Below are 72,089 nucleotides of genomic sequence, written 5' to 3' on the forward strand. Positions count from 1 at the left end.
ACTTGATGAAACATCGATTCTCCTGCTCTTCGGATGCTGCCTGACCTGCTGTGCTTTTCCAGCACCATACTCTTGACTCTGATGTTTAGCATCTGCAGTCCTCACTTTCTCCTGCTCCTAACTTGTAATCTAGTACAATTTTAAATTTGTATTAGTTAAGGGACAGGGAGCCAACATCAGACAACAAGCCCAGCAGCGAAGGATATGTGAAATTTGATGCAGTTTACAATGGGGGCAAAAGTGTTTTGAAGGCTAAGGTGAGGTGGAGGGCAGAGTATGGGCAGACAAAATGTTGGATTAATCAAGTTGGAGGTGACAGAAGAAAAGAAACAGAAATTTGCCAGGAGTTGGATTGATACGGAGGTGGAGAACTGAAGAGGCCTTGTGATGTTGAATGTCAAGCTCCAGGGCCAAATGTCGTTAGGAAATCTCAATGAGTGGACAAATGACATTTGGGATTTTATGCAGCAACTCTCAGCCTAAATAGCTGAACAGGAAGCAATAAAAACAGCCTTTTCCTTCATTAAAATCTGAATCAACATGGCACACAGCAAACAGATTTTCACTTCAGAAATTCTGTGGTAATAACTGACAATCAACATGAATTTATTAAAGAGAAGTCTGACGGGAAAACTTTGTTTGTGTTCATCAGTGCAAATCCGAAAGGTTGAGGTGTTGCCATTAATATTGTGGTTCTGGACTTTCAAAACGAGTTTGACAAGTTGACATATGTGGAAGTAAAAGGGAATTAGTACCATGGTAATATTGATTGCCCAAGATACTGATAGCAGAGGGTAATGAAGAAATGCAACAGAAATGAGGTGGAAAATGCTGATGAAATAAAAGTTTCTCCACAAGCTCCAGATGAATTTACTGGATGAGGCCTGAACTGGAAAGCCTAATGTGAAGAATTGAGTTAGGCTAATCAGAAGTAACATTAGGTCAAATTTCTAAATGTAGAAATCTGGATCGTTTCTGACAAGCAATTGTCAATGCTGGGGATTGGTTGAAAACTTCAAAATTAAGATTGCACGATTTTTGTTAGGCAAGGCTTAAGTGAGTCGGATGGAGTTCGGACACCAACCAGCTTTGATGTGAATACATGATATAACTTTGCTAGGAGGCACGGTGGCACAGTGGTTAGCACTGCTGCCTCCCAGAGCAACTGTCTGTGTGGAGTTTGCACAATCTTCCCATGTCTGTGTGGGTTTCCTCCGGATGCTCCGGTTTCTTCCCAGAGTCCAAAAAATGTGCAGGTTAGGTGAATTGGCCATGCTAAATTGCCCGTGGTGTTAGGTGAAGGAGTAAATGTAGGGAATGGGTCTGGGTGGGTTGCTGTTCGGAGGGTCGGAGTGGACTTGTTGGGCCAAAGGGCCTGTTTCCACACTGTAAATAAGTAATCTAATAACAGATTCATCTGACTGAATATCTTACTCCTGTTCTAATGACAACTAATAATCAGTCCTTTCTCTACATTTGATCCAGTTGAAAATTATTTATGTTGATCCTTAATAACTGACATGGTTGTGGGAGCAGTGTTTCATTCTTGGGATGATCAAAAACTGGCAAATGTTCCACAAATGGCAGTGGATGCAGGAGCAGCTGTTACTTTTAACTTTGAGATAAATTTTTGATATGCAGAACTTTTAAGGGATGTGGGCCAAAGGCTGGTAAAGGGAGTTAGGCCACATATCAGCCATGATTTCATTGAATGGTGGAACAGGCACAAAGGGGTTGAACAAAAGAAACAGGATCTGTTCTTATGTTCCTATCATTCAAACGAGAAAAGCACAGAAACTTAAAATTGAATGTGTGAGTCTTTTAGTGAAAATTGGTGAATCACAGAATTATTACAGCATGGAAGAAGCCCATAATAGCAGCAAATGTGGGAGTGAAAGAGTCGGTGCTGGGAGGAGAAGTGCAATATGACACGTCACTCATGATGGTGAGTCTCTGGGATGGGGACATTGATACTATCCTGGGGGAAGAATCAACCATCAGGCCATCGGAGACTGGGGAAGGAGGGAGATCTTATGGTGTTGAGACCTTAGGGACAAATGGGAGGAAGTGATATATGATAAATGGGCCTATGTCAGAGATTGGGATTGATGGGGTTGGTAAAGGTGAGTGACTGAGTGATTGAGGGATATGAGTGTGTGGAACTGAGCTATACAGACCACCAACACATACTTCTCTTCCCTGTCATCTTCCCCCACTGGGAAAATCTAACCACCAGACAGGCTGAAAGAGAAAAAGCCAAGCTGAAAGGCAACTACTTTTATATAACTTTCTTACAGGCCAGCTCAGATTGATCCTTTCCAGAGGTCAACCAAGGTCAGTTCTAGTTAAATCCAATTCCTTAGCTTCAACTTAAACAAGGAGAAAGTGAGAAATGCTGGAGATCAGAGTCAAAAAAGTGTGGCACTGGAAAAGCACAGCAGGGCTTATGCCCAAAACGTCAATTTTCCTGTTCCTTGGATGCTGCCTGGTCAGCTGAGCTTTTCAGTGTCACACTTTTTGACTTCAGTCTAATCCACACTATCTGCTTTGATCAGGACATGGGGCCTCATCTGTCTCTCTGTTCAGCTTTGCTTCTGAACTGAAAAGGAGCAAAGAAAGTTTTATTAGTTGGCTCTGCTGTTCTTGGCTCTTTGCAATAGTCATTTTTATCAGTTACTTATTTAAATGGTCTCTTTATTGCTTTGGATGTTTTTCTAGAATTCACACTTTGTCTTGTGGCAAACCTTAAGTTTCTGAAATTTACTCCTCCCCCTCAGAGAATGAGAGAAAACTGGAATTTGGCCTCTGCCATGTGAAAACGTTGAGCTAAGATGTTGCAGGAGTGAAAGGGGAAAAGTCGCTTTATTTTGCCTATAGATGATGAGCATGTGAAGAAGGGAGGTGTCACAATAACATCAAACCACATGGAACTTGTGGTCACACCTAGATACATTAATTTGTCAAGTTATTCGAAATACATCCAGAACAGGAGGAGCAGAAATTTCCTCCCACTCAATATTGCAAATTGATTTTACTCTCTGTGATAAGCCCATCCCATTCTGTAGTCATTGATCAAGGCTGAACTAGTGGGTGTTCCATTAGGGTCAGTGCTGGGGCCACAACATTTCACTTTATACATTAATGATCTGGATGCAGATAGATGGAGGGGTAAGTAGTATTGAGGCAGCAGGGAGGCTGCAGAAAGATTTAGACAGGTTAGAAGAATGGGCAAAAAAGTGGCAGATAAAAAACAACGTGGAAAAGTGTGAGGTCATGCACATTGGTAGGAAGAATAGAGGCATGGAATATTTTCTAAATGGGGAGCAAATTCAGAAATTAGAAATACAAAGGTGCATGGGTTTCCTAGTCCAGGTTTCTCTTAAGGTAATCTTATAGGTTGAGTCAAAGTTAGGAAGGCAAATGCAATGTTGTCATTCATCTCGAGAGGACTTGAATATAAAAGCTGGGATGTACTTTTGAGGCTTTATAAGGCTCTGGTCACAGTACATCTAGAGTATTGTAAGCAATTTTGGCCCCATACCTCAGTATGAATGTACTGACCCTGGAGTGGGTCCAGAGGAGATTCACAAGAATGATCCCAGAATTAAAGTCTTAACATATGAGGAACGCTTGAGAACTCTGGGACTGTGCTTGATGGAATTGAGAAGGACGAGGGGCGATCTAATTGAAACTTACAGAATACTGAACGGCCTGGACAGAGTGAACATTGGGAAGGTGTTTCCATTGGCAGGAGAGATGAGGACATGAGGGCACAACCTTAGACTAAAGATCACAACTTTTTGAACAGAGGTAAGGATAAACTTCTTCAGCCAGAGAGTGGTGAATCTGTGGAATTCATTGCCACAGGAGGCTATGGAGGCCAGGTCATTGCGTATGTTTAAAACAGAGCTAGATTGTTAAGGGGATCAAAGGTTACAGAGAGAAATCGGGAAGATGAAAACCTATCAGCCATAATTGAATGGTGGAGCATACTCGATGGGCTGAATGGCCTAATTTCTGCTCCTATTCCTTCTGGTCTTGGTCAATTGCTATGTTGATGTCCAGCTTGATTTAGGAGGAAGTGAGGACTGTAGATGCTGGAGATCAGAGCTGAAAAATATGTTGCTGGAAAAGCGCAACAGGTCAGGCAGCATCAAAGGAGCAGGAGAATCGATGTTTCGGACATAAGCCCTTCTTCAGGAAGGGCTTATGCCCGAAATGTTGATTCTCCTGCTCCTTTGATGCTGCCTGACCTGCTGCGCTTTTTCAGCAACACATTTTTCAGTCTTGCTTGATTTGCTGAGCTTCTGACCTGAGATCTGCTCCATTTTCATGACTGTCTGTTTTGACCTTTAAAACATAATTTGTCTTAGCACATACCGCAGCTCATTTGTTGCTGCAAGTATCATCCATGCTGCCATTAGCTCCAGGCTTGAGTATTCCAAATTCCTCCCAGTTAGCCTCCTCGAACCCAACCTCATCCAAACCTCTGCTGCCCATATCCTTGTTCAAACATCCATCTGACACTGCCTCAAATGTAAACTTTTCTGTTTGATGTCCAAGTTTCTCCATGGGTCCATCCTTCCCTGTCCCTATAACACTTTCCAACTCTACATTCCTTTGAAAGTTCTGTGGTCTTAGAATAATGGCTTGTTGCTCACCTTGATTTTCATCACTTGACCATTGGCAGATAGATCTTCAGTAGCCAGTTCCTAAGCTTTGAAAAGCCCTCCCTAAACCTCTCTGACTCTTTTAGGACATTTCCTAAAACCTGTCATTTTGACTAAGCTTGTAGTCAATTCTTCAAACCACACCTTTAGCACCTTGTCATCAGATTTTGTTTGATGCCATTGCTGTGAAGTATCTTGGCATGTCTCAGGATGTTAAAGATGCATAAATACAAGCTGCTACTTATTAGTCATCCCCTATTAAAAATATGCACTCAGTCAAATTTTGATTACAAGTTGAGGAGAGATTTGATGGAAATGGAAAAACTGAGACAATGGAACTGGACCTTTACAGGAAAGAGGAGGTGTACTCAAGATAACTATGAGAGTCAGTGAGCCTGTGGGCATATAGATGATTAGCCTATACCCAAAAATGGAAATAGTGCAGTCAAGGAAGGGATGAGTCAGATATCGATCAGGTGAAGATGAGAGAAGGATGGAAATTGACAGCAAAACTAATGAATTTTTCCAATTCCTGATGAGAGCAGGGAGAAGCATTGATGATGTTATTGATGTACTGAGAAAGAGCAGTGGGCGGGAACCTGGGTAGGACTGGAAGAAGGAATATTCCACAAAACCCACAAAGGGACAGACCGAACTGGGATCTATGGGAGTACACATAACTTCATCTTTGAATTGGAGATAATAGAGTTAGTTCCAGGAGGAATGATTTTGAGTGAGAACTAGCTCAGCCAAGTGAAGGACAATCATCATGGATGGGCACCCCTGAGAGGAACACTCAAAGTCTTCAGACCATCCTGATGAGGGATGGGTATGTAATGAGATTGGATGGCCATGATTAAAAAATTGGGCCTGGATACTGGAAATTGTGAATCACCATAAAGCATCAGAAGGACATACGTGAGAAGAGTTTGGGTGAGGGGAGAGAATATAGAGTCAAGACAAGAAAGAGAAAGTTCAGTAGGGTAAAAATATGCTGAAATAACGTGCCTGTAAGAGCAGTCCAGTTTGTGAATTTTAGGGAGTAGGTAGAAGTGGACTGTGTAGTTTGGAGAACTGTGCTGTGGGAAGCTGTAGAGGTGAGATGTCCAGAGGACGTTAAGTCATTGATTGTCCAGTAAATAGCAGCAAATGGTGACACATGGTACTGATCATGGACATTTCTACAAATATTTCTTTATCAAACATTCAAATAATTCTCTTCTGAAAATTGTTATTGAATCTGTTTCTACAATCTTACAGGAAGTGAATTCCAAACTAAATCAAACTGGCTGCATGATATTTTGAACACTCTCTTTCTCCTTCTCTCCAGAGAGAAAAGTCTGAGCTTATTCAACCTTTCTTCATAAGGCAAGCCCTCCTGTCCAGGTAGAATCCTGGTAAACCTTCTTTGCACCCTCTCCAAAGCTCTGTATCTTTCCTATAGTAGGGCGACCAGAACTGGACACAATATTCCAAGTCTCACCAGAGACTTGTAGAGCAAAACCTCATGGCTGTTAAACTTGATCCCCTGTTAATGAAAGCCAAAACACCATATGCTTTCTTAACAACCCTATCCACTTGGGTGGCAACTTTGAGGGATCTATGTACTTGCATCCCCAGATCCCTCTGTTCCTCCACACTGCCAAGAATCCTATCTTTAATCCTATATTCAGCATTCGAGTTTGACCTTCCAAAATGCATCACTTTGCATTTATCCAGGTTGAACTCCATCTGCCATTTCTGAGCCCAGCTTTGCATCCTGTCGATGTCGCGCTGCAGCCTGCAGGAGCCCTCTATACTATCGACGACACCTCCAACCTTTGTGTCAACTATAATTTACTAACCCGCCACTCAACCTCCTCATCCGAATCATTTATAAAAACTACAAAGAGCAGAGGCCCAAGAACACTGGTACAAGGAGTCATAGTTTGAAGATATTAGGAGGAAGGTATAAAGGAGACGTCAGAGGTAGGTTCTTTACGCAGAGAGTTGTGAATGCATGGAATGTGTTGCCAGTTATGGTGGTGGAAGCAGAGTCATTGGGAACATTTAAGTGACTGCTTGACATACACATGGATAGCACTGAGTTGAGGGGTGCATAGGTAAAGTTACTATATTTTACATTAGGATTAAACCTCGGCATAACATGATGGGCCAAAGGGCCTGTTCTGTGCTGTACTTTTCTATGAATTTATGAATCTATGATATCACATATGTTTATCACTCAATAACTTTGAATCTGTATCCTCTCATTACTAGTCCTTCTGTCTATTTAATCTACCAGAATCAGAATCATTGAATTCTTAAAGTGCAGGAGACATTCAGTCCATCTTGTTTGCACCAACTCTCTAAGTATTTTGACTTAGAGTCAACCTGTTGTCTTTTCCCTGTAACCCTACACATTATTTCTACTTAAATAAAACCTGAATATCTTCTTGAAAGCTTCCACTGAACTTACCTCTATCACACTTCCAGGTGGCGAAGTACAGACCCTAACTTTCAAGGGTTTATTGATTTATTTAGTGAATACAAAAACCCAAAGCCAAGTCATAACTTCCTCATTTCTTAGTTTAAGGTATGATTAGTCCACCACTTACTCTGTAGAAGATATGTTCCTCTGGAATATGCAGTGCTGTTTCAGTTCCTCCGCAAGTGTGTAAGGGAAATGTATTGAGGCCCAGTAATGCAGATTGGCTGCACAGGGCCATGGCCTGTCCTGAATCAGTTTAACATGGCAAATCACTGGCAAAGGTAGATCATTTGACAGATGGGCTGAAAATGTGTTGCTGGAAAAGCGCAGCTCCTCCCATTTGACAGATGGGGTCTGTCACAAGGAGCTTGATATTGTTTCCAATCCCCAAACTAAAGCATGTCTGCTGATAGATTTTGCAGGTGATCCTTGCTCCATATGGAGCACCAGAATGGAAGGTAAGCTGATCAGGTTATTATGGAGTGGGAAAGTGAAGTGAAGCATGAATGGATTCCAACAGCTTGTAGGTTTTAATCTCTTGGCAAATGATATTTTTAACAGCAGAAAATGTGGAGAGCAGCTAGTCAGAGGGTTCCTATTATGGTCGACACTGTTGTATTCAATTGGGGCAGCACGGTGGCTCAGTGGTTAGCACTGCTGCCTCATAGCACCAGCGACCCAGGTTTGATTCCAGCCTCAGGTGACTGTCTGTATGGAGTTAGCACATTCTCCCTGTGTCTGTGTGGGTTTCTTCCCACAGGCCAAAGATGTACAGGTTAGGTGAATTGGTCATGTTAAATTGCCCATTGTGTTAGGTGCATTAGTCAGAGGGAAATGGGTCTGGATGGGTTACTCTTCAGAGGGTCAGTGTGGACTTGTTGGGCCAAAGGGCCTGTTTCCACGCTTTAGGGAATCTAATCTAATCTGAATGTCCATCAAATGTGTCTGCGATAATCTTTGCCAGATTGCTGCAGAGTATGATTATACAGAGACTTGGACTATTGTACAGTAAATCTAGCAAATTTAGTTGATAGGTTTTTTCTATGTTTTACCTCTCCCCTGCTGTTTTCTTCAGACATTCCTGAAAGGACAGGTCTTATCAAGAGTCATTGTTTTTACCTTATCAAGAGTCAGTCTTAAGCAAGTTGTGTTGAAAGAAAAATGCAAAAAACCTGTTGTACCATAGAGATCTTTACTGTGTAACATGATATTATATCAGCTCAAACAATGTGACAAATACTTAGTTGAAAATGACAACATTGCTGGACCTTTCATACAGATGTCTTTTTTTACTGTCACTCTGAAATCAAAAGATAATATCCAAACAGATATTACTTGTGTGATAATCAGCCACATTTTGACAAAAAAAGTCTCTTCCATTTTGTCTTCTTTCAATATCCACATGTGAATTCGCATGTCCTATGCAACAATGGTACTATAGATTATGGATGACTCATTTCCATCTGAAGTTCCTGGAATCTAAGGAAATATGGTAAGCAGATATTACACTACTGCAACTTCACACTTTCAGTTTATTGTGCTAAAAATATTCTAAGGCTTTAGCTGAATGATTATAATAAGTTTAACATGTGCACTTATCCACTTACCTCTTCTGAAGGCTGGTCATCAGATTGTTCATTGAGGGTATGACCTTTGGTACAAGGACAATTAAATAGTGAAGTCAGGTATGGAAGAAAATTACAAAATGTCAAAATATATCTTCTTATTTACCTGGACGCATCTTTTGAAAAATTACAGAAGCATAATGAATTTCTTCTGCAATTGGCTCAGAGTTTGAAATTTCATGACCAAAGTCGGGTTCGCTTTGACATTCATTAGCTGTGAAGGAGAGGTGAAACAATTCGAGAGTTGTGAAATGTTGGAAAAATATCATTAAAGTTTTCTATCGCTGTCAGCTTTTGGTTCAAGGTTTGAAGACTTGTGAACAACATGATTTTTAGATTATTGTACCCATCTGCCTTTTTCCTGTTACCCAACTGGGAACAAGAGTCAATTTACTCTGTCACTCATCTGTTCTAACTTAGACAGAAGAGTCATGGAAACTCCAGGAAGACAAAATAAATAGGGGCACTATTCCTCATATGCTTGGCTTTTAACAGATTCAACAGAATCTGATGGTCAACTAAAGAATCTGGAGCCTTAACGGAACAAACACTTGAAATCTTCATATAGGGATTGGGATTTCAGGACACCATAACTCAGGTATTGTGGGTTTTAATTCCAGCAGGGTAGCCTATCTGATGTGGCAATTCTTATGTTATCCTTCATAATACAATAAACTTGGATGTTAAGGTGTTACTAAAAGATCCAACAGATGTTTATTATAGGTCACTGAATTATATAAACACGACTTTCACAGGAACCTTTCAGGCTAATACTAAGCTTTTTAATTACAAAGAATAGCACACTTCCATTATTCATGGTTCAGATGTCCCAAGTTAAAATGACATCTGAGACCCTTATATACTCAGATCACATGATATAATCACAGTGATGATAATATATCTGTAAGTACACTGATATACTGATGTGAGACATAAAATAAGATTAAGAAGAGTGTTCTATAGTCTTTTTGATTTGCTCAGTGCTGCATGGATCTGCATGATAATGTACTGGAATAACCCAGCTATTCAGAAAAATGAAGGAGAGATTTTTTGAAGTGATTTTGAATGTCAAGAAAGTGATAGCAGTCAAAGAATGTGATGCTGGAAAAGCACAGCAGGTCAGGCAGCATCCGAGGAGCAGGAGAATTGATGTTTCGAGCATAAGCTCTTCATCAGGAATGAGGTTTGTTGGCCAAGGGGCATGAGAGACAAATGGGAGTGGGGTGGGGCTGGGGGGAAGGAAGCTGAGAATGCAATAGATAGATGAAGGGGGGGTAAAGGTGATAGGTTGGAGAGGAGGGTGGAGCAGATAGGTGGGGAAGGAAGATGGACAAGTAAGAAAAGTGAAGAGGGCAGTGCTGAATTGGAAAGTTGGATCTTGGATTAGGTGGGGGGAGAGAAAATGAGGAAACTGGTGAAATCCATATTGATCCCGTGTGGTTGCAGGGTCCCAAGGTGGAAGATGAGGCATTCTTCCTCTAGGTGGTGGGTGGTAAGGGTGAGGTGGTGGATGAGGCCCAGGACCTGCATGTCCTATGGGGAGTGATAATGGGGAGTTAAAGTGTTCGCCCACAGGGCAGTGGGGTTTTTTCATGCATGTGTCCCATCACTTTCTTCAAGAAAGTGATAGGAGTCCAACAGTTTCTGGTAGCCTTTTTATTTACCAGTGAACCTTCGAGAGACAATCTGCGGTTTTCTGGGTTAAACATGCCCAATGTATGTCCCAGTCTTTCTATCCAATTATTATCTCCCACAGAAATGACATTAATATTAACTATTTTGCTAGTTCAACAGCAAGTGCAGGAAACACATTCTTTGGATTTAGTGGCTTAAAGAGAGACGTATTTCTCACTCTATGATCTGAATCGCTACAAAGACCAATTAAAATGCTGCTTCACCTATTTTAATTCTACACCCCGCCCTCCTGCCTTTAGTGGCTGCAATACTGGGGAAGAGCTAATTGGTTCATAGAAGATTTATAGTCAGGGACTCTCAGGTGTGGAATGTCACAACTTTGTCTTTGCCAGAACAGTTTGCTGTTCAGATGACCATGCAAGTACAGATACGTTACCCTGAAAGAAGGCATTAAGTTCTGTTCTCAAAGTATAACTGTCTGTGCTCCAAGAAATCAATCATCCAAATAAAACAATGAAACCATATCTATTTTCTCTTTCTTTTCTTCTTTTCTGACATTCCGGTTTTATTTTCTTCTTTTTATTCACACTATCGCCTAACTGCAGTAGTGCTTATTTTTTTCCCCAGCACCCATATTGTGTGTGTGTAGGTGTGGGACACAGTGAAAGACACAAGGTACACAAATCTTCTATTTTCTCTCTATCCTGTGGAAGTCAGGGGAACTGGTTAAATCAAAATCTGTGAGTTCACAGCTTGCATTGACCATTGCATTCAATTATTCTGGAGACAGGGTGAGATTTGAGCTTCTAAGTTTATTGAAGTAATCAAGCTGATCAAATGGAGATAGCTGACTGGAGACTTTCAAGTCACATACAATGGCAATAGAATCATAGAATCTCTACAGTGTGGAAGCATGTCATTTAGCCAATTGAGTCCACACCGACTTTTCAAAGAGCATCTCAGCCTAACCCACACTCCTACCCTATCCCTGTAACCCTGCATTTCCCACAGCTACTCCACCTAGCCTGCATATCCCTGGACATCATGGGCAATTTAGCATGGCCAATCCATCCAACCTGCAATGGATTGCAGAAGGAAACCAGAGCACCCAGAGGAAACCCACGCAGACACAGAACATATAAACTGCACACAGACAATCACCCAAGAACAGGATTGAACCAGAGTACATAGTACTGTGAGGCAACAGTGCTAACCACTGAGCCACCATGCCACCCATAAACCTAAGCAGGTTTGGGAATCTGTCTGGTAGTCCAACACATGCATCAATTGCTAGTACATCAAAATCACCTTTTTCTTAAATTCTGAGTGCCCTAAGTCTGCATCTCTCTTCTCTTCAGCAAAATTGGATCTGACTTGATTCTAAGGTTAACTATTTCCTTAGCATTGTGTGGCATCTTCACCTGCTCATTTCTGCATGGCATATGCTTCATTGCAGTCACTTAAAAATATCTGAATCATGTAAGCTCTTCAATGAAATGGTAAGTAATGATCCCTTGTTCTTAATGTGTTCATCATGTTTCTGTTTAGTATTCAATGCTTGATTCATCTACAGACACCCATTTCTCTTACCTGGCCCATTGATCATCCTGAAGTACCGCATTATAGCAGCAATGAAACATGGAAGTAGCACAAGGGTGGCAAAAATGATAATATAATTCAAATACGCAAATTGATTCTTTTCTGAAAATAAAGCAAATAATTACTATTTAGTTAAAAGAGTATCAATGAAATAGATATTAAGACTTGTACAATTAATCCAAACTGTAGTTTAAGGGGTTAGTTCTAATGATGTAATATGCTAGTCAGATACAACATACATTATAGAGTCGTACAGCGCAGAAACAGGCCCTTTGGCCCATCTTGTCCATGTCGACCAGGTTTTCTAAACTGAACTAGCAACATATTTGTGAACATGTCCAAATGTCTTTTAAATGTCGTAACTGTACTCAGCTCCATCACTTCCACTGCCACCTCACCCCATACATGCCCCCAGCTTCTGTGTGAAAAAGCTGTTCCTCGCATCCCTTTTCCCCTCTCACCTGCAACCTATGCCCTCTAGTTTTAGACTCCCTTACTCTTGGGAAAAGACCTTGGCTATTCACTGTATCTCCATCCCTCAGTTTATAAACCTCAATAAGGTCAGCTTCTTACATTTCAGGAAAAAAAGTCCCAGCCTACCCAGCCTGTCCATATAACTCAAACCTTCCAGTCCTTTTAAATCTTTTGGCATCCTTTCCAGTTTAATAACATCCTTCCTATGCAAATGTGATGCCACTGTTTTTAAAAAAGGAGGTGGACAAAATATATGGAATTACAGACTGGTTAGCTTAATTTCTGTAGCGGGGAAAATAATTGAGTCTATTATCAAGGAAGAAATAGCAAGATTCCTCGACAGAAATTGTCCCATTGGGCAGATGTAGCATGGGTTCATGAAGGGCAGGTTATGCTTAACTAAGCTATTCAAATTCTATGAAGACATTATGAGCACAATAGACAATGGAGACGCAGTAGATGTAGTACATCTAGATTTCCAAGAGATATTTGACAAGGTGATGCACAAAAGGCTGCTGCATAAGATAAAGATGCAATGGGCAATGTATTAGCATGGATAGTGGTTTGGTTAACTAACAGGAAGCAAAGCATGGAGGTAAATGAGTGCTTTTCTGGCTGGCAATCAGTGACTAATGATGTGCCTCAGGGACAGCAATTATTCACAAGTTACATAGACGATTTGAAGTTAGGGACCACATGTAGTATGTCAACATTTGCAGATAACACTAAGATGATGGTAGAACAAAGTGTGCAAAACTCTGTGAAATGTTATAAAGGGACATAGATATTTTAAGTGAGTGGGTAAAGGCCTGGCAGATGGAGTACAATGTTATTGAATGTGAAGTTATCCATTTTTGGAGGAATAACAGTAAAAAGGACTATTAGTTGAATGGTAAAAAGTTGTAGCATGCTGCTGTGCAGAGGGACTTGGGTGTCCTTGTGCATGAATTACAGAAGGTTGGTGTGCAGGCTCAATAGGTACTTAAGAAGAGAATGGAGTTTTGTCCTTCACTGTGAGTTTAAAAGTTGCTCCTGTATAGGGTACTGGTGAGGCCACACCGAGAGTACTGTTTACAGTTTTGGTCTCCTTATTTGAGAAAGGATGTAATGGCACTAGAGGAGCTGGAGAGGAAGTTCACCAGGTTGATTCCAGAGTTGAGTAGATTGACATATGAGGAGAGACTGAATAGACTGAGATTATATTCACTGGAATGTAGAAGAATGAGGGGAACCTTAGAGAAACATATACAATTATGAAGGGAATAGAAAAGATAGAAGTAGAGATGTTTCCATTGGCGGGTGAAACTAGGACAAGAGGACTTAACTTCAAAATTAGGGCAAGCAGATTTAGGACTGAATTGAGAAGGAACTTCTTCACCCAGAAGGTTGTCAATCTATGGAATTCCCTGTCCAGTGAAATAGTTGAGGCTTCCTCAGTAAATGGTTTTAAAGCTAAGACAGATAATATTTTGAACGGTAAAGGAATTAAGGGTTTTGATGGGTAAGTGGAGCTGAGGTCACAAAGTGATCAGCCATGATCTTATTGAATGGTGGAGCAGGCTCAAGCCAGATGGCCTACTCCTGCTCCTAGTCCTTATGTTCTTATGTACACCAGGGTGACCAGAATTGTAAGCAGTACTCCAAAAGTGGCCTCCAAAATGTCTTGTACAGCTTTAACATCCCAACTGAAGGACCAGATATATATATTTCCAAGTCAGGATGGTGAGTGGCTCGGTTGGGAACTTGAAGATGGTGGTGCTCCCATCTGCTGCCCTTGCCCTTCTAGATGGAAATGGTCATGAGTTTGGAAGGTGTTGTCTAAGGATCTTTAGTGAATTGCTGCAGTGCATCTTGTAGATTGTGCACACTGCTGCCACTGAGTGTCAGTGGTGGAGGGAGTGGACAAGTGTGCCATCAAGCAGGCTTATGAATATTGTTGGAGCTAAACCCATCCAAGGCATACTGGATACTTGTCTTTATTAGTCAAGACATTAAATGCAAAATCAGGAAGGTTATGATGGAACTATAAAAAAAATGTTAGTCAGACCATAGCTACAGTTCTGATCGCCACACTACAGGAAAGATGGGATTGCTCTGGAGGGGCTGCAAAGGTGATTCACCAGAATGTTTCCTGGGCAGAAGTGGTTGAACAATGAAGGGAGGCCAGATAGGCTGAGGTTATTTTCCTCAGAGAAAGTTGAGGATCTAGCTTAGGTGTACAAAATTATGAGGGGGATAGATAGGATAGATAGGTAGATGTTTTCTCTGAAGTAGAAGAATCAGTAACCAGGGGGCTCGATTTATAGTAAGATGCAGGAGGTTTAGAATGGATTTAAAGAATATTTTCTTCTCACTCAGAGGGTGATAAGTATATGGATCTCACTGCCCAAAAGAATGGTAAAGACGGGGACCATCGCAACATTGAAGAAGCAAATCTTCACTCGGAGAGCCGTAGTGTACAAGGCTAAGGGACAATCTCTGGAAAATCAGTCTAGAGTAGATAGGTGCTTGATGATTGGCACAGACATAATGAGCTGTCAGGTCTCTTTCTGCACTGTTAAAACCAAAAAGATGTGTTTCCTTATCACCAAAATATCCAAGGAACCAGGAGAATCGACGTTTCAGGCATCAGCCCTTCTTCCTGAAGAAGGGCTTATGCCTGAAACGTCGATTCTCCTGTTCCTTGGATGCTGCCTGACCTGCTGCGCTTTTCCAGCAACACATTTTCAGCTCTGATCTCCAGCATCTGCAGTCCTCACTTTCTCCTCGAACACATAATATCTAGCCCATTGTGTGCAACCTAGAATCAGTGTCGCTCAGTCTGGAGCAGGAAGGTGGCCTTTCAGTGGAGGAAATGAAATTCTAAGATAATCAGCCTGGAAACCGCAGAGCTGATATCCCACAGTTGAACACAGGTCTAGCAAAGCTAAGCACAGTATATCATGTAATACAGCTTCTAGAGTCATAGAGATGTGCACATGGAAACAGACCCTTCGGTCCAACTTGTCTATGCTGAAATAAAGCCATTGTGGCTGATTCCACCCAAAAAGTCCAAGCTCACCAAAGGAAGGAAATCGACTCAATGTTGTAATAAAGAAGGAAATTGACTCTGTTCAAGTAAGAGATTATTTCACTTTGACAGAGTGAACAGGTGATGTTCGGAATGGCATGGTGCCAAAACCCAACAGATCAATCAGAATTTAGTGGGTTCTTACACAGTTTAATGAAGCAGCCAAATGATCAGTTTACCGACTTTAACAATTTATACAGAAAGCATTACCTAACTTCTAGCCAACTCCTTTCTGCTGAATGTTAGCATTCCATTGGCATGAGCTACCTGACCCAACCGCACCAAATGCATTAGCCCAGAGGATAGATTTTAACAGCATTTCACCTGTAGAAAGCCGCTGCCTTTGTTGTACCTCACCTGACACCCACAACATGCAGATCTATAACAGATGATTAGCAATTGGTATCACATGCTCTAATTTGTGGTCCCTTCTTCAATTCATTCAGTTGTGCCTAAATCCAGCAATCTCATGTTTACTCCTTCAGATTAGATTAGATTACTTACAGTGTGGAAACAGGCCCTTCAACCCAACAAATCCACACCGATCCTCCGAAGAGCAACCATAAGACCATAAGACCATAAGACATAGGAGTGGAAGTAAGGCCATTCGGCCCATCGAGTCCACTCCGCCATTCAATCATGGCTGATGCGCATTTCAGCTCCACTTGCCAGCGTTCTCCCCGTAGCCCTTAATTCCTCTAGACAACAAGAACCTATCAATCTCGGCCTTGAAGACATTTAGCGTCCGGCTTCCACTGCACTCCGTGGCAATGAATTCCACAGGCCCACCACTCTCTGGCTGAAGAAATGTCTCCGCATTTCCGTTCTGAAATGACCCCCTCTAATTCTAAGGCTGTGTCCACGGGTCCTAGTCTCCTCGCCTAACAGAAACAATTTTCTAGCATCCACCTTTTCAAAGCCATGTATTATTTTGTACGTCTCTATTAGATCTCCCCTTAATCTTCTAAACTCCAACGAATACAATCCCAGTATCCTCAGCCGTTCCTCATATGCTAGACCTGTCATTCCAGGGATCATCCGTGTGAATCTCCGCTGGACACGTTCCAGTGCCAGTATGTCCTTCCTGAGGTGTGGGGACCAAAACTGGACACAGTACTCCAAATGGGGCCTAACCAGAGCTTTATAAAGTCTTAGTAGTACATCTCTGCTTTTATATTCCAACCCTCTTGAGATAAGAGACAACATTGCATTCGCTTTCTTAATCACAGACTCAACCTGCATGTTTACCTTTAGAGAATCCTTGACTAGCACTCCCAGATCCCTTTGTGCTTTGGCTTTATTAAGTTTCTCACCATTTAGAAAGTAGTCCATTCCTATATTCTTTTTGCCAAAGTGCAAGACCTCGCACTTGCTCACGTTAAATTCCATCAGCCATTTCCTGGACCACTCTCCCAACCTGTCTAGATCCTTCTGTAGCCTCCCCACTTCCTCAGTACTACCTGCCTGTCTACCTAACTTTGTATCATCGGCAAACTTCGCTAGAATGCCCCCGGTTCCCTCATCCAAATCATTAATATATAATGCGAACAGCTGTGGCCCCAGCACCGAACCCTGCGGGACACCGCTCGTCACCGGCTGCCATTCTGAAAAAGAACCTTTTATCCCAACTCTCTGCCTTCTGTTAGATAGCCAATCCTCAATCCATCCCAGCAGCTCACCTCGAACACCATGGGCCCTCACCTTGCTCAGCAGTCTCCCGTGTGGCACCTTATCAAAGGCCTTTTGAAAGTCCAGATAGACCACATCCACTGGGTTCCCCTGGTCTAACCTACTTGTTACCTCTTCAAAAAATTCCAACAGGTTTGTCAGGCATGACCTCCCTTTACTAAATCCATGTTGACTTGTTCTAATCAGACTCTGCTCTTCCAAGAATTTAGAAACCTCATCCTTAATGATGGATTCTAGAATTTTACCAACAACCGAGGTTAAGCTGATTGGCCTATAATTTTCCATCTTTTGCCTTGATCCTTTCTTGAACAAGGGGGTTACTACAGCCATCTTCCAATCATCCGGGACCTTTCCTGACTCCAGTGACTCTTGAAAGATCTCAACCAATGCCTCTGCTATTTCCTCAGCAACCTCTCTCAGAACTCTAGGGTGTATCCCATCGGGGCCAGGAGATTTATCAATTTTAAGACTTTTTAACTTTTCTAGCACTATCTCTTTTGTAATGGCAACCATACTCAACTCAGCCCCGTGACACCCTTTAATTTTTGGGATATTACTCATGTCTTCCACTGTGAAAACTGACGCAAAGTACTTGTTAAGTTCTCCTGCTATTTCCTTATCTCCCATCACTAGGCTCCCTGCATCAGTTTGAAGTGGTCCAATGTCTACTTTTGCCTGTCGTTTGTTTCTTATGTACTGAAAGAAACTTTTACTATTATTTCTAATATTACTGGCTAGCCTACCTTCATATTTGATCCTCTCATTTCTTATTACACTCTTTGTTATCCTCTGTTGGCTTTTGTATCCTTCCCAATCTTCTGATTTCCCACTGTTCTTAGCCACTTTATAGGATCTCTCTTTTTCTTTAATACATTTCCTGACTTCCTTTGTCAGCCAAGGTTGTCTAATCCCTCCCCGGTTAATCTTTCTTTTCTTGGGAATGAACCTCTGTACAGTGTCCTCAATTATACCTACAAACTCCTGCCATTTTTGCTCTAGTGTCTTCCCAGTTAGCCTCTGCTTCCAGTCTATTTTAGTCAGTTCCTCTCTCATGCCCTCATAATTACCTTTATTCAACTGTAACACCATTACATCAGATTTCGCCTTCTCCCTTTCAAACTCCAGACTGAACTCTACCATATTATGGTCGCTACTTCCTAAGGGTTCCCTTACTTTAAGATCTTTTATAGAGTCTGGTTCATTGCAAAGCACTAGGTCCAGAATAGCCTGCTCTCTTGTGGGCTCCATGACAAGCTGTTCCAAAAAGCCATCCTGTAAGCATTCCATGAATTCCCTTTCTTTAGATCCACTAGCAACATTATTTACCCAGTCCACCTGCATATTGAAGTCACCCATGATCAATGTAACCTTGCCTTTCTGACATGCCTTCTCTATTTCCCGGTACATGTTGCGTCCCTGGTCCTGACCACTGTTAGGAGGTCTGTACACAACTCCAATTATGGTTTTTTTGCCTTTGTGGTTCCTCAATTCCACCCACACAGACTCCACATCATCCGACGCTATGTCATTCAATACCATAGATTTAATTTTGTTCTTAACTAACAAGGCAACCCCACCCCCTCTGCCCACCTCTCTGTCTTTTCGATAAGTCGAAAAACCATGGAGGTTTAACTGCCAGTCCTGACCCCCCTGTAACCAAGTCTCTGTGATGCCTACTACATCATAATCATTCACTATTATCTGTGCCATTAATTCATCGGCTTTGTTATGAATGCTACGAGCATTCAGGTAAAGTGCCTTAATGCTAACTTCCTTATTAGAGATGTTGTAAGTCATATGTCCTAAGTCATCCTTGCTTTTTTCTGCATTCTCAGTCTGCCTCAATTTTAAATCCGCCTGGAAACATGCTATCCTGCTGCTTATCTTTCCATTTACCTCCATACTCCCTGTCGCTTTCACTTTCCCTTCCCCCCAACTCAGAAGTTTAAAGTCCTACTGACCACCCTATTTATCCTCTTCGCCAGAACATTGGTACCTGATCGGTTCAGGTGGAGACCGTCCCAACGGTACAGATCCCCCCTGTTCCAAAACTGATGCCAGTGCCCCATGAAGTGGAATCCCTCTTTCCCACACCAATCCCTTAGCCACGTGTTTACTTGCCTAATTTTCTTGTCCCTATGCCAATTGGCACGTGGCTCGGGCAGTAATCCGGAGATTATGACCCTTGAGGACCTGTGCTTCAATTTCCTGCCTAGTGCTTCGTAATGCCCAAACAGGTCCTCCACCCTAGTCTTGCCTATGTTGTTGGTACCAACGTGGACCACAACAACTGGATCCTCCCCCTCCCGCTCCAATATCCTTTCAAGCCGGTCAGAGATGTCTCGCACCCTGGCACCGGGCAGGCAACACACCATGCGAGACTCCTGATCCGGCTTGCAAAGGATACTATCTGTCCCCCTAATTATAGAATCCCCTATAACCACTACCTGTCTATTAGCTCCCCCCTCTTGAATGGCCTTCTGCACCATGGTGCCTTGGTCAGTTGGCTCATCCTGTCCAGAGCCCTTTTCCTCATCCGAACAGGGAGCAAGAATCTCGTACCTGTTGGACAAGGTCAAGGGCTGAGGCTCCTCCACTCCTGAACTCTGGGTCCCCCTACCTGCCTCACTTACAGTCACACTCTTTTGTGCCTGATCACTAGCTGAGTGGAAATTAATTAATCTCCCAGGTGCGACTGCCTCCTGAAACAAAGCGTCCAGGTAACTCTCCCCCTCCCGGATATGCCGCAGTGTTTGAAGCTCAGATTCCAGATCATCAACTCTGATCCGGAGTTCTTCCAGCAACCAACACTTGCTGCAGATGTGGTCACTGCCGTTCACAATGGGATCAGCCAGCTCCCACATCATACAGCAACAGCACATCACCTGCCCAGCCATCTCTGCTTAGTTAGTTAATTACTTACTTAGTACAAGTATGAGTTAGAATACCTTCTGATACCTCTCTGCTATAGTTTTTTTTACCCTAAGTAAGGACTTGATGTATACACACAAAAAAAATCACGAAGTAAATTTTTTAACTAGTCCCCAGTAAAGAAATAAAAATTCTTACCTTAAAAGAAAAAAGCAGTCGTTAAGAAGGTTAGAGGAGGAGGGCGGGTGGGAGATACTACCCATTCCCCTACATTTCCCCCTTCACCTAACACTACCAGCAATTTAGCATGGCCAATTCACCTAACCTGAACATTCTTTGACTGTGGGAGGAAACCGGAGCACCCGAAGGAAACTCACACAGACATGGGGAGAATGTGCAAACTCCACACAGACAGTTGCCCGAGCCAGGAATTGTACCCTGGGTCCCTGGTGCTGTGAGGTAGCAGTGCTAACCACTGGGCCACTGTGCCGCCCTGAGATGAGCAAATTAGCTTTGGGATCCAAAAGCCAAACCTAGTGCCTTCCTTGTCTACACTTTGGATAAACTCACTGAGATATCACTTGGCTAACAGCTATAACCCTCCAATAATGAATGATTGATGGCTTGACATGATTAAAACCCTCGGTTGGCACCGTTCTCTTGAACTGTGCTACCTATCCATCTTCCTTCCCGCCTTCTGCACCACACTCCACTCCCCACCGTCATCTACCTATCGCATTCCTAGCTACCTTCCCCCTGCCCCAGCCCCAGCCCCCTCCCATTTATCTCTCAGTCCCCTTGCCCACTCTCCCACATTCCTGATGAAAAGTTTATGCTCGAATCATCGACTCTTCTGCTCCTCGGATGCTGCCTGAATGGCTGTGCCTTTCCAACGCCACACTGATCTCCAGTTTCTGCAGTCCTCACTTTCTCCTAGTTGATTAGGACCGTCCCCAACCACCATTTTATGTGAATATTGAATGTCACCAATAAAAGGTAGAATTATACTTGAGCATACTTATACTGTCTGTCAAAAGGAATCATTTGAACAAGTGTCAGTGATGAGACAAATCACCAAACAAGCAATATTAAATTCTGCTCCGCATGTTCAAAAGTTAACAGAGTCCTGAAATGGAAATAAAAAATGCTGGATCAGAAACTGTCAGAAATACACATTATCAGGCTCAGTAATATTAATTCCACATTGTCTTGCTCTATACCATTATCTCAGCTGCCTCTGAATGCCAGTATCTATCATGTTTACAGTTCCCTCTCACACTCAGACTCAGTACTGTCAGCATTTCTGAATTAGAGTGGTGCTGGAAAAGCACAGAAGGTCAGGCAGCATCCAAGGAGCAGAAAAGTCGATGTTTCGGTCAAAAGCCCTTCATCAGGAATTGAGGCAGGAAGCCTGCAGGGTGGAGAGGTAAATGAGAGGAGTGGTGGGGGGTGGGGGGGTGGGGGGGGGGGGGGGTGGAGAAAGTAGCATAGAGTACAATAGGTGAATGGGGGTGGGGATGGAGGTAATAGGTCAGAGAGGAGGGTGGGGGAAGGTAGCAAAGAGTACAATGGGTGAATGGGGGTGGGGATGAAGGTGATAAGTCAGAGAGGAGGGTGGAATAGATAGGTGAAAAGGAAGATAGGCAGGTAGGACAGGTCATGGGGACGGTGCTAGCTGGAAGGTTGGAACTGAGGTAAGGTGAGGGGAGGGGAAATGAGGAAACTGGTGAAGTCCACATTGATGCCCTGGGGTTGAAGTGATCCGAGGCGGAAGATGAGGCATTTTTCCTCCAGGCTTCGGGTGGTGAGGGAGCGGCGGTGGAGGAGGCCCAGGACCTACATGTCCTCGGCAGAGTGGGAGGGGGATTTGAAATGTTGGGCCACAGGGCGATGGGGTTGATTGGTGCGGGTATCCCGGAGATGTTCCCTGAAGCGCTCTGCGAGGAGGCGTCCAGTCTCCCCAATGTAGAGGAGACTGCATTGGGAGCAAAGGATACAATGTCAGCATTTCGTATCACTCTCAAACACAGTGTGGTTAACAGCTCTCTCTCACTCTCAGACTCAGCACTGTTAGCTTGTTCTTAATCTCAGACTCAGCATTAACAGCAGCTCCTTATTAGGCAAATGTTGTTAGCTCAGCTTCCTCTGAACAAGAGGCCAAGGAATTATTTTTCCCCATTGCTGCTAAGAGTGGAATTCCACGATTTTGATTCAGTAGCAATGCCCAAAATACTCTAAAATGGGATGGTGTGTGGTTTGGAGGGAAACTTGAAGGAGGTGACCTTGCTGTATAACTGCTGTCCTTGTCTTTTTATTGTTATTAGTGATATTAACTGGGAAACCAATACAGAGCTTAAACATTGTTGACCGAGACAAATATTAAAGCATAGAAAGTAATTTCCTTCCTTATTGGTATGTTAACCAGCCATAATTTTCAATGGAAATAGTGAGAAGATTAAATAAGGATATCAATTAGGCGAATTGCTGAACAACTGACACCCTGTGACCACCATATAGTGACTCTTCCCATGCCCCTCAGAAGGTTGCCAACCACCTTGTCAGGTTTACTGGAGACGTCCCCAGGAAGGTCTCAAATAGTCAGTAACTCAGTGCCTGATCAAGTAACGCAGCACTGGAAAGGAGGATACACTGAAAACCTGTGACTCCTGTCTCCTCCCACAATCCACAACATTTCAACCTGCAACACACTGAGCTTTGGCCGGGGGACCTGACAATGATTCTGGATCTCTGCTGGATGTATGCTGTTGGCAATAACCTCTCCAGGGAAGCCCACATCAGTGGCAATCTGCCAGGCCAGCTGCTGACAGCAGGCAAGTACTATGTTGCTGACTAATTCGATGATAACAAAGTCATCATCATCCTAGAGGACCTTAGGGCTACCCGCTCCTTAAATAGAGAGAGAGAGAGAGAGAGAGAGAGGACTGCTGGTCAGTTTAACCTGAGGGTCACTACACCTCAAGAAAGGGGCAAAGTTGAGAAGGTGGGTCATTTGCGGTAACCTCAGGCGATGTGTGAATTGAGCCCATGCTGTTGGCATCACTCTGCATCGCAGGTCAGCTTACTAAGCTAGCCAACCCACTCCTCAACCTGACCTAATTCATCACAGTCCAAGGTGTTCCATGTCCATTATATAGCAAGGCACTGCCAACATTATGTATCAATGATACAGGAGGGTCAATGGTAGACACTGAAATGCCTGAAGGGCATCTGATTCTGTAAACATGGGACTAGGGGAGCTCCCTATTTACCCAACAGAACCTTGACTGAAGTTTTAAACTTGCAGTCTGAGTATAGAACAATACTGATAAATAGTGGTTCATATAACCTGTTAGAGATTAAATGTATTACGAATAAGCAGTATAAATAACGAGGTAAAAACAATGACTGCAGATGCTGGAAACCAGATTCTGATTTAGTGGTGCTGGAAGAGCACAGCAGTTCAGGCAGCATCCAAGGAGCTTCAAAATCGACGTTTCAGGCAAAAGCCCTTCTTCAGGAATAAAGGCAGTGAGCCTGAAGCGTGGAGAGATAAGCTAGAGGAGGGTGGAGGTGGGGAGAAAGTAGCATAGAGTACAATAGGTGAGTGGGGGAGGGGATGAAGGTGATAGGTCAGGGAGGAGAGGGTGGAGTGGATAGGTGGAAAAGAAGATAGGCAGGTCGGACAAGTCCGGACAAGTCATGGGGACAGTTACTGAGCTGGAAGTTTAGAACTAAGGTGAGGTGGGGGAAGGGGAAATGAGGAAACTGTTGAAGTCCACATTGATGCCCTGGGGTTGAAATGTTCCGAGGTGGAAGATGAGGCGTTCTTCCTCCAGGTGTCTGGTGGTGAGGGAGCGGCGGTGAAGGAGGCCCAGGACCTCCATGTCCTCGGTAGAGTAGGAGGGGGAGTTGAAATGTTGGGCCATGGGGCGTGTGGTTGATTGGTGCGGGTGTCCTGGAGATGTTCCCTAAAGCGCTCTGCTAAGAGGTGCCCAGTCTCCCCAATGTAGAGGAGACCACATCAGGAGCAACGGATACAGTAAATGATATTAGTGGATGTGCAAGTAAAACTTTGAGGGATGTGGAAGGCTCCTTTAGGGCCTTAGATAGAGGTGAGGGAGGAGGTGTGGGCACAGGTTTTACAGTTCCTGCAGTGGCAGGGGAAAGTGCCAGGATGGGAGGGTGGGTTGTAGGGGGGCGTGGACCTGACCAGGTAGTCACGGATAGAACGGTCTTTGCGGAAGGCAGAAAGGGGTGGTTCTGGATTAGTGGTGCTGGAAGAGCACAGCAGTTCAGGCAGCATCCAAAGAGCTTCGAAATCGACGGTTCGGGCAAAAGCCCTTCATCAGGAATAAAGGCAGTGAGCCTGAAGCGTGGAGAGATAAGCTAGAGGAGGGTGGGGGTGGGGAGAGAGTAGCATAGAGTACAATAGGTGAGTGGGGGAGGGGATGAAGGAGATAGGTCAGGGAGGAGAGGGTGGAGTGGATAGGTGGAAATGGAGATAGACAGGTAGGACAAGTCCGGACAAGTCATGGGGACAGTGCTGAGCTGGAAGTTTAGAGTTCTGGATTAGTGGTGCTGGAAGAGCACAGCAGTTCAGGCAGCATCCACCTCTTTCCACCTTCCGCAAAGACCGTTCCCTCTGTGACGACCTGGTCACTTTCCCCTGTCACCGCAGGAACTGTAAAACCTGCACCAACACCTCCTCCTTCACCTCCATCCAAGGCCCTAAAGGAGCCTTCCACATCCATCAAAGTTTTACCTGCACATCCACGAATATCATTTATTGTATCCGTTGCTCCCGATGCTGTCTCCTCTACATTGGGGAGACTGGGCGCCTCCTAGCAGAGCGCTTTAGGGAACATCTCCGAGACACCCGCACCAATCAACCACACCGCCCCTTGGCCCAACATTTCAACTCCCTCTCCCACTCTGCCGAGGACATGGAGGTCCTGGGCCTCCTTCACCGCTGCTCCCTCACCACCAGACGCCTGGAGGAAGAACGCCTTATCATCCGCCTCAGAACACTTCAATGAGGGCATCAATGTGGACTTCAACAGCTTCCTCATTTCCCCTTCCCCCACTTCACCCTAGTTCTAAATTTCCAGCTCAGCGCTGTCCCCATGACTTGTCCGGACTTGTCCTACCTGCCACTAATCCAGTATAAATAACTGGCAATCCACATATATTTGCTAAAATTAGCAATTCATGATTGATATCACGAACTTCATGATTTTTCAGCCGTCTCCTGACTTGTCAGACATTTGTGTATTGCTGAAACTGACAACAGCACTGAGCTGAGCAAACATTACTGAAATGGAGAACAAGAGGGAGTCTACCAGGAAAAGGGAACTGAAAACACAGACGTCTGTCTGGATCTAGTAGGTGATACTTAATATGAACACTAGAGGGAACTGAAACAATTCTCACTGATTCTCACCCCAAGAGGAAGTTAAGAGAACATTACTCTGTCTGATTGTAACAGAGACCAGAATACCGCACACAGGGGCAACTGTCCCTAACGACATTGTTAGGCGTGATCATTGCAGTCTTTCTGAAAATAATGTGCCATCTTCACACTGAGGAGACTTTCCAGAATACTGTAGAGTGCTATCAGTGGATAAATAGAATAGATTCAGAACTTATCCTGCACTGCAGGTGGCATGGTGGCTCAGTGGTTAGCACTGCTGCCTCACATCACCAGGGTCCCAGGTTCAATTCCAGCTTCAGTCTGTGTGGAGTTTGCACATTCTCCTTGTATCTGTGTGGGTTTGTTCTGGTTTCCTCCCACAGTCCAAAGATGTACTGGCTATGCTAAATTGCCCATTGTGTTGGGTGCTTTAGTCAGGTGGAGGTGGGTTGCCCTTCAAGGGGGTCAATTGGGGCGAAGGGCCTGTTTCTGTTCTGGATCACTATAAGTGAAACTGCAGACCAAGAGTACATGCAAGTTAAACAGCTGAAGTAGCATCCAAAAACAAAGCAATATTGTAAGTAATAACTTTAATTAAAGTTCTGCAGACCTGTTCTGTCAAGTCATGAATTTTGGTGGACAATTAAATAACTAACCTGATATGAAGAGTACAAATACCACCCCATTCTCAATGATGGGCAGTCCAAGACATCCGTAGAACACAAATTGTCAAAGCATTTACAATCATCTTCGACCAGAAATGCCAAGTGGATGATCAATTTTGTCTTCAGCTTGAGATCCTTAGTATCGCAAATATTAGTTTTCTCCCAATTTAATTCACTGCATGTAATGCTATATTCACAGTATGCCTGGTTGTGTTCTGTTCTACTGGTAGGACAGAACCATGAGAGGTGGCACAGTGATATACTTTCAGGGAGGAGTTGATGTGGTCCTCTCAACAGTGATTCCTGGTTTGAAAGAACCCCAGTCTAGCCCCCAAATTGTTACAATGGGACCTGAGTAATGTTCCCCAAGTTATTGTTGAACTGGCTCCCCTTCTTTATTCACTATCACAATTTATGAAGTATCCTGTCTTTGTGGATCCCTTTTTCCCTTTTACTCAGACCAAATTAATTTAGGTTTTAAAAGGAGCCATGTTAACCAGGCTTTCTGGAGTTAACAAAACAACGAACTTATTACTTACCACAAGAAAAAAGAATAATGCAACACATACACAGATTAGAAATGAATGCAAAAAGTGTTAAAAGTGCAAGTTCATTGTTCCTTGACAGGAGAGCCACAGGTAGGCAGGGAGCAGAAGAAGATGTTTGGTATGCTTGCCTTTATTTGTCAGTTCATTAAGTATAGGAGTTGGGATGGTATGTTGTGGCTGTATGGGACATTGGTTTGGCCACTTTTGGAATATTTCATTTAATTCTGGTCTCTTTGCTGTAGGAAAGATGTTGTGAAACTTGACAGGGTGTGGAAATGTTACAAGGATGTTGCTGGGGTTGGAGGGCTTGAGATATAGGGAGAGGCTGAATAGGCTGGGGCTATTTTCCCCAGAGGATGGAGGCTGAAGAGGGACCGTTTAGAGGTTTATAAATCATGAAGGGCGTGAATAGGATGAATAGTCAAGCTCTTTTTCCCAGTTCAGTAGAGTCCAAAACTAAAGGACATAAGTTTAAGGTGAGGGGGAACGATTTAAGAGGGACCTAAGCAGTGACATTTTCACACAAAGGGTGTATGGAGTGAGCTGCCAGTGGAAGTGATGGAGGCAGGTACAACTAAAACATTTAAAAGGCATCTGGATGGGTATATAAATAGGAAGGATTTAGGGAGATATGGGCCAAATGCTGGTAGATGTGACTATATTAATTAGGATGTTTGGTTGGCATAGATGAGTTGGACCAAATAGTCTGTCTCCAGCACTGTGACTCTAAGTTAATAAATAAACAGCTCAGCCCCAATGAGTTACTTGTGAAGAGAAGATTGTGGAATGTTGTTGGTTAAGTTATTGATTTGGGGATTCTTGGTTTTGCAAGCTAATTGAAACTCTTTTGTCCTGATGTTTTTCACTGTCTTGTTGACTAGCTGGCTTCTAACATTCAGATGAATAGGCTCTTTACTTGCTAAGCAGCAGTAACCAGTGAGCAGTTCTTGAATTGTGACCTTCGCAGCCCACTAGTGCTGGAACTCAAAATATACACAAGCACATGAGCACATCAGCTCAACTTCTTTCTATTTGCACACATGAGGGCTTTTAAACCCTAATCTTGTGTACTTTTGAATGGTGAAGAATGGTGAATGTCTCTTGCCCAAGTGCTTTCTTTTCTCCCATCATGCTCACAGTCGAGATGAATCTCGGGAGGTCACAGCTAGTAGTGTGTTTCTCCCTTTCAAGTCAATCCATTTGAGGCTTCCTTGACACCTCACTACTTTTGGCTTTCCAAAGGCTCTCCCTCCAGATAGCTACTGAATTCACATTCACAGTCCTTTTTTTGGCTATATGCCCTTTAAGAAATTTCAGAAAAAAGCATTTGAAAGTTTGATATGTCCATGGGTGATCTGGGGTTATATTCCACGGTTGAGACAAGATAGACCTGATGAAGTCTCATGGCATCAAGCCAGGTATTTGCCAAATTTTCTCCTGTTACTTATCAGCTACTACTCTCCATCAGCTGATTAATTAGTACTTGGTCACTGGACTAGTAATCTAGAGATGCAGGCCAATAGTCTAGAAATGTATATTTGTATCAGCAAATGGTGAAATTTGAATTCACTTAATAGATCTTGAAGTTAAACTAATGGTAACCATGTAACTGCAGTTTATTGTCATAAATACCATTCTGGTTCATAAATGTTTTTTAGAGAAGGAAATCTGATTTACACATGACTCCAGATCTACATGTAACGCCTGGTCTACATGTGACTCTTGGTCTACACATAAATCCAGCAATGGACCAGTAAGCCATTCAGTTCAAAAGCAATTGGAAATGGATAACAAATGCTGATCTTGCCAGTGATGCACACCTCCCATCAATGAATAAAGGGATAATAACTCCTCCATTTTGATCTCCATCTGGTACTGCACTCAGGGTGGCAAAGATACATGAATTACTGTGGATGTGGGACTTCAATGTTCATCACCAAAAATGTCTTGGAAGTAATACTACTGACCAAATTGGTCAAGTGATAGGAGGTGTTGTAAACAGTGTGGGAACAGTGACCTGGAGACCACCATTGATTGGAAATTTAACTGGACAGCCACATAATGAATGTAATACAAAAGGAAATCAGCAGATTTGGCATTCTGATGAGTAACTCACCTCTTGACCCCATAGAATTTGCCCATTAGTTGAAGGTACACGTCAGAATTGTCACAGAAACATTCCACTTGCCTGGGTCAGTACACCTCCAACATTAATCTAGAGGTTTGACACATTTCAAACCAAAACAATCTTTTTTCTAACAACCTAACCATCCCTTAAAAACTTTGGATTCCCTACCACCAGTGGCTGCAGTGTCTGCGTTTACAAGATGCACTACAGAAATTCACCAGGCTTCCTTAACTGTAGTTTCCAAACCCGCAACCTTTACCCCAGAAGGACAAGGACAGCACAAGCCTAGAAATACCAAAACTTGTAAGTTACAACTGTTGGGTCTTGGCATTATATCATTTGTCCCTCATCGCCACTGGGGTCAAAGTCCCGGAACTCTCACTGTAAGAATGCTGCAGAAGTACATTTACCCTATAACTGCAATGGTTCAAAAAGCCAGCTCATCATGGCTGCGGTTGGTTAGCTCAGTTGGTTGGACAGCTGGCTTGCTGTGTAGAGTGAGGCTAACAGTGCAAGTTCAGTCCCTGTACTCTCTAAGGTTACCCCAAAGGTCCTTCTTTCTCAACCTTGCCCCTCACCTGAGGTGTGGTTACCCTCAGGTTGAATCATCACCGGTCATTTCCCCATAACGAGGGAGTGGGATTATGGTGACTTTACATTCATCATCATCATCACCTCTTTGAAGGCAAACAGTCTGGGAAATAACTGTTGGCCTTGCCAGTAATGAGCACCTCCTATAAAAATTGTTTTTAAAAGTGTCCTAACGTTAATGCTGCAATTGTACTGTAAACACATCCTAATGGAAGTTGTTTACATCTTGGAGCACATATGCTGAGTGTGGTTGCTATTGTAAGGCATTTTGTGATTTAAATGTTGTTTCTGTGATGTAAGATACCATAAAGCATTTTGTTTTCTGTACATTTCATGATGCAAAGTATTTCTTTACTTTAATGCTCTCCAACATGTCTTGCTTATGTTAACGTATAAGCAACCGTGAGATGGGTCAACATCCAAGGCTTGTAACTGGGTGGTATGAAAATGAAACTGTGCAGAAGGAGAGGCTCCAGGTTGAATACGTCGTAGCAAGGACAGAATTAATAAAAACAGAAATTGCTGGAAAGGTTCAGCAGACCTGGCAACATTTATGGAAAGAAATCAGAGTTAGTGTTTCGAGTTCAGTGATCTTTCTGCAGAACTGATGGTAACTGGGAGAAAATTGGGTTTTTTTGCAGAAGATAGGCTGGGTGGAGGAGGTAAGGAGTAAATAATAGGTGGAGATAGAGTCAAAACCAACTTTTCCTAGTTACCATCAGTTCTGACAAATGGTCACTTGACCCAAAATTTCTCCCCACAAACACTGCCAGACCTGATTTTTTGTTTCTGATTTTTTTATTGGGACAAAATTACAATGGTTACACACACACACACACACACACACACACGTCATGAAAGTGATGTCTCACATGTACAGACCTCCCTGTAAAAACTGACTCGATATTAGCCATCCAGAGACATGAACAGAGGTCATCTTGCCCAAGTAGATTATGACTATTTTGTCACACATCTGCAGGCAGCCCTCTTCTGAGGGCTTACTAACCCAATTAGAAGACCCTGATTTGAGATATAGCTGCATTTGGCAAGAACATGGTTCAAGGAGCTGCAAATAAAATGCAACCTTCAAGGACATAGTGGCTACAGCTGGAAGTGTGACCTGGTCATTCACAGGAAAACGTGGAGGAGGATTCACTGATAGAGTGACCACTCAGTAACAGGTTCTTGTGCAAGGACACACAAGTAATTGGTGTTGTGAGTAAATGCTGTGTTTGGTAGCTTAATAAGTGGCAATTGCATTAATGAGTGGAATTGCTTTCATCATTGTGCTTTACATCATTGATAGCAAGGTACAGTGAAGAGGAGCCTTGAAGATTGAGAGATTACCTTTCCCCACCACTTTAGTTTATATTATTGTCCATGACTTAAATTATTAGGTATCTTTTGAAATTAAAGATAATAATCTTTGAAAATCCTTCAGGACAAGTTACACCTTTTGTTCTTGATATGTTTTATCCAGTTAATAATGAAGATAATATATTTTAATACTATTCACTAAGGAATAAACATAAGCAATGGCACGAGGGAAAGTTACTTTGTTTTTCAAAAGGTATTAAGGCAACTTTCACAGTGTCTGAGAGATCTTGGTATTGTTTCTGACTACTGACAGTCAGCACTCACACAGCATTGCACAGAGATGTCACTCTGTAGTACATGGTCAAATGCGCGTAGTGTGTCTTTAAACTCTCGGCTGTCCTGACACAGAAACGCACATTCCCAATGCTAGCACAAGGCTAAAGCATACATAGAAATAAAACAAAGAACTCTGGCTGCTGAAAATCTGATCCAAAATCAGAAGTTACTCTTTGTCAGAACTCCTGAAGAAGTCATACTGAACTCAAAATTTTAACATTGGGTTTCTCTGCACAGATACTGCCAGACCTGCTGAGTCTCTCTAACACATTGTGCTTTTTGTAAAGCATATATAATTGTCTATTTGAAACCACATAATCAAATGATACTACAATTCTAGCCCAAAGCATTTAGCGGTTTGATGTCACAAAGGTACCGCGGTTACATATGGCAAATTTGCAAGACTGTGCAAAATGTCACAGGGAGCAGTAGAGCTTTGAATTAATACCATATGAACTGGTTCAGAAAAGACTGCATCCAACAAATGAGTGGTTGGAATACATTTGTGTAAGCCATCCTTCTATTTATTCAGCTGAGCTCATTGCAAGGTACTGCAAATGAATGCAACACAAACTGAGACATCACTGAAGTTAAAAGAATGGAAAGGCTAGTGCCAACATGTACTGGGTCCAGTTCACACAATTAAAAACAAGCAGGATATCAGACTTCGTGTTTCAAGTCCAGTGACCTTTCTGCAGGACTGATGGTAGCTCAGAGAAAATTGTATTTTTATGCAAACGATAGGTTGTGTGGAGGAGTTAAGGAGTAAATAATATGTTGAGATTGAGCCCAAACCAAACTTTTCTAGCTACCATCAGTTCTGATAAAGGGTCACTTGACCCAAAACATTAACTACTTTTTCTCCGCAAACACTGCAAGACCTGATGAACCTTTCCATCAATTTGTGTTTTTGTTTCTGATTTTTGGCATCCAGAGTTCTTACAGTTTTTTTTTATTGGGACAGAATTACAACTGTTTTAGTCAAAACAGACTTTAACTATCTCTCTCTCTCTCTCGCTCTCTCTCTCTCTCTCTCGCTCTGTCCCAAAGACACACATACACAAACATCATGAAAGTGGGGTCTCACACATACAGGCCCCTCTGTAAAAACTGACTAGATGATAGCCATCCAAATATGTGAACAGAGGTCATCTTGCCCATGTGGATCACAATTATTTTGTCATGGCAGCCCTCTTCTGAGGGAGGGCAGGGTATGATCGTATGGTGTGCTTAATAACCCAATTAGAAGACGCTGATTTGAGATACAATTGCATTTGGCAAGAACATGGTTCAAGGAGCTGCAAATAAAATGCAACCTTCAAAGACCTAGTGGCTGCGGTTGGGCATGTGATGTGGTCGGGCATGTGATGTGGTCATTCACAGGAAGGCTTGAAGGAGGATTCATTGCTAGAGTGACCATTCAGCAACGGGTTCTTGTGCAAGGACACACAAGTAATTGGGTAAAAACAAGGACTACAGATGCTGGAAACCAGAGTCTATATTAGAGTGGTGCTGGAAAAGCACAGCAGTTCAGGCAGCATCTGAGGAGCATGAAAATCAACATTTCAGGCAAAAGCCCTTCCTGATGCAGGGCTTTTGCCGAAACATCGATTTTCCTGCTCCTCGGATGCTGTCTGAACTGCTGTGCTTTTCCAGAACCACTCTTATCTAAAATCACACAAGTAATTGGTGTTGTGAGTAAATGCTGTGTTTAGTGGATTAATAAGTGGCAATGGCATTAATGAGTGGAATTGCTTTTATCATTGTGCTTTACGTCATTGATAGTAAGGTTTAGTGAAGAGGAGCTTTGAAGATTGAGAGATCACCTTCCCCCACCACTTTGGTTTACATTTATCGTTCATGACTTTAATTATTAGGTCTCTTTTGAAATTAAAGATAAGTTTTGAAAATCCTTTAGGACAAGTTACACATTTTGATCTAGATATGTTTTACACAGTTAATAATGAAGATAATATATTTTAATACTATTCACTAGGGAATAAATATTAGCAATGGCATGAGGGAAGGATTCTTTGTATTTCAAAGGGTATTAAGGCACCTTTCACAGTGTCTGAGAGATCTTGGTATTGTTTCTGACTACTCTGACAGTCAGCACTCACACAGCATTGCACAGAAATGTCACTCTGTCATACATGGTCAAATGCACATAGTGTGCCGACAAACTCTCGGCTGTCCTGACACAGAAACGCACGTTCCCAATGCTAGCACAAGGTCAGAGCATACATAGAAATAAAACAAAAAACTGTGGTTGCCGAAGATCTGAAACAAAATCGGAAGTTACTCTTTGTCAGAACTTCTGAAGAAGTCATACTGAACACAAAATTTTAAATTGGGTTTCTCTGCACAGATACTGCCAGACCTGCTGAGTCTCTCTAACACATTGTGCTTTTCGTTAAGCTCATATAATTGTCTATTTGAAACCACATAATCAAATGATACTACAATTCTAGCCCAAAGCATTTAGCGGTTTGATGTCACATAGGTACGCGGTTACATATGGCGAATTTGCAAGACTGTTCAAAATGTCATAGGGAGCAGTAGAGCTTTGAATTAATACCATATGAACTGGTTCAGAAAGGCCTGCACTCCAACATCTGAGTGGTTGAAAGACATTTCTGTAAGCCATCCTACTATTTATTCAGCTGAGCTCATTACAAGGCACTGCAAATGAATGCAACACAAACTGAGTCATCACTGAAGTGCAAAGAATGGAAATTTTGGTGCCAAAATGTACCAGTCCAGTTCACACAATTAAAAACAAGCAGTGTAGCAGAGTTTGTGTTTCAAGTCCGGTGATCTTTCTGCAGAACTGATGATAGCTTGGAGAAAATTTTATTTTTATTCAAACGATACGCTGGGTGGAGGAGTTAAGAAGTAAACAATACTTTGAGATACAGCCCAAACCAACCTTTTCTAGCTGGGGTATGTGGAACATTTCTTGTTCCAGGCCTACCCTGGTCCACTCCCACAATTGCTTTATCGGTACATCGATGACTATTTTGGTGCGGCTTCATGCTCTCGTCCTGACCTGGAAAAATTCATAAACTTCGCTTCCAGTTTCCATCCCTCCACCACCTTTACCTGGTCCATCTCCGACACTTGCCTTCTTTTCCTTGACCTTTCTGTCTCCATTTCCGGCAATAGTCTATCCACTAATAGCCATTACAAGCCCACTGACTCCCACAGTGATCTGGACTGTAGCTCTTCTCACCCTACGTCCTGTAGATACTCTATCCCTTTCTCTCAGCTCCTTCGCCTCCACCGCATTTGTTCCGATGAGGCCACTTTCCAAAGTGGTGCTCTTAATATGTACTCCTTCTTCTCCAACCTTGGCTTCCCACCTACAGTTGTTGACAGGGCTCTCGACAGCGTGAGGTCCATCTCCCGTGCCACGACCCTCACCATCTCCCTCCCCACCCAGAACAAGGAAAGGGTCCCTCTTGTTCTCACCTTTCACCCCACCAGCCTTCACATGCAAAGAATAATCCTCTTGCATTTTCGCCAACTCCAACACGATGCCACCACTAAACACATCTTATCTTCCCTTCCCTCCCCTGTCTGTATTCCGCAGAGATTGTTCCCTCTGTCTAGGACAAACTAGTCCACTCCTCCATCACACCTAACACCGCTCCCATCATACACGGCATCTTCCCATCACACCTAACACCTCTCTCATCACACACGGCACCTTCCCATCACACCTACCACCTCTCCCATCACACACGGCACCTTCCCATGCAATCGCAGAAGGTGCACCATCCAAGGCCCCAAACACTCATTTCAGATTAAGCAGCGTTTCACTTTTACCTCTTTCAATTTGGTCTATTGCATTCATTGCTCCCAATGTGGTCTCTTCTATATCGGAGAGACAAAATGCCGACTGGGTGATCGCTTTGCTGAGCACCTTCGGTCTGTACGCAATCAGGTCCCGGACCTTCCTGTGCCTTGCCACTTCAACACACAATCCTGCTCCCATGCCCACATGTCTGTCCTTGGCCTGCTGCAATGTTCCAGTGAAGCTCAACGCAAACTGGAGGAACAGCATCTCATCTTCCGATTAGGCACGTTACAACCTGACGGTCTCAACATTGAATTCAACACTTCAGATGATTATTCCATCTCGACCCCTCTGTTTTAATTCAGCTCCGTAATTTTATTTTATTTATTTTGTTTACCTTTTTAAAATTTTTTTTTACTATTCTGTACATCTTATTTCTTGATTGCCTCTCTTTCTCTCGCTCCCCACTCTCTCATCATTACCTTTTTCCTCTCCTCTTCACCCCCCCCCCACCTTTGTTACCCTTCACCCCTGTTTTCCATTTTTCCTCTGCTTCACCCATTCCCCAAATATTTTGTCACATAGTACTGGCTTCAGCCTTGGTCATTCACAGTTCCTAATCTCCCTATAATCTCTCTATGCACTGTCATTTTCACCTCTTTATTGCTACCTTTGCTTTTGGAGCCATGACTCACCTTCTCTCAGCCTAGAATAAATACCTTCCTATTTCTCCCTTTTTATTAGCTTTGACAAAGGGTCAGTTAGACTCAAAATGTCAGCTCTTTTCTCTCCTTACAGATGATGCCAGACCTGCTGAAATTTTCCAGCATTTTCTCTTTTGGTTTCTTTTCTAGCTACCGTCAGTTCTAACAAAGGGTCACTTGACCCAAAACATTAAGTAATTTTTCTCCGCAAACACTGCCAGACCTGATGAACTTTTCCAACAATTTGTGTTTTTGTTTCTGATTTTTGGCATCCAGAGTTCTTACAGTTTTTTTTATTGGGACAAAATTACAACTGTTTTAGTCAAAACAGACTTTAACTATCTCTCTCACTCTCTCAAAGACACACACACTTTAAACTCTCGGCTGTCCTGACACAGAAACACATGTTCCCAATGTTAGCACAAGGGTAAAGCATACATAGAAATAAAACAAAGAACTGTGGCTGCCGAAGATCTGAAACAAAATCGGAAATTACTCTTTGTCAGAACTTCTGAAGAAGTCATACTGAACACAAAATTTTAACATTGGGTTTCTCTGCACAGATACTGCCAGACCTGCTGAGTCTATCTAACACATTGTGCTTTTCGTAAAGCATGCATAATTGTCTATTTGAAACCACATAATCAAATGATACTACAATTCTAGCCCAAAGCATTAAGCGGTTTGATGTCACATAGGTACCGCAGTTACATATGGCAAATTTGCGAGACTGCAAAATGTCACAGGGAGCAGTGGAGCTTCGAATTAATACCATATCAACTAGTTCAGAAAGGCCTGCGCTCCAACATATGAGTAGTTGGAAGACATTTTTGTAAGCCATCCTACTGTTTATTTAGCTGAGCTCATTGCAAGGCACTGCAAATGAATGCAACACAAACTGAGACATCACTGAAGTTAAAAGAAGGAAAAGGCTGGTGCCAAAATGTACCGGGTCCAGTTCACAAAATTAAAAACAAGCAGGGTAGCAGAGTTAGTGTTTCAAGTCCAGTGACCTTTCTGCAGGACTGATGGTAGCTCGCAGAAAATTGTATCTTATGCAAATGATAGGTTGAGTGGAGGAGTTAAGGAGTAAACAATAAGGGGAGATAGAGTCAAAACCAACCTTTTCCTAGCTACCATCGCTTCTGACAAAGGGTCACTTGACCCAAAACATTATCTAATTTCTCTCCACAAGCACTGCTAGACCTGATGAACTTTTCCATCAATTTGTGTTTTTGTTTTTGATTTTTGGCATCCAGAGTTCTTACAGTTTTCTTTATTGGGACAAAATTACAACTGTTTTAGTCAAAACAAACTTTAACTATCTCTCTCTCTCTCTCTCTCACTCTCACTCTCTCTCTCTCTCTCTCTCAGAGACACACACACAAATATCATGAAAGTAGTATCTCACATTTACAGACCCCTCTGTAAAAACTGACTAGATAATAGCCATCCAGAGATGTGAACAGAGGTCATCTTGCCCAAGTGGATCACAATTATCTTGTCACGCATCTGCAGGCAGGCATCTTCTGAGGGCAGGGTATGATCACATGGTGCGCTCAACAATCCAATTAGAAGACCCTGATTTGAGATGTAGCTGCATTTGGCAAGAACATGGTTCAAGGGGCTGCAAATAAAACGCAACCTTCAAGGACATAGTGGCTGCAGCTGGGAATGTGACCTGGTCATTAACAGGAAGACATGAAGGAGGATTCATTGATAGAGTGACCACCCAGTAACAGGTTCTTGTGCAAGGACACACAAGTAATTGGTGTTGTGAGTAAATGCTGATGTTTGGTGGATTAATAAGTGGCAATGGCAGTAATGAATGGAATTGCTTTTATCGTTGTGCTTTATGTCATTGGTAGTAAGGTTTAGTGAAGAGGAGCTTTGAAGATAGAGAGATCACCTTCCCCCACCACTTTGGTTTACATTATTGTTCATTACTTTAACTATTAGGTCTCTTTTGAAATTAAAGATGATAAGTTTGAAAATCCTTTAGGACAAGTTACACATTTTGATCTAGATATATTTTACACAGTTAATAATGAAGATAATATATTTTAATACTATTCACTAGGGAATAAATATTAGCAATGGCATGAGGGAAGGATCCTTTGTATTTCAAAGGGTATTAAGGCACCTTTCACAGTTGTTGAGAGATCTTGGTTTTCTTTCTGACTACTCTGACAGTCAGCACTCACACAGCATTGCACAGAAATGTCACTCTGTCAACATGGTCAAATGCACAAACTCTCGGCTGTCCTGACACAGAAACACATGTTCCCAATGCTAGCACAAAGCTAAAGCATATATAGGAATAAAACAAAGAACTCTGGCTGCCGAAGATCTGATACAAAATCGGAAGTTACTCTTCGTCAGAACTCCTGAAGAAGTTATACTGAACCCGAAATATTAACATTGGGTTTCTCTACACAGATACTGCCAGACCTGCTGAGTTTTCTCTCGCACGTTGTGCTTTTTGTAAAGGATATATAATTGTCTATTTGAAACCGCATAATCAAATTATACTACAATTCTAGTCCAAAGCATGTAGCGGTTTGACGTCACATAAATACCACAGTTGCAAATAGCAAATTAGCAAGACTGTGCAAAATGTCAAAGGGTCGAGTAGAGCTTTGAATTAATACCATATAAACCAAAGGCCTGCACGCCAACAAATGAGTGGTGGGAAGACCTTTCTGTAAGCTATCCTTCTACTTATTCAGCTGAGCTCATTGCAAGGTACTGCAAATGAATGCAACACAAATTGAGACATTATTCAAGTTCAAAGAATGGAAATGCTGGTGCCAAAATGTACCAGGTCCAGTTCACACAATTAAAAGCAAACTGGGTAACACCCTTAAGCGAGGTGCTAAATGGTGTGAAATATATTAAGGTAAATGACTCACGCATTGTTAATCTTAAGAGCAAAACTGTTGTGCCTGTTGAAATCAATAAAAAACTCTTACCATTAACTGCCAGTTTGTGCATGATATGAAATTTTAGCATAGTCCCATTAAATACAAGGCAGGTCCAGCTTCTGTTCTGTTGTCCAATTTTTGGAATAAACAGTGACAGACTGTTGTTTACTTCACTGGAGAAATTGAAACGTTTTTCTTTCACAAGAACTTTCCTGCCATTATCCATCCAAGCAAGCCTTGTTGCACTCCAGACATGAGAAACAGAACATTGAAGTTCAACATTGTCTCCTTCAGTCAGAGGGCAAGAGGGGACCACTGTCACTGTAACAAAAAAAAAAATTATTTTCAGTAAGAAGAATTTCACAACAGTTTAGTATTACAATCTCTATTTTTTATACTAAACTAATTCAAGGATTGTTTCAGCCAAGCTCAGTACCATGATGATGACCTCAACTGGGAACTTGGGTTCATGTCACACTACAGGTGACCCACTACACTACACACACACACACACATGCACACCTGCCCATACATACTCACCAGTCATGCAGATCCTTTCTCATACACACGCTCTCAAATACACACCCATACATCCCCCATACTTGCACACACTCTCTCACGGGCTTATACTCCATTACACTCATGCACACACTCTACCTAACATGCACACACATGCAGACACACACTCTCATGTGCACTCACTCACATGCATACGCTCACATACGCACATTCCCTCTCTCCCCTCGTAAGCACGTGCACATACACACACACACACACATATACACACACACACATCTATCCAGTGAATTTGCATTTGCAGATACATTCTATTTTTGCTGAAAAAGCACACAACCTGCAGATAGTCAATGCAGACAGTCAATCCAAATAACATTTTATGAGTTCCTATTTTGGAAGTAGAATCAGTCTGACTCAAGACTGGGATACAGACAGACTCTAACTTTATATCTTTAATACATGGTCTGAGCTGAGATAAGACCTTTTTAAATAAAGCTTTAAGTTATCTCGAGAACGTGATTTAAAGAAGTTCAGGGATTTACAAATTAATGAAACAAAACCTGTAACCCATTCTAAAGTTGAAAGACTTAACAGCAACCTAGGTTTGTTCAATATATCATTTTAATGCATGGCACTGTGATCTTTTGTTATAAATTCTATGTTTTATGATCCTGCCATACTAGTTACATAATGCAGGAGCAGCACTCCTAAATCTAGTACTTCCAAATAAATCTGTTTGTCTATAACCTTGTGTTCTGTGATTTTTAACTTAATTTGAAACCTCTTGGATAATAGCCTTTTGTCATATTTTGGCTCTAGATCTTTCATCCGTTCTCAATATTGCATTTGTCAGCAGTTACGTGCAATTATTTTCATGATCAATGTCATATATTGGAGATATTGCTGATGGTGAGGGCTGCAGCTATCAATGCTGACACTTGACAGAGTTTAAGAATTTCAACTCGGTTCATGTGGTCATGATCTGGTGAAAGGAATTGGCTTCTTTTTTTTAACCTTTTTTCAGTCAATTGCAACAACTGTTTTTATTTGTTTTGATAATGCAGCTATCACGTGTCATTCCTATTACCTTTAGTTCTAGCCTGAATTGTGAAGAGATTTCAAAATGAGTTGCATTGGCTATTAAAAAAAACTGAGATATTGGTGGTAATGGGAAGGTATCACTTATAAATGAAAGATTTCTTTTACTGCTATAACCACACAACAGACCTGGAGTATCCCTACAGAAACAATAGAAATGTACATTTCTGCTATTCTCATGGGGTTTAATCTGCCAGTGTCCCACTGGAGATACCACAGGAGACAGATGGAGCTTGTGATTTACTTTAGCCCTGCTGTGGTGAAATTCTTGGACATACCTTTGATAGTGATCAGTTTGATTTTCACTGCTTCCAATGTGTCCATGGTACATGTGTAAGTTCCTGCATCTTCAAACTGTACAGGAAAAACCTGTAGAGGAAAGCTCATCCCATTAAAATGTTGCTGGACGACTCGATTCTGAATCTTTGAGATGCTTGCATTCCTTTTGCCTTTAGAAGATGTCACCTTAATTCTTCTTTGATTGTAAATTTCCAAAGTCCACATCGACAAATTGTACTGCAACTTACATCGACAGTTCAGGTTCAGTGAGTTATTGTCCAAAATTGGCCAATAACTTGTATACTGCCGACCAAAATCAGCTGAAATAGACAGAGATGAACAAAGAATCAAAGAAACATGGACAAAGAGGGCTTCAACCATTTGTTGTAATTGCCAGTATAAAAGAAATAGCTTTAAAAATATTCCATATATTCAGTGAGGTGGGAGCACCTAATAAAGCATTTAGTACAAGATAAAAGGGACAAGTGCAGTTGACAAGATAGGAGGGAGAAAGAGAAAGAGAGAGAGAGAAAACATGCCTTGCACAATAGGTTTGGGCTTTGATTTCTACCCACTGTAAAGAATCCACAATAAATAATAGCATTAATTTCAGGTGTATTACAACACCTATCTCAAAGAAGTACATGAAATTCCGAATTCCATGAAATTCCCACTGGTGAACAACAAATCACACTTAGAACAAGCAGCAGATGCACTAAATAGACTGTTCGCAATGGCAGTATTGTGGCTACAAATTCTAACAATGCTTACAATTACTCTTCATCTCATTTACCCTTTTGTTCCAGTTGACTTGGTGCTCTCTCTCTTTCAAAGCAGGACCTAATCCAAAATCACTATCACTACATGCATCAAAACTAACACTGACATCATTGTGAACAATCTGATCAGAAACACCATGAGCAGGATCACTGCAACTAGTAACATCATTGGCATTTGTAACAAAGCCACCAATAGAGCCAGTACCAGAAACAACACCATTACCAGAACCTGAACAAGCACCAAAGAACAAACAGAAGAACCAGTACCAACATCGAAGTGAACCCTCAAAATAACACCAGCACCAGCTCCAGAAATAGTATCAGAACCCAAACCAGCATCAACATCATAACAAACACCAGTACCAACATGTGAATTAACATCAGAACAATGTCAATACCAATCTCTGAATTAACATCAACATCAGAACACATCCCAACACCAATGTCAGAATTAACATTAACATCAGAACAATGTCAACACCAATCTTTGAATTAACATTAACATCAGAACAATGTCAACACCAATCTTTGAATTAACATTAACATCAGAACAATGTCAACACCAATCTTTGAATTAACATTAACATCAGAACAATGTCAACACCAATCTTTGAATTAACATTAACATCAGAACAATGTCAACACCAATCTTTGAATTAACATTAACATCAGAACAATGTCAACACCAATCTTTGAATTAACATTAACATCAGAACAATGTCAACACCAATCTTTGAATTAACATTAACATCAGAACAATGTCAACACCAATCTTTGAATTAACATTAACATCAGAACAATGTCAACACCAATCTTTGAATTAACATTAACATCAGAACAAATGCCAGTAGCAACAGTAACACTCGACCCAGCATCAACTTCAGAAACATTATGAGCATCTGATCTATGAGCTCTATTACAGCAATTGCAGTAATCGCCTCCTGATACTCCTGTTCTCCTGCACATGGTAAGATGGAACATCTTTCATCTCATTCTCACTTCATTGGCACAAAAGCCAATTCAAGATTGGGGCAAAAATATAGCTTGTTTACTGATTTAAGCACACCAATCAGGAGACAGATTTTTTCAATCTTCCAGGAGTAGTAAGTTTTTAGTTCTCAAAGAGGTCTTCACATTACACAAATAGAAAGATGGAGATGCAGGGAGGTTTCAGCATGTTTGTGGGATTTGGTATGTAGATCACATTGTGGCACTGCATGTAAAAGATACTCTTCAGAAACAATTATACATTAATGATTAATATTTATTTGTGGCAAGATGGCAGCAGAGTAGAACACTCCACCTGGAGCTCCACTGCTCCATCTGTTCTATTTCTTTCTTTTAATTTCCATCATTGTAGCAAGCCCCAGAACAGCACCAGGGAAGCTGCCTTCAGAGCAGCATGAAGGAAAGCTTGTCCTGGAGCAGCAAGGGGAAGCATGTCCTGGAGCACTGCAAGGGGAAATGTGTCACAGAGCAGCACAAGGGGAAATGTGTCACAGAGCAGCACAAGGGGAAGTGTGTCCCAGAGTACCATGAATTGAAGGGTGTCCCGGTGTAGACTGAGGCAAAGCATGTCCCAGAGCACAGTGAGAGAATACACGTCATGGAGCAGAGAGAGGAAGTGTGTCCCAGAGTAGTCAGGGGAAATGTGTCCCGGAGCAGAGAGGGGAAGCAGGTCCCAGAGCAGTGCGAGGAAGCATGTCCCAAAGAACTGCAAGGGGAAGCATGTCCCAGAGTCCCACCAGGGGAAGCGTGTCCCAGAGTAGTGAGAGGAAGTGTATCCCAGAGCAGTGAGAGGAAGTGTATCCCAGAGCAGTGAGAGGAAGTGAATCCCAGAGCAGTGAGAGGAAGTGTGTCCCAGAGCAGTGAGGGGAAGCGTGTCCCAGAGCAGTGAGAGGAAGCATGTCCCAGAGCAGTGAGAGGAAGCATGTCCCAGAGCAGTGAGAGGAAGCATGTCCCAGAGCAGTGAGAGGAAGCGTATCCCAGAGCAGTGAGAGGAAGCGTGTCCCAGAGCAGTGAGAGGAAGCGTATCCCAGAGCAGTGAGAGGAAGTGTATCCCAGAGCAGTGAGAGGAAGCGTGTCCCAGAGCAGTGAGAGGAAGCGTGTCCCAGAGCAGTGAGAGGAAGCATGTCCCAGAGCAGTGAGAGGAAGCATGTCCCAGAGCAATAAGAGGAAGCGTATCCCAGAGCAGTGAGAGGAAGCATGTCCCAGAGCAGTGAGAGGAAGCATGTCCCAGAGCAGTGAGAGGAAGCATGTCCCAGAGCAGTAAGAGGAAGCGTATCCCAGAGCAGTAAGAGGAAGCGTATCCCAGAGCAGTGAGAGGAAGCATGTCCCAGAGCAGTGAGAGGAAGCGTATCCCAGAGCAGTGAGAGGAAGTGTATCCCAGAGCAGTGAGAGGAAGCGTGTCCCAGAGCAGTGAGAGGAAGCGTGTCCCAGAGCAGTGAGAGGAAGCATGTCCCAGAGCAGTAAGAGGAAGCGTATCCCAGAGCAGTAAGAGGAAGCATATCCCAGAGCAGTGAGAGGAAGCGTGTCCCAGAGCAGTGAGAGGAAGCATGTCCCAGAGCAGTGAGAGGAAGCATGTCCCAGAGCAGTGAGGGGAAGTGTGTCCCAGAGCAGTGAGGGGAAGCGTATCCCAGAGCAGTGAGAGGAAGCGTGTCCCAGAGCACTGCAATGGGAACCTGCTCTGGAGTGCTGCGAGAGGAAAAGCGAGTCGTGGAGCAGCGTAACTTGTCTTGTTGGAGCAGAGTGTCTGGCGGAGCAGATCGAAGACCTGGAGCAGAGCGGGATTGATGTTGGACTGGGGCCTGGAGCAGAGCGGGATTGGTGTTGGACTGGGGCTAGGCACAGAACAGGATTGACGTTGGACTGGGGCTAGGCACAGAACAGGATTGACGTGGGACTGGGGCCTGGAGCAGAGAGGGATTGGTGTAGGACTGGGGCCTGGAGCAGAGCGGGATTGGTGTTGGACTGGGGCCTGGAGCAGAGAGGGATTGGTGTAGGACTGGGGCCTGGAGCAGAGCAGGATTGGTGTTGGACTGTGGCCTGGCGCAGAGTGGGATTGGTGTTGGACTGGAGCCTGGCACAGAACGGGATTGATGTTGGACTGGGGCCTGGAGCAGAGAGGGATTGGTGTAGGACTGGGGCCTGGAGCAGAGCGGGATTGGTGTTGGACTGTGGCCTGGCGCAGAGCGGGATTGGTGTTGGACTGGAGCCTGGCACAGAACGGGATTGATGTTGGACTGAGACCTGGACCAGAGCGGGATTGATGTTGGACTGGGGCCTGGAGCAGAGCGGGATTGATGTTAGATAAAAACAATGACTGCAGATGCTGGAAACCAGATTTTGGATGAGTGCTGGAAGAACACAGCAGTTCAGGCAGCATCCGAGGAGCAGCAAAATCAACATTTCGGGCAAAAGCCCTTCATCAGGAATAAAGGCAGAGAGCCTGAAGCATGGAGAGATAAGCTAGAGGAGAGTGGGGGTGGGGAAAAAGTCGCATGGAGTACAATAGGTGAGTGGGGGAGGGGATGAAGGTGATAGGTCAGGCAGGAGAGGGTGGAGTGGATAGGTGAAAAAGAAGATAGGCAGGTAGGACAAGTCATGGGGACAGTAATGAGCTGGAAGTTTGGAACTAGGGTAAGGTGGGGGAAGGGGAAATGAGGAAACTGTTGAAGTCCACATTGATACTCTGGGGTTGAAGTGTTCCGAGGCAGAAGATGAGGCGTTCTTCCTCCAGGTGTCTGGTGGTGAGGGAGCAGCGGTGAAGGAGGCCCAGGACCTCCATGTCCTCGGCAGAGTGGGAGGGAGAGTTGAAATATTGGGCCACAGGGCGGTGTGGTTGATTGGTGCGGGTGTCCTGGAGATGTTCCCTAAAGCGCTATGCTAGGAGGCATCCAGTCTCCCCAATGTAGAGGAGCCCGCATCGGGAGCAACGGATGCAATAAATGATATTAGTGGATGTGCAGGTAAAACTTTGATGGATGTGGAAGGCTCCTTTAGGGCCTTGGATGGAGGTGAGGGGGGAGGTGTGGGTGCAGGTTTTGCAGTTCCTGCGGTGGCAGGGGAAGGATTGATGTTGGACTGGGGCCTGGACCAGACTGAGCTGCTGCACTGGTGTTGCAATATAATGTTGGTCTGAAATTCGTTACCAGACTGTCATGTCAATCCTTTAACTATGTTATAACTGCCATGATCCTAAATATTTTTAGACACTGAAAGTAATTCTACGACTTTTCCTTTTATTCCTCTTTTGTATTCAATATTTGTATCTAGGTACTTGTACCTAAGCTGGTGCCACTAGAGGCAGCCATTGTAAAATCATTTCATTGTACTCTGGTACTTCTGCACTGGAGTACTGGTGACAATAAAGGATATTCTATTCCATTCTCTTCTAATACTGCAAAGTAGACATTGTACTTACAGGGGCTGAAGGTCAATTCAATCGGAACAGAATGAACAGTTCTTCCATTATCTTGTATTTCACATGAATATTGTTTATCATTATCGACTTGACTATCTTGCAATATCAGGTAGACTGTGTTATTCAGTCGGATTGGATCGGAGCTGTTTGTCCTGTTCTGCTGAGATAGGGCTCCAGATTTCAATTGAAGAGTAATTGCATCATCAAGTCTGGAGATGGTACAGCTGAGGGAGACATCACTGCCTTGAAATGGATAGCGAGGATCTCGCTCAACTGTGTTAAAAGAAGAATGAGAAAGGGAATAACGTAACAAAAAGCAACTAATGCCAATCACGGTAGAGTCACAATGACAAGTTCGGTTACAATTCAGTTTCTTCCTTGTTCTGCTAATCTCGTCTGTTCAGATGAAATAATGAATACTTAGCATGATACAGAAAAATAAGGCCTTAGAAGGACTCCATATTTGGCCAGTTTCACATATTATTCAAACACTCTATCAACTATCATCCTAATTCTTCCTTGGACTTGGTGATGGAGGTTAGTTTGACCATAGGATTTTTCAATCATTAGTGATGAAAAGTTATTAACCATCACAAAGGACATCCTCACATGGATTCCTACCATATGGACCTCTCACAAATAGCATGAATCCATAAGGTCAGCTGAAGGAGGTCCCTTCATGCGCACATAGAGAATGCTCGAGAAACTCTGCAGGACTGACAGCATCTGTGGAGAGAGAAACAGAGGTAATGTTTCAAGTCCAGCATGATTCTCCTTGGGAACTGAGGGGTTCAGAGGAATTATTTCAGTTCCAGTTTCTCACTCAGGAGTGGCAAGATGACAAGTGGAAATTATTGTTTGTTATCACTGAGCCTTACCATTGTGTCACAGAACAGATAGAAACTCGTGTCATGGCATCATACTCGAGACCAGCAATTCCTGATGGGAAAGTCAAGGCCACTTCAGCCTTCTGCTTCCTCTTCTGAATGCCATCTTGGACACTTGGCACCAACACTTCAGGGCAAGCTCTAGGGCTGGAGATGTGCCTACTCCATGTTCATGCATCCAACACGGACCAGTCTTTCCATGCCATCCTGGCACTTACTGTACATTTCTGTGCTGCAACACTGCACTCTGGGGTGCTCTAGCTCATCTACAGGCAGCTACAAGAACACTTTGGGCACAGGGACAGGCACCCAATACCTAGATTGGACCCGGTTGCATCTCAGGGCTATTCACTTGGCCTCATATCACTTACTTTTCATTAACGTGGATGCCCACAGCAGCGCTCCCTTGCCTCTTTGCCCTTTTCCTGCTCAGCCAGAGTGCTAAGTCAGGCAGCATGATATGTCTATTAGCGGTCATGAGTCAAAGGGATGGATGTGTTGCTCTAAGTGATAGTGCTACATCGGTTTCACAGCTACAGCATATTGCTGCAAGGCAAACACATTGCATACAGTTCCAATAAAATGCAATGTCTCTAACTCCCAGGGGAGTAGTTCTCACTGATGCCTAGGCATGCATTGTCAATCTGGGGGGTCCTGGCATATTAAGTCAATAGCAGCTTCTAATATCAGTGCGAGGCCTTGGTTTCAGGCTGGTATCCTGCTGCAACAGTTACAGTCTGGAGGTCCAGAGCTCTGCAATGTGGGAGTAGGTCCCGGTCAGCCCTGGGGGTGTCCAATGCAACCAGTCTAGAGAGTCACAAGAACACAGTCAGGGAGCTGGCCAGGGACATTGATAAGGTGAATGACAAAGATCTTCTCAATAGGGTAGGAGAGTTCAAAACTAGAAGGCATAGGCGTTAAGTGAGAGGAGAAGGATTTAAAAGGGACCTGAGGGGCAACTTTTTCATGCAGAGAGTGGTACGTTTATGGAATGAACTGTCAGAGGAAGTTGCAGATGCAGGTACTGTTATAACATTTAAAAGACATTTGGGCAGGTACATGAATTGAAAAGGTTTAGAGGGATATGGGCCAAATGCAGGCAAATGGGACCAGTTTAGTTTGGGAAACCTGGTGAGCATGGATGTGTTGGACCAAAGGGCTTGTTTCCATGCTGTATGACTCTACGGCTAGGTAATAGTCAGGGCTCTGGTCATTCATTGCTTGGACCTGTCAAGTCAAGTTGCTTAAGGAACCTGTAAAGAGGTCTATCACATAAATGTCAAGGGAACCAATGCTATAGGAGGGAACCTGGGGAATTTAATGGGAGAAGAAGAAGCAGGATGCAGGGATGCAGGGAATTGCAGTCATGAAGGAGGGGACAACTCACCATACAAATAGATGAGAAGACAGAGCACAGAATGATAGGGAGACATGTAGGAGGGAGGAAATGATAAGAGTGAACAGCATCCTGGTTTCTGGGGAGGAACCAGGAATGTTCATTTCATATAAATGGGGCTGGAGGGGAAAGCTGGAATGGATGTGGTGGTGGGGACTAGGTGAAGTGCAACGCCTATGAAGTTATAGGGACTGGTACCAGGAAGGAGATGTTGATGTTTGAGTTTTCACTTACATGGAGAGGCAAAACAGTCAAAGGAGTTACTGCTGTTGCCTTCCATTGTCCTGTATAATTCTGCAATGGAAATGAAAATAGTTGCAAATGGCCAGAGTGGGATGGGTAGCTACAGCAATGTGGGAACCCTTCAAAGGGTAATCCCAGTGGATTCCAACCATGACAGTGTGGCTGAAACATCCACTTGCAAGCTCAGCATTCCTTGTGACCTTTGGACATTAGCCTACAGTGTCCAGTCCAACCCAATAGGCCAGGTTATCCTGAAAAGTTCCCTCAGGCTGAACCTCCCTAATGTTTGTTCATTTGAAGAGGTGGAAGCTTATTGTCAAAGTCTCAGTTACCTACAACTCTCTTATTGCCTGCTCACAGGGCAGGGGTTGCACACTTCACATCTTGGTCCATGGATAAGGGTGGGTGACATCAGTACCTTTTGAGTTTGCACTTTTAGAGACACAGAGATACGCACAAACAAATGCTAGTGAGAAGTCAGTATCTATTAATAAATATGAGAACTTATTTGAAAAGACTGCTGCACCAGACCCACAGGACTGACCATGCCCATGGCCTGTACCATCAATGTGCCCTTGAAAGGTTTTCTTTCTCTCACTACATTTCGATGCAGTCTGGGGAGCTGAAGCTGGAGTCTCGGGAGCCTGCCCGACAGTAGAATCTGCTGGACTTGGAGCTATGATGGACCTAACTTGAGGGTGGCATTTGCATCCCGAAGGCCCAGGCACACTCAGTGTGTCCTCACCAGAGGTAAATGCAGTAGGGTCAGCTTGAACTCCCACAGAGCTAAGAGTAGTAATGTAAAGCCTCACCACACTTGGAGTGCCAGGAGAAGCTTCTGTGGGGCCAGTATGTGGCACCTCCTCCAGTTCAGTGCCCACTGGCACTGCCCTGTCCTCTTGTGAGCAAGAGTCTGGATTAGAGTGGTGCTGGAAAAGCACAGCAGGTCAGACGGCCCTTCATCAGGAATAGAGGCAGGGAGCCTGCAGGGTGGAGAGATAATTGTGAGAAAGAGGCAGCTGGAGTGAGGTCAATACCTCCCAGTCATCTCACATAAAAGCCACCATTATTCAGTCTCTTTCAGTTCAGACTCAAAACATTAACTCTGTTCCTCTCTGTGCAGATGCTGCCAGACCTGCTGAATTTCACCAGTACTTTCTGTGTTTTATTTTATTTCAGACCTCCAGCATCCGGTAGTATTCTGCTTTTGTTTTCAGAAGAGCTAGGTATTGACAATGAACCAAAGTGACTTGGTCCAATGCTTCCAGATGCTTTGCAAATCAGCTTCCAGCCAGCTGAGCTAACTGAGCCCCAACACTCAGATTGGTTATTTTCCTGTTGCTGTACATCTAAAAAAAAAACAGTTTTCAGCCATGGAGTAACAGAAGAAACCTCATAGAAGTCGTTAACTTTCCTTATCATCACAAAGTAGATTTAGGCCAATATTTTATATGTGTTTATACTCACAGTGGGTTTCTTCTCCACAAGATGTGGAGAAAAGTATAATTATACAATAATAAGTGGAGTCTATTTTGTCCAATTTTAAAACCTTTTCCTACCCACCTGTGATAGCAAATATTTCATACTGTTTCAGTATTTTCTCCTCAGGTTCTGTCTGTCGACAGGTAAATAATCCAGCTGCTTCAAGCACATTTTCAATTGAAAGATCAAGAGAGTCATTTCTCAGGTGGAATTTTGTTTCATTGTTTTGCATATCTTGATGAAACTGCTCTGCTTTCCATCCTAGCCCTTTGGCCTTCAGTCTGACCAATGTCCTTGTGGCCAATTGTTGATGGTGAGGGGTCCATTCCCATAAAATGGTGCCCAGGGCAGGAATATCTGATCCATTAAGAACAATACCTTTTGTTCCCTCTGAAAAGTAAATCCGAATGGGGCCATCTGCAAGAAACAGAAACACTTCAGGACAAGACAATTAACTCACAAAACAACATAATAAAGTTTGTGAGAAGATTTGTAGCTCGGGTGCTCATTGTTGTGGTTCTGTTCGCCGAGCTGGGAATTTGTGTTGCAGACGTTTCGTCCCCTGTCTAGGTGACATCCTCAGTGCTTGGGGGCCTCCTGTGAAGCGCTTCTGTGATGTAGTATACAAAATCCCATGCAAGGACTGCACAAAGCACCACATAGGACAAACAGGAAGACAGCTAACGATCCGCATCCATGAACACCAACTAGCCACAAAATGACACGACCAGCTATCCTTAGTAGCCACACATGCAGATGACAAGAAGCATGAGTTCGACTTCAACAACACTACTATTATAGGACAAGCCAAACAGAGAACAGCCAGGGAATTCCTAGAGGCATGGCACTCATCCACAGATTCTATCAACAAACACAACAACCTGGACCCAATATACCGGCCACTGCAGCGGACAACTGGAACTGACAACCGGAAGCGGCAGATTCAAACCACTATAAATGCCGGAGGAAAGATCACAGAAGCGCTTCACAGGAGGCTCCCAAGCACTGAGGATGTCACCTAGACAGGGAACGAAACGTCTGCAACACAAATTCCCAGCTCGGCGAACACAACCACAACAACAACATAATAAAAATAGGAATGAAAACAGCAAAGTAAAAAATAGTTTCTATCCAAACATCAAAATCCATCTTTTAGACTGTCTCTCTGCATTGTATCTACCAAAGTAAACCACTTAGTTTCTTTCAACTAAACTACATCTGCAACTTGTTCACCCATTCCACCAAGTTGGCCACATCCCTTTAAAGTTTTGTGTCACATTTCATAACGTCTCTAAGTTTTGAGTCATCCACAATTTTTAAAATGTTGCCCTATAAACAAGGACAGGAGTACCAACACCTATCCCTGGGATAATTCAGTAAAAATCTTCCTCTGGTCAGAAAGACATCCATTAATCACTAGCCTCTGTTTACTGTCGTTCTGCTTCTCTCCCTTTTATTCCTTTTGAGTCACAACCACTGAACTGAACATGCCCCAATCTAACTGCACTATTCTGAGAAATCTCAAGATTTGCTTACCTTGTGTGTTAACAGAACTGTGTAGCAAAACAACAAAATATATCAGCCCTCTCAGCATTGTGAAACTTTGACTTTTTGCTTGTTGCTGTCCTTCTATGCAACAGCAATGTTCTGACTGTTGCAAACATCTGCAACGGTCAGTAATCTCACAGGATGCAATCTATTATCTTACTTCCCCATTCAGTTTACCACATTAGGGTGAATTTTTTTGAAAATTGAAATCTCAGGTCATACATCTTGACTTCTGAGACCTAACTATTTACAACGGAGTGAATAATGATATAGAAGTCTGCTGGGAGAATCCAGTTGCCCTGGTCAGGGTTCACTGTTTAGAATGTTTCTGGAGAAGGATTTCCCAGCAATTTCTGTTCACTGATTAGAAAATCTGATATCTGTATTTTCCAACAACAACAATGATGGCGTTATATCATTTGGTGCTGAATGCTCAAAATAATCACACCTTCGCCTCAAAGTGGTGGAGTTCCATCGAGCATATTTCCTTTGGCTGTCCACGTGATTGGTGAACTAACACGTTACTCAACACGACTGCAGTGCAACAGTAAATGTCATACTCTGTGATATATATAGATTTGCAGAACAACTAGTTCCAGTTATTTATGAATGATAACAGATACATATCAGAGGGAGCCACAAAAACTCCATGTGGCAACATGCTTTGTGTCACTTTGATGCTTGAATTGTGGACACGATATTGTATCCTCAATGAATACACGTTTTGTGATACTTAATGGACAATGTGAAAAGGCTTTTAAGTTTAAGTACTATTTAAAGAGTTCTTTGTTTACAATCATTTGCAACACTCATTGATCTGGCCACAGAATGTGGGGGTTTCTAGCTAGGCTAGCATGTACTGCCTACCCCAAAGTGCCCTGTAGAAAATGGTGGTGAGTTGTATTCTTGAGCTGCTGCAGTCCTTGATCTGTATGGATGCCCACTATGCTGTCAGGGAAGGACTTTTAGGATATTGAGCCAGTAACAATGAAGGAATAGTAATCTTGTTTCAAGGAGAAAGCGAGGACTGCAGATGCTGGAGATCAGAGCTGAAAATGTGTTGCTGGAAAAGCGCAGCAGGTCAGGCAGCATCCAAGGAGCAGGAGAATCGACGTTTCGGGCATGAGCAGAAGGGCTCATGCCCGAAACATCGATTCTCCTGCTCCTTGGATGCTGCCTGACCTGCTGTGCTAATCTTGTTTCAAGTCAGGATGGTCTGCAGCTGGAAGAGAACTTGCAAGTCGCTACCGTGTATCTTATGTATCTGCTACCACCTTCGAGGTGGTAGGAGTTGCAAATTTGGAAGTTGCCATTGAAGGAACTTTGGTAAGCTGTAGCAGTGCATCTTGTAGATGTTACACTGTGTCAATGGTGGAAGGACAGAATGCTGGAGGTGGTGGACTATGCACCAATCAAGTGGCTGCTTTGGTCTATATGGTGTCAAGCTTCTTGAGTTTTGGTGGAGTTGCTCTCATCCAGGCAAGTGGAGACTATTCTATCAAACTCATTACTTGTAACTTGTAGATAGTGGATGTGCTTTGGAGAGTCAGGGGGTGAGATATTCACCACAAAATTCCTAATGTCTTGCGCTTTTGTAGCCATAGTAATTACTTGGCTGGTCCAGTTAGTTCTAATCAATCGTAGCCACTTAGATAATGATAGATGATTCAATGTTGTTAGGGGAGATAAATAGATTCTGTCCTGTTAAGGATGATCATTGACTAACAATTGTAATGGTGTGAATTTTACTTGCCACTTAATAGCACAATCATTGATGTTTTGCTGCATAAGTATCTGGCAAATTGCCCTAGCGAAGATGGTGGTGAGCTGTTTTCTTGAATCATAGCAGTCCTTGAACCACAAGTTTGCTACACTGTCTAAGAATGCAAAAATCATAGAATCCCTACAGTGTGGAAGCAGGCAATTTTGATCCATCAAGTCCACACTGATCCTCTGAACAGCATACCACACAGACCTAACTCCCTACCCTATCCTGACGAAACCACCTAGCCTGAACATCCTTGGACACTGGGGCAATTCAGCATCCTAACCTGCGGGAGGAAACCCACGCAGACACGGGAAACTCCACACAGACCATCGTCCGAGGGTGGAATCAACCTGGGTCCCTGATGCTGTGAGGCAGCAGTGCTAACCACTGAGCCACTATGCTGTTAGAGTACCTAAATGAGGATGAACATTTTGCAATCATTAGCTGAACCTTCACTTCTGACTTTGTAATGGAGGGAAAATCATTGATGAAGCAGCTGAAAATATTTGCTCCTAGAAAACTACACTGAAGAAGTCTTGCAATGATATCTCGGTGGCTGAGATGAATGACCTTCAATAGACTGAGACATTTTCCACTGGAGCATAGGAGGTTGAGGGATGACCTTATAGAGGCTTATAAAATCATGAGAGGAAAGCTAAGGTGAATAGCAAAGATCGTTCCGCAAGATAGGGAAGTTCAATGCCCGAGGACATATTTTTAAAGTAAAAGGAAAAGGTTTGAGGACCAACCTTTTTACACAGAATGTAGTTTAGGTATGGAATGAACTACCAGAGGAAGTGGTAGATGCAGCTACAGTGACAATATTTAAAAGACATTTCAGTAGATACATGAATAGGTAATGATTAGAGAGATATGGGCCAAACACAGGCAAGTGGAACTAGTTTAGTTTGGGAAAGTTAGTTGACATGGACAAGTTGGACTGAAGGGTTTGTTTCCATGTACTGTGACTGTATTACAGAATGTTCTATAGCCATTACCATTTACCTTTATGTTATGAATCCCCAAGGCTGTATTCATCGCTCATCTCTGACTGAGTTTGATGACCAGCCCCTTGACATAACTGACCAGACCCCTGACCAATATCTTTACAATTCTCCTGTACAAGGTTCAACTCAGTGCTTATGATTTTCCCGCAGGACTGACAATTGCCCACTCCCCAAACTGTATTTGCACACGTCCCCTGACCGTGACTGACATGAACAGATAAATGACAGTGGCCAAGCCCCTGGACTGTGTGCAGAGTCTGTCAGTGGTACTGTCAGTGATGGTACTGGGAATCCCTGATCATCAGCAGGTTCCCTTTGACCGGACCCAGAATTAGCTGCTCGCACCACTAATCAATACCCCTCCACCATAAATTGCAACAAGGCCATTTGGTTGAAGAAATGTGTCGTATTTTTTGTTGTTCAGGCAGCTGGTACATAAAATGAGTGTTTGATTGACATCTCGATGTGTGGTATAGTGCGATGCCCCCATGCCTAGGCATATTCATACTGAGAGATGACAAACAGCCTATCTGTGTATCTGCACCAAAGAGCATGTCGATATGATAGTACTGGTAGCCTTAGACTCTGGCTGAAGTACCCACATACTAATAAGCATGACACAGCATGACAAGAGTGTTACAAGCATACAGGAAGGCATTAAGCATGCGAGTGCTAAGATAGCAAACAAGTGACCCTGAGCTGCAATCTGTCTAATCTATGAGCTGATTGTCTGTCTGTGTGTACAAAATAGCCTTGCAGGAACGTTTCAATGCAAGTTCCCAGTGTGCTGACTGCAGTGCAGGAAGTGTTCCTGAAGTGTCTGGCAAGTGGAGCGAAGAAGTGTCATGAGAATGCTGAGGCGTTGCCAATTATTGGATAACAATGTCCATGATCAAGGGGTGTGCACAGCTGGTTCTCATGGATTGTGCTGACATGATGTGGAATGGGGAGCAACATGGTGGCGAGTTGAAGTCACTGGCTTCCATGTCAAGAATTCTCAATGGGATAAGATTGGAAGCTGCATTTTAATAAGGTAAGATGTGCAGATAATAATACATTTAACAAGCAATAGTTCCCTATAATGGGCAACTCATTTCTGCCTCGTGACACCCAGCAGGTTCATTAAAGATGCAATATGTTGTGCTCAATACCAAGACAGTCCTCGTTCGACATCTCGCGTGAGTCTGCCACAAATACCACCACAGTCCATATCATTCAGACACTAATGAGTTTCTGCACAATATTATATTTTCCCCCTTTTATTCCATTTGCCAGATCGTTGCAAGTTCACATAACCTATCTAGACTAATTGATGTTTGTAGCATAGAAGAAGGCCATTTGGCCCATCGTGTCTGCATTGGTCAACAGCGATCTGCATTTACAAATCCCATCTTTAAGCTTTTGGCCCATGCAAGTGAATATCTAAACACCTCTTAAATGTTACAAGAGTTTCTGTGTTAGACATTATTTTAAGCAGTGAGCTCCATGTTCCAAACACCTTCTGATTGAAAATAATTTTCCTCAAGTATTATCTTAGACTATATGGCCTGTGGTTACTGATCCTCTGCTAATGGGAAAAAGTGCCTTCCTCTGATATTCTTTGCCTCAGGTAATCAAGAAAACTTTCCCGTATGCCTTTTGAACCACCTTATCTACCTTCCATCTGTGGAAATGCTCAGTAACGTAATGCTGATCCTCAGTACTGTCCAGGATGCTATCAGAAGCTTTGCTAAAATCCAAGTATATTGCATGAAACATATTATGGTATCCAATCTCCTCAAACAATTCAAACAAGCTTGACAAACACGGCTTCCCTTTAACATATTGATGTTGACTATATCCCTTTGAAGTTTCACAGTGGCTCAGTACCTAGCACTGCTGCCTCACAGTGACAGGGATCTGGGTTCAATCCCAGCCTACGGTGAGTGTCTGTGTGGAGTTTGCACATTCTCCCTGTGTCTGTGTGGGTTTCCTCTGACAGTCCAAAGATGTGTAGGTTAGGTGAAATTGACCATGTTAAATTGCCCATAGTGTTCAGGGATGAGCACGCTAGGTGCATTCTTCAGGGGAAATGTAGTATAATAGGGGACTGGGTCTTGGTGGGGAACTCTTCAAAGGTCAATGTGAACTTGTTTGGCTAAATGGTCTGTTTCCACACTGTAGAGATTCTATGATTCTTCATAACCAACAAGTTATCTTGTGACATCAACTGACTTAGCAATCATACCTTTATCCAAGTCTTTGGTATAAATTGTAAGACTTTGATTCCCCAATACCAACCTCTCTAGCATACTATTCATTTCATTTTGTCAATCAGAAAATAACTCATTATTGCCTATTCAATCTTCTTTCCATGCCAATATTCTGTCCCTAGAGTAGTGATAAAAATGAAAATTTCAGTGCAGGAGATTTCATTTCTTCCATAGGGGTTTTCTCATGAAGTCTGCCTCAAACTGTGGTCAGGTGATCATGGCAGCCATCTTTGGTTAATTTTTCTTCCTCACTGAAAGTAATTTTAATCCAGAAATGGTGTCAGGTTTAAAACAATCAGATGAGGGAAGCTAAAATTTGATAGTCCATATTTCCTATTATCACAACCTTGTCCTTCCTTAAAACTGCCCAAACAGTTCCAGATTTGATCTCACCAGAACTCTGCAAATTTAGCAAGATTTCTTTTCGTCCAATTCTCCTGCAAGAAAGAGAACCATATGATTTGCTTTCTTAATTGCTGGAACCTTCCATGTTCCCAGTATGAGTCCACCTCGGTTCCTCTAAACATCAACATTTCCAATTCTATGCCATTTAAAGACAATTTCATAATCCACAGGAACTTCTTCTGGAGTTAATCATTTTCTATCTTGTCACTATTTTTTCCATTCAAAGGATAGTTGTTTTATATGATTTCTAAATTATGTTATGGTTGGCTACTTCCTCGTTTTAACAGTAAGTTAAATAGTGAGCAACTGAGACATTACCTGAGCAAAGAGAAAGTGAAAAAAAGAGATGTAGTGTTTTATCTCATAGATCTTCCATTTGAACTGGCCACACTTAGAGTGGGTTTTGTGTTTAATATACCAAATCACCTTTTCACAGAAGCACAATTCCAATTGTACAACTTCTCCCAAATACAACTCCCAAAGCACACGAGGTAAGAATAACAAACTTCATATTTAATCAGTGACAGAACCAGTGATCAACCTTCTAACTTTGATCTTATATTGTGTCTAGAATAAAGTTGAATCATTTCAAATACTTGTGAAATGATTAGACAAAATGTGTGATATGGTGGTAATATCACAGGCTCATGCTCTGAGGATGCAAGTTAATATCTCACCATGGCAGCTGGTGGAAACTAAATTCATTTAATAACTCTGGAAGTAAAAGCTGGCTAATGGAGCCCATAAATCATTGTCAATTGTTAACAAAAATCCATCTGGTCTACAGATGTCCTTTAGGAATGGAAATCAGTCATCCTCACCCAGTCTAACCTACAGGTAACTACAGATGACAATGTGGTTTACTCTTAACTGCCCTCTGGAAAGACCTAGCAAACTGTTTAGTTGTATGAACAAACTATAAAGTCCAAAGAAAGGATTTAAAGCTTTCAGACCACTCAGCTTTGACCTAGACACTGGAAAGGTCAACAGTCCACCCTACAAAATCCTCCTTACTAATATAAAGCAAAGAACAGCAAGTGCTGAAGATTTGAAACAAAAACTTAAACTGTTGGAGAAATTCAGCAGGTCTGGCAGCAACTGTGGTGAGAAATTAGAGTTAACTGCTGGACTTGAAATGTTAACTTGGCTTTCTCATGACAGATGCTGCCAGACCTATTGAGTTTCTCCAAATGTTTGAGGACTGGTATCAAAAATGGGAATGCTGTCCCAGAGACTAGTCAAGCAAGGCTGACATAGTCAGATTCACAGAATGATAAGTTCCAGACAATGTCCCAAATGGCACCATCACTATCTGTCTGTATGACCCACTGGCAAGTAGGCTCAGCAGACTCAGTACCACTATGTATATATTCTGGATGATGTTGCCTTGGGCCAAGTTAACATTGACTCTGAACCCCATGAAGTCTCATTATCTTTGCCAGAAATGTCAATGAGGTACAAATAAGATTAATAATATCGGAATGCTGTCAAAGCAAAAGGTAATTATTTTACATGGTATAGTATCACATTGTGTTTGGCTATATCACATGTTATAGAATCATATTGTGGTTGGCTGATGGATCTGTTATTATAACCAAAGTCCTATGGCAATGGGGATTTGGTATGGAGGGTATTGCATGCAGTATTCCCTTGCAATAGAAAGTTAAGATTCACTAGATTGATTCTGGAGATGAGGGGTTTGTTTTATGAAGAGAGATTGAGCAGTTTAGGCCTATACTCTCTGGAAGAATTAAAGGAGATCTAATTGATGTATATAAAATGCTAATGGGGATTGACAAAGTGAATGTTGTAAGAATATTTCCGAATGTGGGGCAATCTAGAACAAGAGGTCACAGTTTTAGGTTAAGAGATAGCAGATTTAAGACAGAGATGAGAACAAGTTATTTCTCTCAAAGGTTCATGAATCTGAGATTTTGGAGAAGATTTGTAGCTCAGGTTACAAGTTTGTTCACTGAGCTGGTGGGTTTGTTCTCAGACATTTCGTCACCTTACTAGGTAACATCATCAGTGAGCCTCCGGTGAAGTGTTGGTGTTTTGTCCCACTTGCTATTTCTCTGTCTCAGTTTGTTGTGGTTGGTGATATCATTTCCAGTTCTATTTTTGAGGGGTTGGTAAATGGGGTCCATAACTATATGTTTGTACTGGAGTTCCAGTTTGAATGCCAGGCCTCTAGGAATTCCTGTGCATATCTTTGTTTAGCCTGTTCCAGGATGAATGTATTGTCCCAGTTGAACTGGTGTCCCTCTTCGTCTGTGTGTGCATCTCCCAGTGATAGTTGGTCACATCGTTTGGTGGCTAGTTGGTGCTCATGTATCCTGGTGGCTAGTTTCCTGCCCATCTGTCAATGTAATGTTTGTTGCAATCCTTGCAGGGTATTTTGTATATGACGTTTGTTCTTCTGGTTGTTGGTACAGGGTCCTTTAAATTCATCAGGAAATGTTTCAGTGTAGTGGTAGGTTTGTGGGCTACCATGATGCCTCAGGTCCAGAGTAGTGTGGTCATCATCTCTGAGATGTCTTTAGTGTATGGCAGGGTGGCTAGAGTTTCTGGGTGTGTTGTGTCTTCCTGCCTAGGTCTATTGTGCAGGAATCGGCAGACTATGCTTATCGTGTACCATTGTTCTTGACTATGTTGTATAGGTGTTCTTCCTCAGCCTTTCATAGTTCATGGGTGGGGGAGTATATTGTGGCTCATTTAAATAATGTCCTGATCCAGCTCTGTTTGTGGGTGTTGAGATTGTTGCTCCTGTAATTGAGTGTCTGGTCAGTGTGTGTGGCTTTCCTGTAGACGCTGGTCTGCAGCTCTCCATTTGCATTTTGTCCTGCTGTGACATCTAGGAAGGGGAGTTTTTAAATTATTTTCTTCCTCTTTAGTGAACTTTATACCAGGAACCACAAGAAGCCAAGGAAAAACATCTCGATGTGTATGCTGCAGGATACATTCAAGAACACTCAGATCAATGACAGACCCCTGGTTGAAGAGGAAGTGCTCCCCACCACCCCAATTCCTTATCTTCAATAAAAGTCACTCTGTCCCTGGCCAGCGGTGGGATAGGTCCTTGGGTGTTTGGTATGTATGTGGTTTTGACAGCCCAGAAGGAACCATGCATGTCATGGTTGTTGGCCATTCATCGAGCCTCCAGTGCTTTCTCCACCCACCCCCTGTTCTTTGCGTTACAGGTTTGTTTTCAGAGCTCTGCCTTCAGTCGCCTGTAGGCCTTCCTTTTCACTTCCGAGTGTGGTTGTTATTTTACACTCAGAAATGCCATGCTCTTTTGGCTTAGTAGTTCCTGGATCTCACAATCATTCTATTAAATCGGTCTTGGCGTTTCCTGGTTGAGTAGTTGACTGAGTTTTTGCAGATATTGATGATGGTGACCTTAAGGGCAGACCAGAGACCATTATGATCCTGTGACTCAGTGTCACTGAGGGTCGCTAGGCTTGTGAAGAGGAGTTGGTTGTATGAGCCTATGTTTTCTGGGTCTTTAAGTGCCTCAGTGTTGAACTTATTGTGGCACTGCTTCTGCTGTCTCCTTGTGACGGGGCTACATTTATTTTGATCCTGGTTCAGGTCAGGCAATGATACATCAGCAGTCATTGGCTCCTCTCATTCCACATGTGATTTTAATGTCTTTCTGATCCCTTGCTCTAACAATAACACAGTCGAGGAGGGCAAATGGTTGGAGCACGGGTACTGTCACATTATCTTGTAACTGTCCTTTTAGTGTAATAGTGTGTTGGTAACAAGGAAGTTAGTTGGCAGAAGGGGGCCATTGGAGTTTTGCTTCCCACCTCCCTCTTTCCTGATTACATCACCTCATTTTGCTGACTCTGGTGTTGAAATCTTGAGGACAATTAGTTTGCCTGCTGCAGGGACCCGTGAGAGAGATTGGTCAAGGCTGGAGTAGAATTTCTCATTGTCCTCAGCTGCTGCATCGAGCGTCGGTCAATGTGCACTGAATACCATGACATACTGGCTCCCAGCAAGGGTGACTCAAAATATCATGAGGCATTCACTTATTCCTCAGGAGAGGTCTTTGAGTTGGTCCACCAGGTTGTTTCTGATGGCGAAGCCGATTTCTTGGATGAGGCACTCATTTTCAGCCTTACCTTCCCAGTAAAAGTTGTAGCCACCACTTGGTCTCTGAGCTGTTCTTACCCTGCCCATTGGGTTTCACTCAGGCCAGTGATGTTAACATCATAGCACTTGAGCTCCTGATTGGGTTCCATAACTTAGAGGTGCTGGTGTTGGACTGGTTCTGTTTCAGAAACATTTTTCTGTAACTTTTCTGTTTCTTGATCCTCCTTTGAACATTCTGTAATTGTGGATAAAGATATCAACTTTAGTCCTATCAAATGATTATCCAGAAGAAAACATAATTCCCCAATTGGTCATACTTTTACTACTCTGACAATTACTTGTTCTGATAATAAATTAGATTCCAATTATACTTCATGGAATACGTAGTGAGTATAATGAGGTCAGCCAGGTGGACCTCATAGAATATAAGTTCCTTGAGTGGGGCTGTTAACCTGGTCTAATCAGGGAGCAATGATAGCAGTGCAGCGTTCCGGTTTCTTACGAATGGGGCTATCCATTAGGGTCCTGATGTTGCAGGTCCCAAACATCATCCTGAGTTTGTGAAAGGTGCCTATGCGAGAGATCTTTGTTTCTGGTGTAACTAGTGCACACTGGTTACAGCACAAGCTTAGGAGAGCAAGTTCTTGGTCTAGTGGCGAGGGGGCTCCAAGATGGCTGGAGAGCAGGCACTGCTGTTTGGCCTTTGCCTACCTGCAATGGAGTACAGACAAACAGTTCAACCCTGCACAGCACCTCACGCTGAGTTAGTGCAAGGTTCGAGGTGAGGAGAGAGGGAGGGAGGGAGGGGAGAGAACGAGAAGGACAGTGTGGTTGTGTTGATCATTCTCAGTCAAATTGTGAAATCAGTGGGCTGGGGTTGGGGCTTTGTAGTGTCACTAAGGTGGAGGGGGACTTATAAAAATAAATCACTGGGCTTCGGATGAGAAATTGTAAGATCACTGGGGTGGAGGGGTTGTAAAAAAATCACTGGACTCAGGTAGTTTATCTTAAAAATAACCTTAAATTGAGTTGGGGATGAGTAATTCATAAAATTGGAGTTTATTTATGCACTTGGCTCAAAGATTGTTATTGGGCTGGTAGCATTTTTATATGCACAAGTTGGATGGGAGTGTTTTATAAAACACTGGGCTATCAGATATTTGTTCATGACAAAAAGTAATACAGGGTTGGGAGGGTGTTATACAATTACTGGGGGTTCTAAAAACACTGGGTTGGAGTGTTATATAAATACTGGGTTGGGGGGAGTGTTATAAAATAATCAGGGGGTGGGGAGCAGTTATATCAACACTATTTATATAAACACTATCCAATCTCATAACCCTGTAAGTGATCTGCTTAGATCCCCAAATCACAAACATCTATGCCAATTTAAATGGATTGTAAATGTTAGGACAAGTTTATTCATTAAAATTGATTTTTTATTTTTTCAAAAGCTATTCTATTGACCATATCATTTTCAACTGTTTTTGTAGCAAACTGGTCAAAGGTATAGGTATTGTATTCAATCTGGAACAATTAAATAAACAAACACTCCATCTGGATTATCTTCAAAGTTAAAAATCACACAACACCAAATTATAGTCCAACAGGTTGGACTATAACCTGGTGCTCTGTGATTTTTAACTTTGTCCCCCCCCCCCAAGTCCAACACCAGCACCTATAATCATGGATTATCTTCAACCTTTCAGAAAAGCTATTCTTTCATCTCTCTGTTGTTAAAGACCAGATCAGATCCCCTTTAAAATATTTTGAGAAGGTAGCCCAGACCCTAACTTTTTTCTTATTTCAAAGGCAAATGTGTTTGTTTCCAGGTGTGCTGCAACTGATCAAACGACTCAACTTTAAGCAAAACAGAATTTATTTAAATGCTACAGTTGAAACATGATAAAACGAAAATGGTACAGAGGAACCTCAATTATCCGAATGTTGATTATCCAAATTTCGGATTATCTGAACAAGATTGCAGGGTTGTGATACTTGGCTAAACTGTGCTATCCAACATTCGATTATCCAAACATAATGCTCCCCGCCATTGAAATTTAGATAATCGAGATTCCTCTATATTTAGAGCAACTTAATTATTGGAAAATTTAACTAACCGGACATAGCAACTAATTAACTGTTCCAATATTGTAACCTTACATAAACACACACCTTGGCAAAAGGATAAATTCAAACACAGATTCTTACAGGCAGGAGGGAACAACATCCAGAGAGATTTCAAAGTAAGTCAGCCAGGAATCCTTTATTGAAGTTTGCAGCCCGTTTGGTACTCATACACCTTGTGACTGCTACAACTATAAAAAGCAAGAAAACTCTGAACTAGGAGAACAGACCACTCCACTTCCATTGTTAAACTTGTGAGAATGCAGCTCTTTTAACAGGCTTTTGTCGTCCTGGTTTCTTTTTGTCAGAGAAGTTGTAAAAGACACAGACTTTGAAAAGTCTAATTTTGAAGTGTTTTAGGGCCAAATTTGATTATAGCTGACAGATACTGCATCATGCAAAAGGCTTTTCAGTTTAAAAATAAACACTTGTGCAATGAAAGGGCAGTGGCCAGTTCTCCTGGCTCAGCTTTTCTCTGGTTTGATTTGGTTTGGGCAGTCTAGCTATTCACTGAGAGCAGTCAGGCAGTTGTGAAGCTGCTGGACACAAAGAAGCAGGTCTGTGTTGACCTTCCCTCTCTCTGACATCTCTCCTGTAAGACCCTGTTTTTGATATTACCTTTTGTGCCCAAGGGGTGTTTATGGGGATAGTTGCAAGTATTGGGAACAGCATCATTAATAGACAATAGACAATAGACAATAGGTGCGGGAGTAGGCCATTCTGCCCTTCGAGCCTGCACCACCATTCAATATGATCATGGCTGATCATCCTCAATCAGTATCCTGTTCCTGCCTTATCTCCATAACCCTTGATTCCACTATCTTTGAGAGCTCTGTCCAACTCTTTCTTAAATGAATCCAGAGACTGGGCCTCCACTGTCCTCTGGGGCAGAGCATTCCACACAGCCACCACTCTCTGGGTGAAGAGGTTTCGCCTCATCTCTGTCCTAAATGGTCTACCCCGTATTTTTAAGCTGTGTCCTCTGGTTCGGCACTCACCCATCAGTGGAAACATGTTTCCTGCCTCCAGAGTGTCCAATTCTTTAATAATCTTATTTGTCTCAATCAGATCCCCTCTCAGTCTTCTAAACTCAAGGGTATACAAGCCCAGTTACTCCAATCTTTCAGCATAAAGTAGTCCCACCATTCCAGGAATTAACCTCATGAACCTACACTACACTCCCTCAATAGCTAGAATGTCTTTCCCCAAATTTGGAGACCAGAACTGCACACAGTACTCCAGGTGAGGTCTCACCAGGGCCCTGAACAGCTGCAGAAGAACCTCTTTGCTTCTATACTCAATCTCTCTTGTTATGAAGGACAGCGTGCTATTTAGCCTTCTTCACTACCTGCTGTACCTGCATGCTAACCTTCATTGACTAGTGTACAAGAACACCCAGATCTCTTTGTACTGCCCCTTTTCCTAAATTGATTCCATTTAGGTAGAAATCTGCCTTCCTGTTCTTGCCACCAAATTGGATAACCACATATTTATCTACATTAAACTGCATCTGCCATGCATCTGACCACTCACCTAACCTGACCAGGTCACCCTGTAATCTCCTAACATCCTCCTCACATTTCACCCTGCCACCCAGCTTAGTATCATCAGCAAATTTGCTAATGTTTTTACTAATACCATCTTCTATATCATTAACATATATTGTAAAAAGCTGCAGTCCCAGCACTGATCTCTGGTACCCCACTGGTCACTGCCTGCCATTCTGAAATGGAGCCGTTTATCACTACTCTAGGTATAGTCTGCTGGGCTTTCAGATTGGTTACGTTATTCTATATTCTGTTCTCTTTTCTTTGTGTTTCATTTGGTATCCTTGCAAATAAATTCTGTTTTGTTTAAAACGAAGTGGTTTGACCCGCTGCATCCTTCCTGGAATATCTACATTACATCTGCTTAAAACAAACTTTTTAAACAAACATTGAATCAGAATGGTACCCTCACCATTTCGGCACATCTGCCTTTACGTCTAAAAAGTGGACGGCATGGTGGCACAGTGGTTAGCACTGCTGCCTCACAGCACCAGAGACCCGGGTTCAATTCCTGCCTCAGGCGACTGACTGTGTGGAGTTTGCCCATTCTCCCCGTGTCTGCGTGGGTTTCCTCAGGCTGCTCCAGTTTCCTCCCACAGTCCAAAAATGTGCAGGTTAGGTGAATTGGCCATGGGAAATTGCCCGTAGTGTTAGGCGAAGGGGTAAATGTAGGGGAATGGGTCTGGGTGGGTTGCGCTTCGGCTGGTCGGTGTGGACTTGTTGGGCCGAAGGGCCTGTTTCTACACTGTAAGTAATCTAATCTAATCTAAACCTCTCGACAAAATAATCTTTTTTCAAGTGACAGCATCATCACACTGTGGTATCACATTAGACCCTATTGATGGAATTTGTTTAACCATTGCTCTGGTTACTACACAGGAACTACTATTTACTATCATGAACCTGTTTCTGCAATTTTTCTGTTTCTTGATCCTCCTTTGAACATTCCGTAATTCTGGAAAGAGATTTCAACTTTAGTCCTATCAAATCATTACCCAGAAGAAAACCTACTTCCCCAATTGGTATTGCCTTTAGTACTCTGGCAATTACTTGTTCTAATAACAAATCAGATTCCAGTTATATTTCATGGAACGTGTAGTAATTGTAATGAGGTCAGCCAGGTGGACATCATAGAATATGAGTTCCTTGATTGGGGCTGTTAACCTGGTCCAATCAGGGAGCCCTGGCTGACATATAAGAACAGGAATGTCTCTGAGGGAGCTGGACCACTGTCAAGGACTCTCCTCTTAAAAAAAAAGAAAACAAAGAACAGGAATGTCAGACTTTCTGTTCACCCTAAAACTGACTCTGAGGGAGCTGGAGCAGTGTCAAGGACTCTCGGCATGTAAATAAAGGATGACTCGTTGAAGGATTCCTGACTGTGTATTTATTTCAGAATGGAAGTGTAATATATTCTTCCACCAATTCAGTTTATTAATGTCTTAGGTCCCATTGAGGTTTCTGGAGGGAAAATTATCTCTTTCTCCTGTAAATGTTACGGTATTATCCCTGTATCGCTTAGTGTGCTTATGGGTTTAGCTACATCATCTGAAGATAAACGAGACAAAAATCTTCATACCTCTCATTTACTTTTTACATTTCTTTACTAATGTCAGAATTCACATCTGTATTTTTTGTTAGGGAATGAGTTACAACCTGTTCCATGGTATTATTTCTTTGTGTTCCCCTCTAGGACATATTTTTTCTAATTCCTATAAGGTTTGTGAGTTTACCTCACAACTTCCAGCATTCTGAATGCAGATTCCAATTTATTACAATGGAAACATTTAAGCTTCAATTCCTCCTTGGCAGTTTCCTTTTTTTATCTGAGGAGGAGTTTCTTGGGGCATTCCCTCCAGTCCATTCTCTGTATCTGGCTATTGCCTTCCTTTCACTCTCCAACATTTTTATTTTTGTCAAATTTCTGGGAGCGATGAAAAAAGTATTTATAGATCAGTTCATAATCATCAGCCAATTATAGCTGTTTATCTTGCCCTTGGTATTCTTTGGTCTTCTGCATGAGTTCTGATTATAGAAGGTAAAGAAGCTTTTAATTCTTTTAAAAGAATTAATTTCTCTGAGAGCATTGTAAGAAGCTTTAGTGTTCTTATTCATCCATCAAAATTATGTTGTAAACCTCACAAACTCAAGATACATTTGTCCAGGTTGTTTTTTCACTAAGTTATGAAACATCTCTCTTCATGTCTCTTGGACTAACAAATAGGTACCTACAATACTTCTTTTCACCTCATCATAATCCCTCAAGTATTCCTCTGATAGGGATGCATGAATCTCATGTACATTAATAGTTACTTTACATGGTTCATGTCCAATCTGATTTCTGCCATATCATTTAGGTTGCTATCTTTTCAAATTATACTAAAAATGCTTCTACATCCTTCTAAAGCTAACATAGATTTTTGAACAGTAAAGGAATTCAGCGTTACAGTGAGAGGATGGGTAAGTGGAGTTGAAGTCACGTAAAGATCTGCCATGATTTTATTGAATGGTGGAGTAGGCTCGAAGGGCCAGATGGCCTATTCTGCTCCAAGTTCTTATCTTATGTAATATAATCAATGTCCATAATGTAAACCCAATTCTCTTTGATTTTAGCCCTCCAATCTCACAAATACAGACAAACAAATACACACAGTTAAGGGATTAAATCAAAAAGAAAAAAAAATAAATGTAACTGGCCAGTTCACAATCCATAACATCACAGACACAATGGATTGTATCTTACTTGGTTTTCAAAGATAGTGATGTATGTAACTAGCTGCCAGTAGGCTATTCATTTAATATTTATATCTGAGATCCTTTTCTCTGAACTTTCATTAAGTTCATAGTGAGAGCACAACCAGGGAACAATCAAAGCTTCATCCTGTAGCTTTCTCAGGCACAATTAGAGTTCAAACAATAGGTCAAAATCTAATTTTTTTGTTAGAATGGTTGGGTCCCTGTGAACAAAGCCCCTCTCCAGAGCTAAAGCATCTGTAGAATATTGTTAACAAGAATCAATCTGCAATTAGCTTGCAGGCCTGGCCTCATGAAAAAAATAACAGTGTTTTGGTTCTCTATTTCAAAAAAAACTGAGTTGCTGCTCACAGTCCAAAGGTCACCTTCAGCTCTCAGATCACAGTTTGCCGCTCCAACCGAAAAAAATGATAAATAACGTAAAATAATAGAAAAATCAGGAAAGGTTCTAACAATCTCCTGTGAAAAGCAGACAAGATGGCATGAGACAATTTTACCATTGAGATCAACCTTACCATACATCTCTTCTATTTCTGCTACACATCTCGCCATAGCCTACATCACTCAGATGTCAATAAGATTTCACCCTTTGGCTGTTGCAGTGAAGTAACCAAAGCTTGGAAAAAAGCTAGGCATTCACTACCACTAGTTATTGTAAGCTGTTGCATCTAACCAGTGACAGAAAGGCTTCACAATTAATGTGACAACTAGCCTGTGTTTTCTGCAAAGAACTGAAAGACTCTGGAAAAAGGGATCAGAGAACAGAAAGTCTTGGGAAAGTTTTGGGAACAAAAAGGGCACCTCATTGAGTACTGTGGACTGGTACTATTGAACTGTGTTTGCCCAGTATTTTTCTTCATCTATAACATCCACATTAATATGTAGGCCTGTGCCTTTCTGTCTGTGTGTGTAACATTATGTGTTGATAATTCACATTGTTTTTTGACTGTGGTTAGAATTAGTATATAGAGTTATAGAATCCCAGAGATCTACACCCTTAGGTCCAGTCAAAGCCAGCTATTCCAATTCCATCTTATCTCTGATAATCTTGCCTTACTCTAATAAATATTAGATTATTTGTAAATATAGAGACCTGATCAGTGATTTCTGCTAACTTGAGTCCATCAGATAAATCAGGAGCTTTGAGTAATTTGATTCAATCCTTAACCTTTGTAACGGTCCTGGAAGTAGGGAGTTCAAGCATCAGTGCACATTTCTAGGTGGGTTGTGACACCGTGATCCCTGGACCCATTCTCAGGAGCATTTGAATTTTTACACCAGCATTTCAACATTTCTGGAAGATTAAGTCAAAACCTTTTATTATTTTTATAACCAGTTGGTGACCATGTAATGTTGAATAAAACAAGCCAGGTCATTGTCAGATTCAGCTTTTCCATAAATGTTGTAGATGTTAATAAACTTCAGCAGTGGCACAAAACACCACAATGTCCCTCATCACCTCAGTTGTGGACAATCTGGTGGGTATAAGGTGAGCAGAACAACTGGGTTATCAGAAAGGCTCTTTAAACTGCATTTTGTATTGAATTCCTGCTGAGGGAGCCAGTCACTTAGAAATACACCATTGAAGAGTTCTGTTCAAACATCTCCTGTGATTCTGTCACCAGTGGAACAGATAAAGATGGAGAGTTTCATAGCTATTTTTACATTCCACCACATTTTAATTAAAGATTAAGGAAACTCTAATTAATTCTCTTCTTATCTGTATTATTTTTGGCATAAAATCTAGCTACCATCAAAACCTTCAAGGACTTAGAGTCATAGAGTCATAGAGATGTATAGCATGGAAACAGACCCTTCAGTCCAATCTTTCCATGCCAATCAGATATCCCAACCCAAACTAGTTCCACCTGCCAGCACCCGGCCAATATCCCTCCAAACCCTTTCTATTCATATACCCATCCAAATGCCTTTTAAATGTTGCAATTGTACCAGCCTCCACCACTTCCTCTGGAAGCCCATTCCATATACATACCACCCCCTGTGTGAAAAAGTTGCCCCTTAGGTCTCTTTTATATCTTTCCCCTCTCACCCTAAACCTATGCCCTCTAGTTCTGGACTCCTTGACACCCAGGAAAAGACTTTGTCTATTTACCTTATCCATGACCCTCATAATTTTGTAAACCTCTATAAGGTCACCCTTCAGTCCCTGATGCTCCAGGGAAAATAGCCCCAGCCTGTTAAACCTTTCCCCATAGCTCAAGTCCTCCAACCCTGGCAGCAACCTTGTAAATCTTTTCTGAACGCTTCCAAGTTTCACAACAGCTTTTCGATAAGAAGAGACCAGAATTGCACGCAATATTCCAACAGTGGCCTAACCAATGTCCTGTACAGCCACAACATGACCTCCCAACTCCTGTATTCAATACTCTGACCAGTAAAAGAAAGCATACCAAAAGCCTTCTTCACTATCCTATCTACCTGCGACTCCACTTTCAAGGAGCTATGAATTTGCACTCCAAGGTCTCTTTGTTCAACAACACTCGGACCTTACCATTAACTGTATAAGTCCCGCTAAGATTTGCTTTCCCAAAATGCAGCACCTCACATTTATCTGAATTAAACTCCATCTGCCACTTCTCAGCCCATTGGCCCATCTGGTCTAGATCCTGTTGTAATCTGAGGTAACCAGATGGCTCCATTTGCCGAGAGGTGCGAGGGAGGAGTGAAGGACTTCTGGGAAGGTGAGTCTAACTGTTTAAAAACTTTACTTCAGGCATCGGGGCCTCTATTTGCTAAGAGGTGTGAGGGAGGAGTGAAGGACTTCTGGGAAGTCATCTATTTGTGTGGTTGCGTTACCCGAAACACTACTCGGATAGTGTCTCCCACCCATCCTCCTCCTCTAACCAAAAAAAAGGTTCTGTGCGCCAGATTGGTAAGGTAACGAGTTTATTTTTTATTTCTTATTTTTTAACAGTCTCTTTGGGAATTTAGAATAGTGGGAATGGAGGTTAGGACAGTTGAATGTTCCTTCTACAGAATCCTGCTGACTACATCTGCAGGAAGTGCACCCAACTCCAGCTCCTCGAAAACTGCGTTAGGAAACTGGAGCTAGAGCTGGATGAACTTTGGATCATTCGGGAGGCAGAGGGGGTTATTGAGAGGTGTTACAGGAAGGTAGTCACTCCTCAGGTACAAGAAATAGGCAGATGGGTTACGGTCAGGGGACGGAAAGGGAACCAGCAGGCAATGCAGGGATCCCCTGTGGCCATTCCCCTCAACAATAAGTATACCGTTTTGGATACTATTGGGGGGATGACTTACCAGGGGAAAGCAGTGGGGCACAGGGCTCTGGCACAGAGTCTGTCCCTGCTGCTCAGAAGGGAAGGGGGAAGAGGAGCAGAGCAGTAGTCATTGGGGACTCCATAGTTAGGGGACAGATAGGAGGTTCTGCGGGGACAAGAGAGACTCACATTTGGTGTGTTGCCTCCCAGGTACCAGGGTTCATGATGTCTTTGATCGTGGTTTTGATCCTTAAGGGGGAGGGGGAGCATCCCCAAGTCGTGGTCCACATAGGTACCAATGACATAGGTAGGAAGAGAGATGGGGATTTAAGGCAGAAATTCAGGGAGCTAGGATGGAAGCTTAGAGCTAGGATGAACAGAGTTGTTGTCTCTGGTTTGTTGCCTGTACCACCTGCTAGTGATGTGAGGAATAGGGAGAGAGAGAAGCTGAACACGTGGCTACAGGGATGGTGCAGGAGGGAGGGTTTTGGATTCTTGGATAATTGGGGTTCTTTCTGGGGTAGGTGAGACCTCTACAAGCAGGATGGTCTTCATCTGAACCAGAGGGGTACCAATATCCTGGGGGGGGTGGATTTCGCTAAGGCTATTGGGGTGGGTTTAAACTAACCCAGCAGGGGAATGGGAACCAAAGTTGTAGTTCGAGTATAGAAAAGGTTGAGAGTAGGGAGGTCCAAAATCAAATTTCAGGGATGCAAGATGGCACTGGCAAGCAAGAAGTTGGTTTGAAGTGTGTCTACTTCAACGCCAGGAGCATCCGGAATAAGGTGGGTGAACTTGCAGCATGGGTTGGTACCTGGGACTTCGATGTTGTGGCCATTTCGGAGACATGGATAGAGCAGGGACAGGAATGGTTGTTGCAGGTTCCAGGATTTAGATGTTTCAGTAAGAACAGAGAAGATGGTAAAAGAGGGGGACGTGTGGCATTGTTGGTCAAGGACAGTATTACAGTTGCAGAAAGGATGTTTGGGGGCTTGTCAACTGAGGTAGTATGGGCTGAGGTTGGAAATAGGAAAGGAGAGGTCACCCTGTTGGGAGTTTTCTACAGGCCTCCAAATAGTTCCAGAGATGTAGAGGAAAGGATAGTAAAGATGATTCTCAATCAGAGTGAGAGAGACAGGGTAGTTGTCATGGGGGACTTCAACTTTCCAAATATTGACAGGGAACACTATAGTACGATTACTATAGATGGATTAGCTTTTGTCCAGTGTGCAGGAGAGCTTCCTGACACAGTATATAGACAGGCCAACAAGGGACGAAGCCACATTAGATTTGATACTGGGTAATGAGCCCGGCAAGGTGTTAGACTTGGAAGTAGGTGAGCACTTTGATGATAGCGATCACAATTCTGTTAATTTTACTTTAGTAATAGAAAGGGATAGGTGTATACCACTGGGCAAGAGTTACAGCTGGGAGAAAGGCAATTACGATGCAATAAGGCAAGATTTCGGAAGCATAGGATGAGGAAGGAAACTACAGGGGACGGGCACATTAGAAATGTGGAGCTCATGTGTGTCCGAGATAAGTATGTACATGTCAGGCAGGGAGGAAGCTGTAGAGCGCGTGGTTTACAAAAGAAGTGGAATCTCTGGTCATGAGGAAGAAGAAGGCTTATGTTAGGATGAGATGTGAAGGCTCAGTTAGGGCGCTTGAGAGTTACAAGGTAGCCAGGAAAGACATGAGAAGAGCCAG

General features: G+C 42.7%; 1 protein-coding gene across 1 annotated transcript; it reads right to left on the reverse strand.

Moving 5' to 3' along the window:
* Positions 1 to 8,328: 8,328 nt before the first annotated feature.
* LOC140491779 (uncharacterized) lies at positions 8,329 to 51,271 on the reverse strand. Its single transcript, XM_072590182.1, has 9 exons — positions 51,165 to 51,271; positions 49,710 to 50,045; positions 45,621 to 45,893; positions 40,418 to 40,738; positions 38,574 to 38,846; positions 11,991 to 12,101; positions 8,872 to 8,979; positions 8,748 to 8,791; positions 8,329 to 8,619 (listed from the first exon to the last, which is right to left on the reverse strand). The coding sequence occupies exons 1-9, from the start codon at positions 51,220 to 51,222 to the stop codon at positions 8,560 to 8,562; spliced, it is 1,584 nt and encodes a 527-aa protein (XP_072446283.1). The 5' UTR covers positions 51,223 to 51,271; the 3' UTR covers positions 8,329 to 8,559.
* Positions 51,272 to 72,089: the final 20,818 nt, after the last annotated feature.

This window comes from Chiloscyllium punctatum, chromosome 20 (genome assembly GCF_047496795.1).
Source record: "Chiloscyllium punctatum isolate Juve2018m chromosome 20, sChiPun1.3, whole genome shotgun sequence".
Lineage (NCBI taxonomy): Eukaryota > Metazoa > Chordata > Chondrichthyes > Orectolobiformes > Hemiscylliidae > Chiloscyllium > Chiloscyllium punctatum.

Coding starts and splice junctions, on each gene's coding strand:
- LOC140491779 (XM_072590182.1), bottom strand. CDS start 51,222: ATGCTGAGAGGGCTGATATATTTTGTTGTTTTGCTACACAGTTCTGTT. Junction 40,739..45,620: donor TGAATTGACCTTCAGCCCCT/GTAAGTACAATG, acceptor TGTCTATTTCAG/CTGATTTTGGTCGGCAGTAT. Junction 12,102..38,573: donor GCACAAACTGGCAGTTAATG/GTAAGAGTTTTT, acceptor CTTTATTTTCAG/AAAAGAATCAATTTGCGTAT.